Source organism: Mya arenaria, chromosome 7, assembly GCF_026914265.1.
Source record: "Mya arenaria isolate MELC-2E11 chromosome 7, ASM2691426v1".
Classification (NCBI taxonomy): Eukaryota; Metazoa; Mollusca; class Bivalvia; order Myida; family Myidae; genus Mya; species Mya arenaria.
This window is the reverse complement of record NC_069128.1, coordinates 65779906-65851994: the sequence shown is the minus strand read 5'-3', so window position 1 is coordinate 65851994 and position 72089 is coordinate 65779906. Positions and strand designations below refer to the sequence as shown.

General features: G+C 33.7%; 2 protein-coding genes across 12 annotated transcripts; one reads left to right on the top strand and one right to left on the bottom strand.

Moving 5' to 3' along the window:
* Positions 1-23253: 23253 nt before the first annotated feature.
* Positions 23254-70736, bottom strand: LOC128240798 (uncharacterized). Of its 11 annotated transcripts, none has more exons than XM_052957673.1 (32): positions 70396-70736; positions 56335-56409; positions 54763-54880; positions 47003-47569; positions 46553-46657; positions 45629-45811; positions 45329-45547; positions 44946-45005; positions 44283-44426; positions 43961-44062; positions 43489-43590; positions 42947-43090; positions 42029-42136; positions 41352-41459; positions 39130-39177; positions 38936-39001; positions 38113-38214; positions 37666-37872; positions 37445-37507; positions 37084-37129; positions 36866-36933; positions 35920-36036; positions 34596-34688; positions 33893-33970; positions 31359-31457; positions 30751-30810; positions 30140-30199; positions 28110-28160; positions 27711-27770; positions 27100-27150; positions 26858-26895; positions 23254-25440 (listed from the first exon to the last, which is right to left on the bottom strand). In XM_052957673.1, the coding sequence occupies exons 4-30, from the start codon at positions 47553-47555 to the stop codon at positions 27101-27103; spliced, it is 3096 nt and encodes a 1031-aa protein (XP_052813633.1). In that variant the 5' UTR covers positions 47556-47569; positions 54763-54880; positions 56335-56409; positions 70396-70736; the 3' UTR covers positions 23254-25440; positions 26858-26895; position 27100. The 11 variants fall into 11 exon arrangements, with proteins under 11 accessions (XP_052813633.1, XP_052813638.1, XP_052813639.1 ...); XM_052957678.1 differs by having other exon boundaries at positions 42989-43090; XM_052957679.1 differs by having other exon boundaries at positions 42989-43090; positions 43495-43590.
* LOC128240800 (uncharacterized) lies at positions 48931-51491 on the top strand. Its single transcript, XM_052957684.1, has 2 exons — positions 48931-50402; positions 50598-51491. The coding sequence occupies exons 1-2, from the start codon at positions 50225-50227 to the stop codon at positions 51293-51295; spliced, it is 876 nt and encodes a 291-aa protein (XP_052813644.1). The 5' UTR covers positions 48931-50224; the 3' UTR covers positions 51296-51491.
* Positions 70737-72089: the final 1353 nt, after the last annotated feature.

Here is a 72089-nt window from a genome sequence, read left to right as displayed (position 1 = left end):
GTCTACTTTCGCATTAAACAAAGCAGCAATACAGCTTGTGTCTACTTTCTGATCAAACAAAGCAACAATACAGCTTATGTCTTTCATCCAGTCAAACAAAGCGGCATTACAGCTTGTGTCCAGCTTTTCACCAAACAAGCATCAATATAACTTGTATCTACTTGTTCATCAAACAAAGCAGCATTACAGCTTGTGTCCAGCTTTTCACCAAACAAAGCAGCAATCCAACTTGTTTCAGCTTTCTTATCAAACAAAGCAGCAACACAGCTTGTGGATACTGTTTAGTCAAGAAGGTTTCTTATAAGACACGAACGTGGGTGAAGTAATTAAACCGGACATATGTTTGGATGATTATTTATATAAAAAAGCTTAAACGAGTTCGCGCAATGTTTAATAATTTCTAGTAATAAACTTATACTATCTAACACTGTAAATCAAAATGCAGTTGTATTAAAGAAATCTTCAAACGCCTTTACCTTTCAGTTCCTCAACGATGCATTTATCTTTCAAATATAATGTGTGAGACATTTGAAATGCTTCTACAGCTTCACTGCATACAGGTCGTTCAGCTTTGTCGACTTTCTGGTTGATAATTGCCTTCAAGTTTTGATCATTCATATAATTCAATGCATTTGCAATGAATTTTTTGAAGACATTTGCAAACTTAAGAAAATCGCTATCGCTTATACTTGGCTTTGGTAAATGGTGAATAACGTTTCGCGTTAAACGTACATCATTCACATCCTTGTCTTGTGTAGAAGGCAATTTGCATACATTTCTTGAAATCAAACAGAACAATGTAAGATCCCAATCGTCTAGATCAGTGGCTTGATTTCCTTTCGGGAACAGAACGGTGTTGAAACGCTTCCCTATATCAAAGTTCAGTATATTTTTTTTGTTGTTTAAGAGGAACTGATCAATAGTGTTTCCGTTTATTCTAATCTCATGAACTAGCAGAGCCTTTTGTACTTCTACGACTATTGCCTGTATCTTACAAATTTTCGCGTAATTTTCCCCTCCAAATTCCTCACTAAAGGCCATGTTTTAGGTGCATTCGATTCTGAAATACAGACCAACAATAACAAACAAGTAAATATGATCAATAATGTATGGGAAATGACTGCATACTTGGCACTACTTACATTCAATTGATATTTTATATAAATTATACTTTCTTAAATTAAGCGTTGTTGGGGGAAAGGCAAATGTTCATACTTTTACAAAAGTAGCTTGTGAAAATTATTTTAGCTTGATTTGTTGAAATAAGCATGTCAATTATTCAACTGTCTTAAACAAATTGAACGCTGACATTAAATATTAGCATGCATGTTATTTTTCTAGACTGGCTTAATTCAAGGTTATATTGTATTTTGAAATAAAAGGTGCATGTTAAGTTGGCAAAGGTCTGACTTTGGATTTGCAAAGACGATCCCTAACTGCATTTTTAAGGCTTTAGCAGTTAAATGATTTTTCACATTTTCTGACAGAGACTGTGGTCAATAAAGCCTCTTCCGATGGGCATGCAACTGATATATTCGACTTATTTTTACAAGACACGCGACAACTAGAATTCCGTGAAATGGATTTGTCGTCTGTCTGAAAACGCATAATGTTTTCGAACCAAATGTTATACCAATTTAACACAGCTTAGACTTTTGACGTCAAAAATAGGGTTTATCTACTGGAAATTCCATATAATCGATCAACGTTTGAGAACCTTAGGATTATAAGTAATTACAATGTGGGTAATTACAATGTGGTGACCATCAAAAAAGGAGTTCTATACGGGCATTTTATCTTCGCCCGTGGGCAAGATTAGAATTTGTAGCATGGTAAAATTATTGGATCTACTTATCTGAGGTGGGAGAAAAAGCATTCTGGATATCTGACGTAAAGCGCGTGTTTTAAGAAAAGTTCACCATGACCATGACCGTTAATGGTTATTTATTGTCCATGAAAGATTTGCATACAAGCTAATACAACAAATATAATATAAATTCCATTAACTTGAGAGTGTCTCATTCAAAATTTATATGCAAAACTACACAAACAAGCTCAGTAGCTAAAGTTTAAACATAAAACCCGATTATTGGCACAGGGTAAACGCCAAAGACATAGAACCCAAAAGCAAAATATAACACACAAGAAACATGGAACAACCGCACAAATCAAGGAAAAAGAGAAATTTTGTCTGTAATAAAACAATAGGTGTTAGATATATCTCGTTGCATTTCTTTTAAATTTCAATGATGTTAATGTATGTAAACTATTTCATTGACCTGAATTCGTCTCAAACAGGGAACATACATGTATATCTCGTGCATTGCAATTACTGATTTTGATATGATGATATATTGTCGACCATCATACAAAATCATTTTTTAAGAAACACTTATTGACTGCTAAGATGAGTTCTTATGCAGTAAGGAGCTGCCAAGTTCAAGTTCCTTATATCGAACGTCCGCAACGATGGCAGAACTGGAAGTCCTACGTTTATCATATCGATGCACTAAACAATATTCGATGATAAAGGAAGCATTTAAAAAAACATTGGGTCAACAGCCACTGCAACCCACAGTAACGATTAAAGACTGATGATATGTAAAGAGTTCGGATAACACCTCAATGTAGCTTCAAGAAGGCTTAGTTTGTTCTTTATAAATTTCACCATTTTGAAAAGGTTTAAACTTGAAATCGAACGTAAATTTTTAAAATGTTTCAATTGAAAATCACTCAAGATTTGCTTAACTTACTTTTGATGAACTAGAAAAGGTGTACCTTTTACAAGTCCGTATATTGGTACATCAGAAATTTATTTTATAAACACTAAGTTCATCATATTTCTGTGTCCTGACATGAACGCAATCTTTGGTTTCCCTTGTATCATCCACTACATATTTGAATCGATATACCTCTTCGCCAGGTCTTTATTTGAATAATTACTTCACGGCCACTAACCGCCAGCTCCGCCACTTGGAGGTGGAATGAAAATGAGCTGTCGAAATGTCCGTGATGCAGCTGTGCCTGGTGTCTACTTTTACACACTTGAGGTTGATTTATATTTTATTTGATAACTTATCAAACGGACATACTTCGATATGTAGTACCGAGTTAGAACACTTTTAATGCCTGTTGGCTACAATTTTGTTTCAATGTTGTGCAAACTGTGGTGCCAGGACCAATTTTCCTGTATCGACTATGTGCATGCACCAGAATGTTCTTACGGTGTGTGTCAGCAAATAAGTGTACTTGGAATGCTGGGCGATCTAAAAAAAAATAACAAGACCGATTCGGGAGAAAGATTCTTCACGTCGGGCAATCATTTGAGACATAACATTTTGTTGTGTTGAAAAATTATCCAATGCGTCTTCCGTCATAGTGCCAATGAGTTTAATATGGATGTAAACAGTAAGTATGGATTCTTATTTATCATTTTTGAGGTTTATACGAGTAAATAAAAAAATGAGAATGTAGTTCGATATAGCTTTGGCTATGAGTTGTTCTAAATGTATAACGGAAGACGCGTTGGAGCATTTCATCACCGTGTTCTTGGCACCACAGGTCGCACAATATTGAAACAAATTGGTCGGCAATTCATTTTCATTTCATCATCGATAAATAGTGGAGCTGGCGTTTAGTGGGCGTGTATTTGTAAACAGAGATATTGATCCATAAGACTTAAACAAGTAATATCGGATGACAAATTTTACACTGTTTTTAAACTTGAATGCTACGAGGCTACTTGGTTGTTTTGCGATAGCTCAGCGTAGCAAATCTATAGTCAATGACACGTGCTTATTGAGTGTTACATTCCAATTTAAAAAGTCAAATATCGTTGAAGAATCATAATTTGCAACATAAATTACTAAAACATTGCTTTCTGTTTCAATCCAGGTCAAGCCGAGTACAATTGTTGAAACTTTCAACATAGACAGTTAGGTCATCAGGAGCGGATAAAGGGCTGAGATTAGAGGGGTCGTAGCTACAGGGACGTATCCTTAAGACTTGCACCCCTCCCTCAGAACCTAAATTTGGTTAGCTTGAAGAGTTGGCATGCGAGTTTGGGGGTAGTCCCACACTTTTTTAAACAAAGTCTAGTCCGAAATGGTGCATTTAAGGGGCATTGTTTTTTTTTGTCTCTATATCGTAATATAATAACAACTTTGAGCAGGTGCGAGTAAATGCTTAAATCTTATTGGATGTGACATTCATTCATTTCTCCATGATGCATTCGTGTATGCACATCAGCTTAATAATGTTCATAACCGGGCTACTTTCTATTTAAGGCCTATGACGTCACGTCATAGTTGGAAGTTGCTTACATGTGTAGTTTCCTTCTTAAAAACTATCTGGGGTTAAAATAAAGGAACAACTGAACTATAAACCTTTTAAAAATATTGATCTTGTTTTATTTTTTTATTATAAATGACAATAAATTGATTGCGGAGAACTGGAAGCTGAAAGTTCGTCTACAGCACAGAGTAAACATGGTGGATGATCTGTCAGATTTTGACTTGCTTAAAGATCTTTTTGATAGTTTTGAGTTGTTTGTGCCGGGATTAAGTGAGGAAACTGCTGCTGCTGCCGAGAGTTCTCCAGAAATTGAAAAACTAATGAACATTTTATTTGATGATTTGCCTGAAGTTACAAATAAAAAAGAAAGTGAAAATGAAAGTTAAGATCTAGGTCAACGACTTAATGAAAGTAATGACACGCCGACAATTCAGGAATATAAACAACAGGGCAGTAGGTTTAATGGTAAAAATATTGTCTTAGGCAAGGAATAGTTGAAGATACATTTCAGAGTTTAAAGTCGCCTTTACATAAATATATGACCTTTGAAATGCTGTTAATCCACTTCGAATTTGGAAAAAAATGAGGAGTCGGCAGAAAAATAATGTTTTATTCTTACCAAAAGTTAACTTGGACGATTTTAGGGGGAAGGGGGCGCCGGAAGCACCTCCCCCTTGAATCCGCTTAATAGAAATTTGATATGATTGACAAACATGTAGTTCGCGCTTGATAATTTAATAAGTTATCAGTTGGTATAGCATAGAATCACATTAACATAATTTTAGAATAGAAATAAAATATTTTGAACGTTATCCTTCCAAGACAAAAAAACGTATAACTACATGTTGACAGAAAAAAAACATAGTCAGGGAGACAGAGAGGTGGCAACGATATAATTTATTCTTAAAGATTGAGTATTTTTCATTAGATATGGGTAACATTTAAAACATTCGATAGCCTAATTAATCTAATTTAAAAATGTCGTTGTTATATTTCGCCGGTGGTATTCAGTGTTTCAATCAAACTTAGGAAACAAAGTAATGTATATGCTGTTACTGCACGAAAACATATAATATATTCTATAGGTTCATTGCTCATCAATTTTTGCAGAAATAAGCTCGTTTGTAAGTGTTACTAGACTCTCTAAATATGCCAGGTTTTGTTTATTTGCATTAACCTCAAATAATGCAGATTTGTGCTCTTTTTGGATAAGCTTTTTTTCAATTTTCGATCAAAATTGAAACAAGTTCGAATAAATTATTTATTCCAAGAATAGTTACATATTTATATTTTATATTCATAATCGATTGATTGTGCATTCAAATCTCAGTTGTTTTGTATATAATTGTTATGAAATTATTCTTATTTGTGATATTTATACATGTATATGCAAATATAATAAGGAGTTTGTGTATCTTCTAGAACTTACATTCATAGCAAACTCGATGAAAAAAGTGTTATTAAAAATCATTTTGATTCTAATGCTAAATTTCAAGTTCTTTTGAATGATGATCATGAAAACATTCATACAATACACTGGTTACCTAAAATGCATAAAAATCCGTAAAAATCACGATTTATTGTTAATTCCATTTCTTGTTCTACTAAACAAGTTTCAATTTTACTTGCATCCTGCTTAACTGCTATTTTGTTTCATGTGAGAAATACTGTAGCAAAGTTTATGAGAATTCTGGAATTGATCTCTTTTGGTCTATTAATAATTCTTTACATTTAGTTAATGATTGTGAAAGTAGACGGTATAATGTATCAATGCTTAATACTTATGACTTTTCAACGCTCTAAACATCTATTCCACAAACTTTAGTTACCAACAAATTGACTCCTCTTATCGAAAAAACTTTTGCGAGGGAGAAAACTACGTTTATGGCAGTTAATGTTAAGAAAGCCTATTTTACTAACGATCGCTCAGATGAATATATCTATTGGACATGCAAAATGTCTTTGAAATATTTAATTTTTTACTTAATAATAACTTTTTTTTCTAAAATTCGGTAAATGTTTATATAAGCAAGCAATTGGCATTCCAATGGGTGCCAATTATCCACCTTTACTTGCAGACCTCTTTTTATACTGCTATGAAAGTGAATATATATATATATATATATATATATATATATATATATATATATATATATATATATATATATATATATATATAAGAAGTATTATATATTAAATAAGCTATGCGTGGATAGCTTGTTACCCTGTTGTTGTGGATGAGGTCATGCTTAGTTTCTGAATTAAACAGTGACAGTACATCCCTTGATTTTGGTAGCACCAATATGTTTGCACTGATCAGTTTGTACACAGTTTATTTTTATTTGCGAGTTTTCAAGACCGAAAATTCAGCAAGAGATTTGTCATTTTCGTTATTTAAGAGCTTCGTGGTCTGCGTGTTTTTAATGCCCGGACAACGCCGGTGAACTATCTTATTTGGGCAAGATGCAATAATGTAATATTGAAAGCTTGAAATCGAAAACAAATCCTTACAATGTTTCTCAAAGAAAATATTCATTAACTTACTATAATGAACATCTAAAAAGAGTATCTTTAGCAAGAACGTATATTGGTATATCAGTAATGTTACACACACTATGTTCATTACCAATCTTCTGTGTCACCGCTGCCACTTCTTGTACAAACGCAACGCTTGGTTTTACTTGGTTTTGAAGAAACGAAAAGCAAATAAGTCCAATGAAAACCTGACATTATAATCCATATCATTCACTACATATTTGAACTGAAATATTTATTCACAAGGTCGTCAGTTAGATAAGTACGTGTGTATATGATAATCTAACAGTGACATTGATTCATAACAATTTAAAAAGTTATATCCGATGACAAGTTTTAGTCTGCTATGCATAATCATAACTTTATATCTTCAGTTAAACTTAACATGGTTATTATTAGGTAACCCAAGGTACACGGAATACATGTCTTTATTTGTCGATACAACAAATACCACAGTGGTAAACGTTGAATAGAAATCTGTTATCTTTGACATGCGTGCACTTCTTTGTGCTTGATTACTATAGGCTCGTTATAACATCGAATCATGCCAACGTGAAATGAAAATGGAATGAAAAGATATTGAACGTTATCCTGGTCCAAAGACCCAAATGTAATTGGTTAGAAAAATAATAGTCATAAGAGGTGCGTGAAGTTAGCGGAATAGTTGGACATAAGGGTCACCATGCTCGTTAAAACCACTTTCAAAGTTGGCCAAAATTTAACTAGTGATGAAGCACATATACTTAAAATTTACTAAACCTGGTAAAATTTACAGAAGACTTTAACAATTGCACTATTATATTTCGTATGTATATACATCCGGATCAAGTCAACTAGGTGCAGTTCGATTTTTTTTTATAACGCGTGCACGTGAAACAATCAGGGGTATTGCCATTATGCCAGGGTGGTAGGCATTTGATATCACTTCAACCTCTCATTCATAGGCCATTGTGCTGAGAGAACTCCGGTTTGCACACAGTAAGCACGTCAACATTCCCTTATGCATTGCTAAGGTGTTTGGGCGCACACCATGCAAATCACGTGACCATAAAAAATAAAAATAAGTATTTCGTTTGATTAAATGTAAATTTTCTGAATAATGTTTTTTAATGTATTTTAACGAAATTTTCATTTGGAAACTTCCAATTTAACAAAAAAAACGCAAAAATAAATATGGAAACGAAAGCATTTAGGAGGTATATATGGCTGATTTCTAGCTATAGCCAGAGATCTGTTCTGCTTGTCAAGGGAGAACACTGCGTAGGAGATATATTTCTAACGGCAAGCATACAACAGGTGTAAAGCCTAGGCGCATATTTGTATTTTAGGGTGTGTCGAATAAAAACCACAATAAAAGAAACATTAGAAGAATAGTACAAGTTTAACAGAAACAAAAGCAGTTAATATTTTTAGTTAGATAATTCGCAAAGTAAACCTCCAGGGCCTTAAATACAGAAATTTGGGGAACCCAGTTCGTTAGCATCGCACGATACCCATTTCGTTATTATCGCATCTAACCCTTAAAACTATTTTCTGCTACCGAACATTAGTAATAACGGAGAGTACACAGGTGTAACACTTGGGATGGGTGTGATAGGAACCGGATACTAAATAGTGGTAAAGTGCAGGGAACAGACGGTTTTTCGTTAAGTAGTGTTGTTGAGCATCCAAGATAGTAACTTTAAATTTGGGTGTTGCAACATTACCTTTATATTTATGTCTAGATTTTATTAAGTCATGAATATGCTAATATCATTCTCTGGGCCCTTGACGCCTTTATTTATCAATTGAAAGCCTCTTTCATTAAAAAGCATATATGAAGTATATAAATATATCACCGGTGATGAACAAATACGTCACGTAACCACAAATGCAAACGCAAGTAATACTTTGGCTCGATTGATTGTCAATCCAGGTAAGTTTCTTATCGATTTTTTTGTTATACGCAAGAGTTCGTTAAAGTGACATAGCGCAAAAAATGCACTGTTTTATCTTTCGATCGGTGTATTGGTCACCGTTTGCTTTTATAATCCTAGGAGTTACTTCCCCTTGATCGAAACAGAACACTTCACTTTGAACCAGAAAATGCTGGGGAAAAAACGTTTAAAATTTAAAGATATGTTGCATAAATTTGAATAAATATATATTTGGAAATTAACAACTTAACGTTTATTACCGGTTATCCCGTTTTTCAAACGTTTTCTTGATCTTGAAACTTAATGTTCGAAGATTTGCTTTCATACCAAACAAATTACAGACAAAAAGAATTGTTCGAACATAAGAAGAATTTTATATCATCGTTCAAATGTACTTTGAACTGTTTGTCGTTATATTACGTAAAACGAGCTTTACAGAAAATTCACACAATACATACAACAATTTACAGATAATTTGATATTTTTTACCCCTCCCACGCCTCAAAATGTGTCAACAAACTAGCGTAGAATTCGCTCTTTACTTGAAAAACAAACTTGTTTTCAAGCGAAACAGACTAGTCTCTGACAGAAAGATAACTTGATAGATTAAACGAAACTTACCAAGGTTAAGTTTAATCTGGATTTTATCGACTGCAAACTCCTCTCGGGTACACACAGAGATGACGTAGCTCATCAATTATGTAGAATCAGTCTTCAGAGCAAACTATCATAGAGGCCCATGATAATATCACCGGAATATGTCAATCAGACTTCCGAAATCGCATCCAAGATAAGGAGACATGGGTCTTGCGCAGAACAAAGGAACTGACAAAAAACCTGTAAAATATCGCCTCTTACCTGAATGAAAAATATTTTCTCTATACCGACATCTATTACACACTGTCCCGAATCGTTTTGTAATCAGTTTTTTAATCTTTGCCCACTTAAAATCGTGAAAAAATCGAAAAATTATGCTCTAAATTACCGACTGTTGTCTAGAGTAACTGATAACCCTCGTTCTGATTCTACATAATTGATGAGCTACGCCATCTCTGTGGGAACCACTCGAGGAGTTATGCAGGAGATAAAATGCATATTCATGTATCATGAAACACAGTCTAAAACTAAGAAAAATGTTTAAAATCCAATGAGTATCCGCATTTGTTCTGCTAGCACATTTGACCTTCCAAATTTGCATTCATTAAATGGCGGTGTAGTAATTTGGTTATGTATTCTTGCCCCGCTTAAAATAAACGTGTTTTAGTTATTTTTTGGTACATATGTGCACTTATAAAACTTCATTGATTTCTGTTCATAAAAGCTTTGCTCTAAAAAACGAGCGATTAAGAATGAATAGCAGAGAATTTTTTCTCAACAAACCGGAAATAGAAAAGCTGACATCTATAATTTTGCGTGAGGGGCGCCCCACGGGTAGCGGCGTAAATTACAGCCTTTTCAAAAAAGGGGGTTATTAAGAAATAAATTCAAGAACTAATAAAACTCCAAAAACAAGCATAAAAAAATATGTTTTTCTATGACACTCGTGAAATAAAATATGATCTTACACTGGAATAAACAAATATCCTCTACATCTTTAACTATTTGGGAACATGTTGTCAAAAGATCTAAATGTTTCACTTTTTCATTTTTGAAACAATAGAGTTTGAAAATCCCAACCGCCATTTCAGCAGAGCCTGAAAGTCATTAATAGCTATTTTTCTATGTGAAGAAGTGTATTTAATCACTAATTAAAATATTTCTGCTTCTGGATGGTCTCGTACCGCGTACATTCGCACGGAAGCAGGTACGCACGCACACGCACACACACACACACGCACACACACACACAGGAAAATAAACACTCACACACGCACGCACGCATAAAGGCATGCACGTACACATACACATGTACACAATTATGCACAACAACATACATACATACCTGCATGCATTCTTCTTCAATTGCAAGGTTCAGACATAACTGTTTTAGAAGCAAACTCAAAAGACAGGATTCGCCAAGAATAAGTTAACGTGATCTGGCTTAAACCAGCAAAAATACACGGCAAATCAATGACAATATCAACGACACAAAGAGATGATCCTGAAACAGGTATGTACAAGAAGTACGTTTAATATACTGCTACGTTTATTGTCCACGATTCGTTTATTGTGGACGTTGAATATATTCAGATCCATTTGTGGCATAAACCACCTTATATTTTATTGTAAATCCATCAAACGTGAAAATTGGCATGCGATGATTTTAAACTAACCGTTGAATCAGTTTTTTTTACATAACTTTAACTATTTTAAATGCTGTCCTGGTGTCTTTGTTATTGATTTGATATTAAATCACATTTGAACGGCTTCAAGACAGCTTAAGAAAAAACAAAATAATATTAGTGTTACGTCTTTTATTGCACCCATTGCTCCCAATACGCTTTCATAATTATCTTTGCGTACAATCTTATCCGATAAATTTTATTTCAGAAACAAACGGATGACTTGGAAAAAATATATTCTGTCTGATGGTTTGTAGAGATTTATCAGATAAATTTGAATGATATTTCACTGCTTCAAGTGAAATATTACTTTGGATGCTCTTGAGGAAAAAAATTCTCTTCGCCTCTTAAGTACGACTCTTAAGAGTAATCAGGTTAAAGTAACGGGCAGAATCTTTGCGATAAGTGTATCTTAGAGTTCATTTCTGCGATATACAGATTATGGAACGAACACAGCGTGGCCGCAGGCTGCACTCTTGACTCTCAATCATAAGTACTTCTCACATGCGCAGAGGAAGAAGCGCTCAATGATAAATGACGACTTTACCCACTCAGGTAGATTGACGAAATACAGACGTAATAAAGTGTGTTTATGTACTCACTGTCAAATCGGCATTCGAAAATCCTCGGCAATTTCTATCGAAAACAACCTCGGATGTATTTGGACGGTTTACATACTCAAACAGTGGTACATTTAAGTCCGCTGCAAGTAGATCGCGTAGTTATTTTATTTAGCAGTTTAACTTTATGACTTAACTCTTGGAAATGTTAATTATGTTTGCAATAATACACTTTACTGGCAATCCATTTAAACTTACATCAATAAATACAACTCTAAAACACTACATTCAATTAATGATATAATTAAAAAAATATATGAACTTCTTCAACAAATATACCGGCATACATCCGAGGTTGTTTTCGATAAAAATGGCCGAGGAGCTCCGAATGTTCAAATCTGCTCTAAATAATAAGGAGCTACAGTAAATAGTGTTAACCCTCGATTTTAATTGGCCCATAAATATGTGCGAACACCAAATGTCCTTACAATATTTTTTTATTAAAACGCAGCTATCGCATTAAAACGGAGTTACGCCGAGAAAGTTACGCTCTTGAGCCTTAATATCTTTGTTGCAAATGAGCCCATGGTCTTAATGTCAGATATTTGCATTAATCAATTTTGTTTATCCCTATGTCGTTATAAACCTTTTTTCTAATATTTGTATTAGCTTTAAATGTTTAATGTCTGTGCGTTATCAGGCAATTTATTACACCCCGGTCATGTGTGTAATCTATGAGGAGGTTGTGGCTGTCACTATTTAGGAAAAACAATGTAAAGGTCGCGTTATCTGAGTTTAAAACGGTCACTGGTTTCCTTCACATGATTATATTGAGAGTTTTTGATTACCGTATACTGTCTATGTTTACCGATAATTACGATTAAAAGTTGATACATAAAAAGAGGTTAAGATGACCGGTTTTAGGAAATCTGTAAGAGTTAAGGTCAATGAAACCATTAAACAAACATATCAACAAAATAAAATGCATACATAACGTTATAAGCCGACTTATAAAGATATTGAATGCTACAACTTATAAATATAGATTTTCAATACAAAGCACATTGAAGAATATGCAATGTTATTTCTCTACAAAATAATGCGCATAACACAATTGAATTACAATTAAATCATAACAAATACTTACCGTTGATATTTTCAATTTTACATCTTGCCAAAATAAGAAAAACAAACTTTGGTCACTATTCATTTAATCTACACGAAATACTACACCTGATTGGGCTGATGGCGCGACGGCTAAGGGAGGGACGACCAAATGACCATTGATAACTTTTCGCATAAATATTGATCAGAGGACCAGGGAGCGACAGAAGTGGTGATTAACTAATGAAGCGGCAGTCTCCAAAAATTAATTAAGAATTCAACTTACAATGGGGTTGATATAGATTTGAATAAACATGATACGTCTATTAGGTGGTTAAAGCTATTTAAAATAACATACTTTATATCGATATGTTTATATTTAACATATGTAAAATTTGGCCAGAAAATTCGCCAGCATAAAAAATGGTTAATATTGATATTTCTGATTTAATACAACAATACATTGGTTAATCCCAAGGCAGAGTTATATTTATAGAAGAATCGAATGCAACAGTGGTAAATAAACCTGATAGAATACACTGATACAGTTTTATATAAAGGGATTGGCACGACCTAGGATTCATTTTCTATATAATTTTTCCTCATGTTTAAACGGTGATGCTCTGAGGCACTTCGATGCTATGTTTTTGGTAAAGTTAGACGTGTTAAACGCAAGCTATCTCGATGTCATTTTCGATACTAAATGGGTCCGTGAATCGCGGATAGTTATCAATCCAACATTATGGGAGGGCATTTATCGAAAAAGTATTTCCCAGAACGACTCACAGTGTATGATGAAATTTCTATACATACTGCAGTTATTATCGCATTGGTTTAAGAACTAGGAACTTGGATCCTCCAGATGTGAGCTTCATAGTTATACCATTGAGCTGTTCTTTTCAAAAGAACACACAAGGCTCAAAATGTAGTATGAGGGGAATATAATTCATACTCATTCAACGCTTCCAAACTGTTTCACTAGAACTCAGCTCTGCTAAAGTCTTTTAAAGTTGTTGCTAGACCTTTCACAAATAACCCTTGCATCGTTGCTTGATGGCTACTACTTGCCAATGAAAGATCCGTCGAATAAATGTCAACTGAAGGAGGAAGACGAAACATTTGCTTTAAAAATTGATGAATTTTGAGGAATTGTTGCCAAACCGTCAGTAGACGGAGAATGAGTTTTCAGTTTTTTTGCTACAACGTTTAAGGAGTTCCTGGCTGCTATCCATTTTTGGGCATTTGAAGAAAACCTCAAGTACCTACTGACAAACACCCCATGATATAATAGGAATATTGTTCTGACCAGCGAACTATTTTGCTTTATATGCGGAATGAACAAATCAAATGGCGAATATATTTCATAACTATCTTCACATGTCTGCGTACAAGACATGTGTTCTGAAGATATTATAACGCCAGAATCAGTCGACAAATTGTTGAAACGTTCACTGAACGCTTGACAGGAAGCCAAATCATATTCTCCAGATATTGATCACTTCATATTTACTGTCGCAAAGGTGACAAACACACCAACAAAGAATACATGTCAAACACAGAAAGGAAAACATATTGATTGCCTTTCATTCGAGAACATGTCTACGAACGAAGTGGCCGAATATTTGATAGATCTCTGTAGTGTTTCGCTCTCGTACATAAATATTCAGTCTTCATCCGAGAAGACAATTATGTAGCTGAGGTGTTTTGATAGTTGCATTAATTTGCAAACACTTCATATCCACAACATAGAAAAAAATGAAATGCTTGAGCTCTCGTCTTGCTGAAGTTTGTCCACGTTGACTCTCAGAAATGAAGATGCTCAAAAGATCGTCATATTCGATAATCGTATAGCTGTGTTATGCCTTGATATTTTGGATGTCATGTATTTTGCAAACGCACTTGACAATGATCATTAACGAGGTATTCAGTGTTTCAAGAACAAGGATATCTGAAACTTTTAAAGAGCGGCAACGTGGGTGACAAAGCTGAAATCAACTCACAATATTTGCCTGCCATAGACAAGTCGAACAAGCTAGAATTCATCGCCGGATTGTACAAGTTGCACGAGCTCTCACTGGTGCATATTGCGATTTATGACTGTCTTGATCTCACTTGTTGTGAACAACTGTCTGCTCTTACAGTGTCTGATGTGCGAGTGCCAAAGATAATTATAAACGCTGGAAACATCGCAAAACTGTGCATTAATTTTCGAGGTGAATTGGAACAAACTTCACGATTCTCAAAACGACTGAAATGTCTTGTCATTGAACATGCTAGTTTTGTATTGGCTTTGGATCTTACAAACTGCTAACATTTACAAATGTTACATTTGAAAATTTGAATTCCATGTCCCTTAAACAGCACGCAATACAAGTCTGTTCATTATACGGTCGTGTTGGCACTCTAAACTATGGATGGAAGTCGGTTTTAAAGTCTCTTGAAATGTCAAAGAACTTACGCCAATTGACGGTCTATCAAGTGCCTAGTGACGTTTTACCAATTCAAATTTAGCGTTGTTTTAACACTATGTTTAAAATGACATTTTAACAATTAGCATATACAGAAATGTTTTTGAATCGTTAACAGCATTTATAAAAAAAGTCATAAGATGGCTTGTAATCAATATACAGTCGGCTTATCGCGAAAATAAACATAGCCTAGTGATTATGAAAAATTTGCAAATGTGCTGTTATAAGATCTTTAACTATCAGTTCTTTCACACATATATTTCTTTCATTTCTTTATAATAGTTTGTGATTTCTTGTGATATGTAATATTAAGTACTGTAAGTAGCATTACTCATTTTTTGTATTCAGTGAGATCATTATGCTTCTCAAGTATGATATGTAGAGGATAGTTGCTTGTTCCAGTGTAAATTTGCAACATATTTTACCGAGTGAGCACCAAAAGCTATATTGCGATCATTGAAAATTGGACCCAGCCCTGTATTCGCAGATGTTTGATTCGAATATGAGAACGGGCTAAAATTTGAAGACAAGGAAGCATATGTTTTAATTGTTCACACATTTTAAGATACGTGTTTGAATAGTCTGCGTTTTGTTTCAGATAATTTGATTTTGTTCAATTTTCAGGCCATTAGTATGTTTCATGTATGAGCATCGGCAAATAATAAATAATAAATTACTATAGGCTTTTCATTCTTTAGAAATGCTTTTTTTTCATGTAATGCTATCATTTTGCAGAATAACTCATAACCAAACATATAGAAACACTTTCTATCTGGCATTAGATTACGACATACATTTTAGCCAATAGAATTGCAGTTGCTGCCACTCATCCGATACATACTTTCTATGTCAGATCTTGCGTTGAAAATATGTCAGCCATTGATGTCGTATTCTAAGTCAGCTAGATAATCTTAAGTTATAATTAAGAAGGGCTCGTTCGCTATGTTCACTTTGTCTATTCTTTATCATTAAGTTTTAATATCATGTCATCTTACTATAATATTTTTGTGTCTCGCGTTCAACCTCATTTGGCCCTTACCTTTTGCATCTAATCAAGGTTTGTATTTGCCTGTCCCTGAAGTTTTCATTATATTATTACTACTAGTTGATTTTTATATCTTTTAAATATAGATAGTGAGAGTTAAACTAACATTAACTTAATACATGCGGAAATATCGGGTACCGACTTTTAAAGGTTAATTCTAAACTCTATGCAGTTGTCAAGATGTTGGAGTTGTTCACAAGAACATGACGTACCGGATAAATACAAAATATGTTTTACGTACTATTGTGTACAATTAATTCACGCCCACGAACATTACCAAGAAACTCGTTACATTATATATCGACCCAAATGTCGTCTATAGTTTATAAAAATGTGTGATACGCTCATAATTTCAAAAAAGAGCGTAGTTGCGAAACAATTATTGTACTTATAACTGCCAGAACAAATAAAAGTTTCAGCTAACCTTAATCTCTTAAACTTGAATAAAGCACCAGTACCTTGATACTATAAGCAGTCCACACGTATATGTACACTAGCAAGTAGCGTTTTGCAGCCTCTCAATTGCCTTACATATGTAGTGTAAGTTGTTACTGACCATTTAGTCAGGTCAATTAAGGAACCATAACTTCTACGAATACAATGTTTAAAGGTTAACTTTTCTGACATGCCTATTATTTTTTATTAATCAAAAAATATGTTTATTTAAGTATAAAATGTACTATTCGCTCAATCAATGCGCAAAAGCATGGACAAAATAAGGAAAACAATACTATCGAAATGTACATTGATATTTCATTAAACGAGTAAATTAAGAATTCTGATGAACAATATTGTGATATCAATCATTTGATTACTGGTGACTTTTTTGTTGGTACCATAAAAGCGTTCAAACTGTTAAGGATAAATAAATTCATTGCATAAAAACAAAAACATTTCAAACACGCTGTTTTGCTATGGAAACGCCTGTAAATTACGTCTTATTTCATTTGCAATAAATAACAATACAAACTGCCATGACTTCATCTCCAATGTATTTTATTGCTACATTTTGGAATGTGATGGAGTATATTTATATAAATATATGACTTATTTGCAATAAACACGATTTGATAAAGACCAATTTATCTTTACAAGTCAGTAATATTTGAAAGCACGCATTCCTATCTACAGATAATATTTAAACTTCTCTTATGATTCATTATACAAACGAATTTTAATGAATCATCATCATCATCATCATCATCATCATCATCATCATCATCATCATCATCATGTCATCGATATCATCGTCATCATCATCATCATCATCATCATCATCATCATCATCATCATCATCATCATCATCATCATCATCATCATCATCATCATCATCATAATCATCATCATCATCATCATCATCATCATCATCATCATCATCATCATCATCATCATCATCATCATCATCGTCATCATCATCATCATCAGTTATGGCAAAATATTTTATTATGATTAAAGAATGAAAGTTTAGGTTTGAAATTATGTGCAAGTGAACAAATTCGGTTAACCATGAAACAGGAGTAAGAATTGACAGGTGTGCGCCTCGTCTAGTCTCCTTAATGTTTTTCCAGCTTTCTCGATGGTTAAGGATGAGCCCAGAACCATGTCTCCAATAATCATTCATCTTTGTTCACAGAAACAGATCTTGAATCCAGACGAAATTTTAAAAGTCATTTGTCTCGTTTTCATAAGTGTAAAGGCAAGAATTCCCAATACACTTGAAAAGTTGAACACGTTGTTTTCAGGGGCGGTTCCAGGATTTGACGTTATAGGGGGCATAACTTTTGCGCGTAATCTTTTGCCATTTGCTCCTCCTTCTAAACCGAAATTTATTTGATGGAAATGTTGGCAGGGGGTTGGGGGTACTTTCTCAAGACAATATTTACAATATCTATGGTGCTTTTTGGTCACATCTAATTACATTTTTTATCCTTTATTGAAATGAAAAGGTAAACTTCGACGATTTAAGGGGTCGGGATGCACCGGGTGCGCTCCCCCTGGATCCCACTTGTGTTTTTTTGCTTAAAAACAAAGCTAATTCGACCAACATATAAGCCTGTTTTTAGAGCTCTATTTACATTTACATTAAATTATGATTCCTGGCGACCCATACTATATTGGCATCATTCAAATGGTATTGGCTTGCTGATTACAACCATGTTGGTATCATTTAAATGGTGTTTTCTTGCTGCTAGCAAACATGTTAAATTAATGACCGCATGTACAGCATACATAAAGTTATGACAATTCACACATTTTTTCGTTATTTCATCTGACAAAGAATTAAAATGAAATTTATATGCAAAGGCCTTATTTACATATTCGTTTTATTATGTTCGGTATATTTATATTTTGCTTTTGTGAACACGGAACTCTATCAAATGAAAGCAAAACATTATACGGGTTGCTCAGGCATCAAAAACACACATAATATAGGGTCGAAAACGTTAATTGCGAGATAAGGTAAACGAATTCATTTCAATATGCGAACATAATTCACATCTTTTAGAGTGATTTATTTTAACATAAACAGTACAATAAAACATATAAAAAATCATTTGAATGTTGTTTGCTTGCTGATAACAAACATGTTAAATTAATGACCGCACGTACACAGGGGAGTATCACGTGATCGCTAAAGTACATTGCCCGTACAAGATGGCGAATATTTCGACCGCATCAATACATAAATTCGGTGTTTACGGATGGTAAATATTAAGGTAGGATCTTTAGAATAGGCGCAGAGTACCCGCATTGTAAAACAATTTACTCGCGTGTGTTTTGTTTTTCGAAGGTTTGCTTAGTTTAAGCCTGAAACTCGATACAGATTTTATTTCTGTGAGTACATTGTCCGTATCAGTCTGATTTCTGTCTATTTTAGCGCAAAAAGCAGGAATATGTAACAAAAGTTTACAAAATATTGATTAAATTAGCAAAAATTTACTTCGTTGTAAGTTTCAAGTGATAGTTTCGTGTTTAACAAAAGTTCTGGACAATTTTCAAAGCGAGTACATTGTCCGTACAAAATATTACGAGTACATTGTCCGGACAATTTTTTTTATTCAACCTCTTAGTGGCATTTACATTACTTTTAACTTCATTATGAAATGATTTCTTTAAAACAAATAATTTTCATAATCAGATTTAAATGTGTTTTTATTATTTCAGGATCTGATCACTACTCATTCACCACAATGGTACGTATATATATATATATGTCTCTTATATACATGTCATATTATACGTATGCATGTTTAAAGATTAAATAGGCTTATTTCGTTGATGGAATTAATTTCTTAAGATAATATCAGAAAGAAGTGATATTAGCTGTTGAACATGATTTGAACATCGATTTTTTGTGTAAGATTAGGGCACAGCACAATTACAATTACACTATTCAAAACAGGGGCAATAATGTATAATATAAGTATCTATCAGGCGTATCAGGTATAGGAAAATCCGTCCCGAGGGCACGAGTGAAAGCCGGTAACGAGGCTTGCCGAGCTACCGGCCACGCTGCGTGTCCGAGGGTCGGATTTTTCAATCTGGACCGGAAAGACATGATTGATATTTTTTCTTGCATATCTAAATTTATCAATTTGTGGAAAAAATGACGTGAAAACGAACTTTGGTACAATTACACCAAATGAGCGATCGACTTGTTTACCGACGTCATAGAGCGCCGTACTTTTAAATAGTTACATGGGTATTAGCTATATGTAAGATGGGATATTCCAGCACTGGTCACATGACCGGAAACACACGTCCAGTATGCAAGAATACGACACATGCCATATCGACACAATATGCGATAGGTGACAAGAGGGGTTCGCCTATTAAAGCATGATCATTTTTGTTAATCAAACGGTGTGATTTTAAATTCATTGCCACCATCATAAACATGCACATGTGTAAAAAACTATTTGAAATTAATTTCAGGAGTCTAGAAAAGAATTGATGTGCCGGCATTGTGGGAAGATATTTTATAGCATTCGAACACGAGCACGTCCATGATGGAAAGGCGCCATGAGTTGTTAATGTGCTATTATGTTTATAATGTTACAGGATCCTAATTATGTATATAATTGTTTGTTCACATTGTAATTTGATCTCATTTTCTAATATTAATGTGCAACTTGCAGGCCTCGAATTTAGCACTCGCACGCTCGCAAAATGCGAGCAAAACTTTGAAAATGCGAGTTGATTTTAAAGACACTCGCAAAAATTTGCGAGTTCCAAAATTGCAGAAAATATGCAATCATTGAAATAGATATGAACATAATCGGCGATCAATTCCTGCACAATAGATATAAAACTAATTTTAAAAATGCCTACTTTCGTTTTCCGATAATCACACAGAAACTGATGACGTAGACTAACATTATGCACACAGGCAGGTATACTCATTATAATGTGGCAGGTACTCGTTACGATGTATTTTTGTAGACTGGTCTTTCGTTTAAACTTTTGGCGGCTGTTTTAGTGATAATCGTATCGAGATACAGTCTATAAAATTATGACAAGCAAAAAGATAAAAAAATACGCATGTTGATTTTAAAATCACCGGCGGCTGATGGCAATGATCAATCAGTTCCAAAAAAGAATCCAAAATGAAATAATCCGTCCGTTAAAACTGTTTCAATGTGGAAGAGGAAGTTGAACATTAGACTGGCCTGATCAGACTTCCTCAAAACGTATTGTCAGTGTTACATTTATGATGATATCGTTTAATCAATAACGAAAAATTACATGATCATTCATTAAAACAGTTACACTATACCTTTAACCATTGTTTTCCTTACAATATATATCTTTTCCTAGCAAACACAATGGTTTGCCTTAAAAAATGCGAGTGAGTGTCTGCTTTTGCGAGTTGAAAATTTAAGCACTTACAAAAATTTGCGAGTTTCAAAAAATGTTAAATTCAAGCCCTGGCAACTATAAAATTGATTTTCCAATATTGTGATAATTAGTCTGTGATTATAACTGTTTGCACTGGTCAATGAATATAATTGAATAAAATCAAAAAAAATAAAATGGTTTCTTTTTATTTACCTATTAGTCGGTTAACACAAATGAATATATCAAAAAGCATTGACACTATTATACTTCTGGTGTTAAAAGAAGACATCATACGTAGACTACTTGACCGTTTCGAATGTCTTACATACACTAGGCCACACAGCGACAACGATAACTTCAATGAAATTGTCCAACTAACATATTATAATTATGTTGATTCTTATTCTCACTATTACAGTTCTGGCAATTTCAATTACAGACAATTTTATATGTAACATAGCATCGATTTCAGTGATAGAAAACATATCAGTGAAAAATGCTACCGGTGAGTGCAGATTGTAGTTATATTTTTTTGTTTCATAGTTTAAATCATTTTGCATGCCTCGTTTAGAGGTATTTCATCCAGTTCGTTTTTGTTTGGGTCTATGGAGCGAAAGTGTGGACTTCTTCCGTCATATCTGAAATAAAACACAAAGCATTGCACGCCTATGCATCGTTTTACTAAACAAGAGCGAACTATAACCCTCGTGTGTTGTTTTAGAGTCGTAAACTGAACGTAACTAAAACAATGTAGAATTAAACATGTTGGTGTTGTACATGTTTTTATAGTGCAATATGTGTACCAAAGTCTGGTTGAATATATAACCGGTTCTTAAGGAGACGCAGTCAACGAACAGCCATACTCTCAACCCACGAACAGACAAACTAATACAAATCATTTTAATAGATGGCATGGATTTACACGTACTATACGTATATTAAATAAGCAACACAAATGAGTATGCCAATCAAAGACGGTGGAATTGTTCTTAATTAAGCATCGTTTCACTAACTGGACATATTTGATAGAGGTACTATATATCATCAATAAACTAAATATACTAGATTTCTAGAGTAAAAATCGAATTTAGGTTATATTTTGTACTGTTTTCTTACTTTCTGTATAGTATAATATACATACAATACATAGTACAATTTATATCATACAATACGAGTTCACCGTTCAGTTCCCACGTCAAAAATTGTTAAAAGAAGTGGAGGGGTTTATTATAATATGGAATAGTTCTATTATAATACACATCGAAGAAATTTCATAATAAACAGATAAAGTGCTTACTTACACGAAATCTTAATCCGACTCAATTCATATATTGTCTGGAAAGCGTATTAAGTAGGGACAGATTTGTTCTGCAGCATAAACTACAAAGAAGGGAATTGTATAAAATTATTAATGAGAAATGCTTTAAGCATGAAATCGTCCGGACAATGTACTTATAAATATTTTGTACGGACAATGTACTCGCTTTGAAAAATGTCCAGAACTTTTGTTAAACACGAAACTATCACTTGAAACTTACAACGAAGTAAATTTTTGCAAATGTAATCAATATTTTGTAAACTTTTGTTTCATATTCCTGCTTTTTGCGCTAAAACAGACAGAAATCAGACTGATACGGACAATGTACTCACAGAAATAAAATCTGTATTGAGTTTCAGGCTTAAACTAAGCAAACCTTCGAAAAACAAAACACACGCGAGTAAATTGTTTTACAATGCGGGTACTCTGCGCCTATTCTAAAGATCCTTCCTTAATATTTACCATCCGTAAACGCCGAATTTATGTATTGATGCGGTCGAAATATTCGCCATCTTGTACGGGCAATATAAAATGTACAGCGATCACGTGATACTCCCATGTGATGTACAGCATACATAAAGTTATGACAGTTCACATATTTTATCGTTTTTCTAATGACAAAGAATTAAAATGAGTTTCTTTGCATTCTTTGAATGCTTATTTTACTTATTCGTATTATTTCATTTTTTTATATTCTGCTATCATGAACACAGAACGCTTTCAAATGAATGCAAAACTTAAAAGGGTTGCTCAGGCATCAAACACTCACATAACTTCTGAGTCGCATACGTTAATAGTAAAATAACGCAAATGATCTAACTCATTTCATTGTGCGACTTTTTTCAAGTTCTTGCCGAATTCAAATATTAAAACCCTTGTCAGGAATAAAAAAATCATTTTTAAGTGATTTATTTCAATATTAACAGTATAAGAATATATGAAGGTGGTTCATTCCACATCCAATAAGCATACGGGCCATGAGGACAAACACAATATTTACAATGGTACAACCACATACATGATTAGGAGAATGCGCAAAATACTAGTTTAAACAGTATGGTACCACCTACAGTAAATCCAACATATACATCGAAATACATTTCTATAAGTCAGGTCATGTCAAAGTTGTATTAGCATAAACATAAAAATGTCATTGCTATTATAAAGAATACAAACTAAATACATAATACAATGACGGTGAACAAGTCATGTATATACAAACACAAATGTACCTATTAATAATGAGAAAATTATGTTGTTAAATATTTACAAAATGAACTAGATCAATTTAAGTTATCCCTAAGTTCTCCATGTGCACACTAATAATTTTAGTTTGTAAATAACAGATTTAATTAATACATCATACAAGTGGTGCGTACTAGATAAATGAATATCGCATTGATAAGAACGTGCACGAGGATTTCGTGTTTAACAAATTTCCCACTGTGTAAGTTTAATAGAATGAGACTTTTTAGTGTCTATACATGTGGGTTTCAAATTCTGGTTTGGATTTATATATTGATGGATAATGTATATAAATGGTAATTCTTTGCTTTACTTTTCTTGTTCATTTGAAGATACCAATAACATGTACATATTTACAACTTAATTATGACGCAAGTCAAATGCTAGATATATCAATTTTGCAAGTTTATTTAACGTACCTACTTGATTACTATGATTAATGATTTAAATTTATGTAAAGTCAGCCCAAAACAAAACATGTAAAAAAAACTATATGTATTTGGGTAAACATGTAAACACTATAATATGGACACACACGTAAGTATATAAATTCCAATAACATGGTTTAGTGTTGACTGTCACTCTAAGTACAACATTATACAAAATGATTACAACAATATATATACTCAGTCTATTTCATTCCTGTTCCAAATAAGCCGACTCTATGTACAATCTAATTCAAATAAGCCACCTGTATGTACAATATTCTTACAAAAATCAATACTATATGTACTATTCATTTCGGGTTACACTTTGTTAAGGGTGTAATACGTTTTACTATAGTAACATTTCGTTTTCAATAAGCCATCTCTTGTAGTGGCAATTTATTTTTATTTTATGCTTTATACAAATATATGTTCAATGAGTATTACGCAAGAACAATCAAATGTTAATAACAGAGTTACTTAGCAGCTAGTAATGGAGGAAATAGTTCACTACATGTAGTCATTCGTAATCAATTCATGGTTTTCTATACTCGTCATGAATCTAAATTACACACATCGAACGTTCTTAATATTTACAACACATATTAAAGATAGGAAACAAAGGTAGACTTGATATATTTCAAATTGTTTTGTGTCGTCATTCATGTTTATTCAGTGAACGTTTTCGTGTATGTCTTCATGCTCATCAACAACTTCTGAAACAGCTAATCATATTGGTTGCACGAATGAATCCGTACTGCAGATCCGCATCCGTTGCGATGACTTCATACTTGGTTCATATTTGATCCTGCCTTATAGGACTGGTTTACTAATTGCACTGTTCCCGATACAGATATACAAACACCTAATAATTGTATCAGATGCAATTCTGTTCTAAAACACGTGCTGCACAAAGTTCGCGAAATTATTGGATTATACACCTTTTCGTGTTTTTCGAATATATGTAAAACACAATTTTCTAGCGTATGGGTTAAGAACTTTTTAAACACACAAGAGCATTCACATGAGATCAAAACGTTTTGAAACACGGTTTTTGTGGACACCATTCTGCATACTATATTTGGAACGAATTTTTTCTGTAACTAAACACAAGTCCGCATTGGAATCAACATGAGGTATTCTTTGAACATATCTACCTAGTAAAGTTTTGTCAAGGTAGACTCGAGGTATTGCAGCCCTTTCTAAATGTACTTCTTTCTTTTCACGTCGGGTCACCATTGCGACTCCAGAAAGAGCCACAAATAGTTGCACTGACGTCCGTACATATGTCGAACGATCAAGCCATGCAAACCCCAAAAGTTGTGTCGGTGTATTTTGAAGCGAAGTGATTTCACTAACGTATTGAAAAAACGACACTCTGTCTCCAAGCTTCCTTCACAAGTAGTCGCTCTGGAAGATGCAAACAAAGCGTTTCAGAAGACATTTTGAAAACAAAGTTTATTATATCATTGAACGCAACAAGTTACCCACTAAATGTATTGATTAAATTCGTTCAGTTTCTTAATTTTACAACAATAACATACAAATTATACCATCTTATTAAGTCATAGGTAAATATCTGATCAAATCAAACTAGAGCTGTCACAGGAGTGACGAATACCCCCAAATGCCGCCTGGACACAGGAATGGCAAACCATTCCTTTCAAAAGAGGCCATAACTCAAAGGTTACTGCACACTGCATCTTCTTTTATCATGCATGTATTGTTTTATTTAAATCTGTTGAGTAATTTAGAAGTTACACTGCTGACAAGAAAAACTAGCTGATGCTCTAGCTGATCTCTTCTGGAATAAGACATCTAGAGCATTCACGAGCTTTTCTTCCAACATGATCATCATCAAATTTTACAAGTACATATTTGGGCTTGAATGCATCCTTATCCACCTGGGAATAAATCCCGGGACTGTTCCTGTTCCTGAATTAACAAGTCCATCTGACAGGTCAATATTTGTAGTCAGCACTACTGTGGAAAATATGCCATACTTAAGTTCTGCAAGTATTCCACTGGCATCTGGTTCAAATGAAGCAGCTGGATTTGTTTTGTTTGTTCATCTTTCCAAGTGTCTATTACTTTTAAGGTTAATATTTGCTCATTTAGTTTTTGAAGGATCTATCGAACTTGACCTGTATCTTCTGATGCTACACCTGTGTACCAAAAAATGTTCAAATCTGTCAAGCCTTTCATGAGTTATCGTCCGGAAACCATTTTTCTATTTTTAGTAACAGTGACCTTGACCCCACCAGCCCCAATATCGAACTTGACCTGTATCTTCTGATGTTACTCCTGTGTACCAAAAAATTTCAAATATGTCAAGCCTTTCATGAGTTATCGTCCGGAAACCGTTTTTCTTTTTTTAGTAACAGTGACCTTGACCTTGGCCCCACCAGCCCCAATATCGAACTTGACCTGTATCTTCTGATGTTACTCCTGTGTACCAAAAAATTTCAAATCTGTCAAGCCTTTCATGAGTTATCGTCCGGAAATCATGAAAACCGACAGACCGACCGACCGACCGACCGACCGACAAGCTCACTCCTATATACCCCCTCAAACTTCGTTTGTGGGGGTATAATTACTGTAAATATCATTATAATTGCTATCGAAAGAAATTTTGAAATACAAGTGGGACCTTAAGATATATTTTCCTAACAGGAATTTTATATTCATCATGTTCATGGCATTCGCAAAAAAAGATAATAACATGTGGATGCAAATTGCAAGGAAAAGTCAACCTAAATTTTGTCATGCAGACGGCCTTGAATTTTTTTCAGTACAATATTTTCCATTAAAAGGGGAGTGACTTTACCTTGTCTCGGCATATATCACTGTTTTCTCCCTTGGCTTCTAAAAATAGTGATAGATAAACAATAAGTGTACTGGTGTCAGCAATTTGTTAAAAGTTAAAAACATTTCACCAATACTCACGATAATACATTAATTTGTATTGTGTTACTTGCCTTGCTAATAAGCAATAGTTAACGCCCCAGCATAAAATGTAACATTCTGTAGACAATTTTCATTTAACAAGAATTGTATTAGTGACTCTACCTTAGTCCCGCCAAACACGTAAATTTCCCAATATTCCCCATATCCATGATCCTGCAATTAGTGTACAGCTGACAGTCATTTGTTTGAAGTTAAAACATGTAACTAATGATCACGATGATTAATGCATAAATATAGTGTTTACTATACAGTGTTATTTCAACTGTTTACTTCAAACCATCTAAACACATTCTTATCAACTTGTTTTATCCACATTAAATACATTTTGTCATTCCAAATAACAAAATCTTACTATTCAATGCTTTCAAAATACAAGAACATTAAAAGCATCAGCTTCATACAAATAGTTTTATACCAATAATATTCTCTACAATTACATGTAGTATCATTATTTATTCTACATATAACGATATATGACTTTTGGGGTTGAATCTACAATTGGGTTGCATACAACCGTTGCAGGCGTCAACTAATGGCCAATTGTAATGCAGTGAAAATAAATGATTATTAAACCGGCTTGATCAAATCATTTATCGATTTTCATATCGATCATTAATCGTTGCCTCGTCGTATTAATAATAAAATGCTTCATTAACGCAGTATTTGTTTTATTAATACAACAACTTAATTGTAAAAGGGTAAATTGGACCAACTTCGTCTTGGCCTTTCAAGTATCCTTGCTTCTTTTTCCACCTCAGCCTTTTTCACAGTCGCTAAAAATAACAAGTATAACGTTGTAATAAAGACAGCAAAAATGCAAAACTGCGTCAAAAAAGACGAGACGGAATATGTTTTTCTGGATGTTAGACATTGCTGTCTCGACTGTTTAAGTCATATAAATCTCCTTGATCTATTTGTATGATGTTTTAAATTACAATTATAAAGAGGAGGCAGGACATACAATCGGCATTTTGTTCAACTAAAGTATCCATTTCAAGCTATTTATATCCCATAGATAATTTACATCTCCAATATTGTAGAAAAAATATATAATATCACAATTGTATATACAAAATGTATGTTAAACACAAGAGGTGTATTTGTGACTCTACCTTGTTCCCACCAAACACTTAGAATTTCCAATATTCCCGACATCCATGATCCTGTAATTAGTGTACAGCTGACAGTCATTTGGTTTAAGTTAAAACATGTCACCAATGATCACAATTATTAATGCATTTATACAGTGTTATTTCTGTTGTTTATTTCACACCATCCAAACACATTCTTATGAACTTGCTTTTTTATCCACATTAAATACATTTTGTCATTCCAAATAACATTATCTTCTTATTCAATGCTTTCAAAATAGAAGAGCATTAAAACCATCATATTTTTACAAATAGTGTTATAACTAAATCATTCTTTACAAATACATGTATTATCATTATTTACTGTACGTATAAGAATACAGGACTTTTGTGGCTGAATCTACCGGACTTGTAAGCGTTGCAGACGTCTCCCAAAAACGAATTGCAATAATAATTGCACAAATTATTTATACAAATGCGGCTATATCAAATCAGATGCGATTTTCATATTGATCAACAATAAAATGTTCTTAAAACGAACTTTTGTCATACATATTATTTAGATGTTAATAAACGGCGCCGATGTGCCGTCTGTCTATAATGGCAGACCTGGTCCGTAATGGCCAGAGGCCACTCGTGAAAATATGTTTTTTTCTATGACACTTGTAAAATAATCTACGATAAACACGTATCCTCTATGTCACTGATTAATAATCAAACAAAAACATTTTATAAACATGTATCAAAGTCTCGTCATCTATGCAGAAAATCTTAAACTCTATTATAACTAAACTAGGAGTTTTTGTTCAATGCACATCGCTTCATGACGTTTAGATAAGTTCTTATGAAACTGTCTATATAAAATAAAATAGTTTTTGATATTACTTAGCAATCACGTCTCTTAACTGTATATGTAATTAATGCGTTCGAAATGCAAAACAAACGTGAATATTATAATTGTTCAGAGTTTTGATCATAAAAGGCCTTGTATGGATTATATGGTTGAATATGCCTTCTATTTGTCTCTTCATCTCCCGTAGAAAGGCGTCAGAACGGAGCCATTCTAAACACATGTCGCGCAACTCTGCATTTTCAAATAGTAAATCTCAGAGTATGGATCACAACAATTAACTAAATAAGTTTCTGGTTAATTTATTCGTTGATTACCTTGAATATACGAGTGCCTCCGTCTCGTTTTCCTGACAGAAATCTTAGCCTTAAATTCCTTACTATCTTCGGGCTACACTTTACCAAAATGACATAACTGTATATGTTATTAATGCTTTCGAAAAGCAAAGCAAAAGTGAATAGTATTATTTCTAAGAAGTTTGATCGTAAAAGGCCTTGTAGGGATTAAATGGTTGAATATATCTTTTATATATCTCTCCATCCCCCATACCGAGGTGTCTAAATGGAGCCTTTCGAATTGTATACCCTCGTCGCGCATCTCTGCATTTTCAAAAAGCAAATATCAGAGTACGTATCGCAACAATTAACTAAATAATTTTCAGGTTAATTTATTCGTTGATTACCTTGATTTTACGGGTACCTCCGTCTCGTTTTCCTGACAGAAATCATAACTTTAAATTATTTATTTTCTCCTGGTACACCTAACGAAAATGACACCATTATGAAAAATAAAAATGAATGTTGCATCGTGTACTTTTCGATGTCATCCATGTTTATCACTAACTTCGGTATTAAAGCCTAATTCTTAAATTTGGTTATATATTTTACATTGTACCACTTGATCAATCAGTTATGAAATTAGGCATCATTGTGCATGGGCATATGATTGAATCACTTATACAAATTGTTATGCTGCATGCTCCGGTGTAGCCTAGTATTGTTTACAGTTATAAAAATATCGAAACGTCAATGCATTCAGTATATTTTTCTCGCATACTCTTCACCAGAATCTCATAAAAAAGATAACTTAATATTATGAGAAAACGTCAACATCTGTACAAGTTATTTGGAAAGTCTACTTATTTTTTGAATGTTGTCATGTCTAACTCGAATGGTTTTGGGGCTTATTTATTTGAACCTACCTTCATTTCTTTGATTCCATTCCCACATTGTGATTTTCTTCTCTTTTCGCCTAATTAAATCTGAAAAGTATAGAAACAATTTTCTCGCTATTGTATTTGTCTCACATACGCGACAATCGGGACATTCTTCTGTTTAAATATCGTTTAAATGTCATATTTAATTGATTTATAGTACAGCAAAAACCATTATGAAAAATAAAAATGAATGTTGCATCGTGTACTTTTCGATGTCATCCATGTTTATCACTAACTTCGGTATTAAAGCCTAATTCTTAAATTTGGTTATATATTTTACATTGTACCACTTGATCAATCAGTTATGAAATTAGGCATCATTGTGCATGGGCATATGATTGAATCACTAATACAAATTGTTATGCTGCATGCTCCCGTGTAGCCTAGTATTGTTTAAACAGTTATAAAAATATCGAAACGTCAATGCATTCAGTATATTTTTCTCGCATACTCTTCACCAGAATCTTATAAAAAAGTTCACTAAATATTATGAAAAAATATCAACATCTGTACAAGTTATTTGGAAAGTCTACTTATTTTTTGAATGTTGTCATGTCTAACTCGAATGGTTTTGGGGCTTATTTATTTGAACCTACCTTCATTTCTTTGATTCCATTCCCACATTGTGATTTTCTTCTCTTTTCGCCTAATTAAATCTGAAAAGTATAGAAACAATTGTCTCGCTATTGTATTTGTCTCACATACGCGACAATCGGGACATTCTTCTGTTTAAATATCGTTTAAATGTCATATTTAATTGATTTATATTACAGCAAAAACCATTATGAAAAATAAAAATGAATGTTGCATCGTGTACTTTTCGATGTCATCCATGTTTATCACTAACTTCGGTATTAAAGCCTAATTCTTAAATTTGGTTATATATTTTACATTGTACCACTTGATCAATCAGTTATGAAATTAGGCATCATTGTGCATGGGCATATGATTGAATCACTTATACAAATTGTTATGCTGCATGCTCCGGTGTAGCCTAGTATTGTTTACAGTTATAAAAATATCGAAACGTCAATGCATTCAGTATATTTTTCTCGCATACTCTTCACCAGAATCTCATAAAAAAGATAACTTAATATTATGAGAAAACGTCAACATCTGTACAAGTTATTTGGAAAGTCTACTTATTTTTGAATGTTGTCATGTCTCACTCGAATGGTTTTGGGGCTTATTTATTTGAACCTACCTTCATTTTTTTGATTCCATTCCCACATTGTGATTTTCTTCTCTTTTCGCCTTTTCGCTATTGTATTTGTCTCACATACGCAACAATCGGGACATTCTTCTGTTTAAATATCGTTTAAATGTCATATTTAATTGATTTATAGTACAGCAAAAACTTCAAAGATAAACACCTGAATAAGAAATGGACCTCTTTATAAACATAACGGGAATTGCAAATCAATTAGTGCTATTGTTTTAGCTCAAGGTTGACGGCGTTCCAAAGTAAACGAGTAGGTTAAGTACATTGCTTAACAGTTTTAATTTAGACGGTCTTAAAACTTTCATGCGGGTTACTGTTCATATCAATTTACAGTAACTATTACTTTTTGAAGATTATAATAAAGTACTATTTAAAGTATATGTTATGCCTTCAAAATGTTACAAAACCTATGAGCCTTGCCTTATACCTTTGTTCCTATCTAAAAGAATACAGAGTTTTATTGTAAGTCTTCATTGAAGTCGTCACGCCAGAGCTTCTTCGCAATCATACATCTTCTGTCTCAAAAATGTTTAACTTATCTGTATTATTGTTTACCTCAACCGATCTAGTTATGGCTTAACATATAAAAATCAGATTCACTTGGTATTGAACGGATGTTAGAGAAGCTATGTATGTAAATGTTAAAGCGCATAAACGACAATAATGTTATTGCATATTAAAATTAATCCGCAAAGTAAAAAAAAAAATATTTTGGAAAAACCAGAACAGTTTCCATTTGCATGAACACAAAATATTTCACACTGTCTTTAGAATACGTTTGCTCTAATCAATTGCTTTCGTCATTATTATTTTTAATATCACTGACAATTTTAAGAAAAAAAAATCAATTTCAGAATTCACAGATACTTTAAGGTGTTGTTTAAGAACAATATAGAAGTATGGCATAATTCGTATATAGGCAGTGATGAATCACTGCATTCATTCTATTTAATGATTGAGATTATAGACCGATTCATGTTATGAATATAAGCCTTTTTTCCCTCGATAAAAGACGCCAACACGATAATGCTTACTTTGTTTTTTTGATACTAGTACGCAAAACATCTATATTTACTCACATGACCTTTCGTTCAAAAGGCATACGCATGATGTTATTTTTTTTCATACAGCCCACAAACTTGACCGTCCATACTTCCGAAACTTGAACGGGAAAATATTAACAGGTACGAGTTTATTTCAAAAATCTTACATATATTATTTTCGGGAACCGAAATAAACAAAAATGCATTGAATACTACAGGGAAAAGCGGAGTAGACAAAGAAAGTCAATACTTCCTTATTACTTACAATGATCGAAACACCAACATTTATGAGTTAAGATATTTTAATATTTATGTAATTTGAGTCGATTCCGTTGTGAAATTTTGATTGTGTTTAAAGCTTTCTCTTGGTATCCGAAAAGCTTTTCCTCTTCGGTATTGATTCTGTCTCGTTAAGTACAGATAATTTACCATAACAAACACTCACAATTAGTATAATTATGATGATATTTTAATACATATTATATATCAATGGTATTTAACGAGTTATAGTGGTAGAAATCAATATTTAATTAATTGAGTATTCTATATTCTTCTCATCTAAAATAATAAGTACAACGTTGCAATAAAAAACAGAAATGGTGAGGTACCGCGTTAAAAAAGGACAATACTGAATATTCGTGACCATTAAGATGCGATGTACAAGGTAACACATCCCTAGTGGGCATCGTTTCAAACTATGATAAGGTTGATAATTTCTTAATGTGTATAATATTCTTGCTTCAAAATCAATATTTAAAATACATTACTTGTCAAATAACAATTTCATTTGAATTTGAAATACCCTACCCCCATTTCAGTATTTTGGATGAAAATGACATCAAAATAGACAAGAAAAAACGATTATTTCGTTATTTTTTTAACATTTGGTAAATCAGGTAAATGAGATTGTTATAAAAATATAAGCATAATTATATAATGATATAATAAAATATGAATCACTACTTTAAACTTTATTTAATTTTACAAGGATTGTGAAACAAGCTATTACAACTGATATTAATCATTCTCGTTGGCACGCGAAAATGTGGTCTTGTGTTGTGGGGGAAACCGGAGTACCCGGAGAAAACCCACTTGTCCGGCTTGGTGACCACTTACCAAACTTACATGCGCCCAGGCCGGGAATCGAACCCGGGTCGGCTTGGTGAGAAGCGAGTGCGCTAACTACTGCGTTAACCGGACAATACAATATATGAATCACTAATACAACAATCAAATTTTAATGCTGCATGCTCCGGGGTCGCTTTGTATTGTTAAAGCAATTTATCAAAATATTAAAAGGTCAATGCATTTAGTATATTTGTCTAGCATTCCCTTCACCAAAATCCCCTTATACAATTGTGTACCAAATTTTATGAGAAAACGTAAACAAATGTATCTGTTGTTTTAGAGTCTACTCATTTTTTAAAATGTGAACAGTGTTAAATCATGTCTGACTCGAAAGACTGTACATACCAAATTTCAAACTTGCCAATGCCATGTAAAGGCCTTCGTTCACAACATCAGGTATGATACAGGGCACAAATTCGATAACTGAAACAGCATATATAAAAAAAATATAAAGATGCCTGTATAAATGACAGATTGTTGAATACTGTTATAAGTTAAATGAAATATGTTGCCTCGCAAGAATTATAATGCGTGCAGAATGTATTTAATGGTACGGTGTGTTGAAGCGCATTAACGTGAAGAATGTTTAACTTGAGATTAATAAGTACAAACATTCTTTTATATAGTTTGTGTTTAGTTTACATTGTATTGTCAGCCTTTGTTATTTTATATTAAAATTGATCTGGAAAGTAAAAGGCCCAGAACAGTGTCCATATAAAAAGACTCAATGTATCCCTGCACACTATCCTTAATAGACGTTTGTACTGAATATTTTCTTTCGTTAATATTATTTCTAATATCATTTTTAGGAAAACGACTCAAATGCAGAATTTCACAGATACTTTAAGGTATTGTTTAAAAGGAATACATAAGCATGGCATAGTTCATATATAGGCAATGATCAATCACTGTCATTCATTCTATTAAATGTTTGAGATTATAGGCCGATTTTTTATGAAAATAAGCCGTTCTCCCTTGATAAAGGACGCCAGCAATATAATGCTCTGTATGTTTGATACTAGTACGCAAAACATCTATATTTACTCACAACACTTTTCGCTCTCAATGTATAAGTCTAATAGACGTCTTCTTGCATTCATACCGCCCACACGCATGACTGTCTGTACTCCAAAATCTTCAACTGGAAATTATAAACAGGTACGAGTTTATTTCAGAAATCTAACATACGTTATTTTCGGGAACCGAAATGAACAAAAATGCATTGAAAACTACAGGGAGAAGCGGAGTAGACAAAAAAATCAATACTACATTAATACTTACAATGATCAAAACACCAACAGTTATGAGTTAAGATATTTCAATATTTATGTAATTTGAGTTGATTCCGTGTGAAATTCTGATTGTGTTTAAAGGTCTTCGTATCCGAAAGGCTTTTCCTCTTCGTTATTGATTCTGTCTCGTTAAGTACAGATAATTTACGATAACAAACACTCAAAATTAGTATAACTATGATGATATTTTAATACATATTATATATCAATGGTATTTTACGAGGTAAGGTGTAGAAATCAATATTTAATTAATTGAGTATTCTATATTCTTCTCATCTAAAATAATAAGTACAACGTTGCAAAAAAAAAAACAGAAATGGTGAAGTACCGCGTTAAAAAAGGACAAAACGGAATATTCGTGACCATTAAGATGCGATGTGCAAGGTAACACATACCTAATGGGCATCGTTTCAAACTATGATAAGGTTGATAATTTCTTAATGTGTATAATATTCTTGCTTCAAAATCAATATATAAACATTACAATTATAATGAAATAACAAAATATGAATCACTACTTTAAACTTTATTTAATTTTACAATGATTGTGAAACAAGCTATTACAACTTATATTAATCACTCTCGTTTGCACGCGATAATGTGGTATTGTGTTGTGGGGGGAACCGGAGTACCCAGAGAAAACCCACTTGTCCGGCTTGGTTACCACATACGAGTGCGCTAACCACTGCGCTTACCGGACAATACAATATATACATCACTAATACAACAATCAAATTTTTATGCTGCGTGCTCCGGGGTCGCCTTGTATTGTCAAACCAATCATCAAAACAATAAAAGGTCAATGCATTTAGTATATTTGTCTAGCATTCCCTTCACCAGAATCACCTAATAATTTCACAGATACTTTAAGGTATTGTTTAAAAGGAATATAGAAGTATGGCATAGTTCATATATAGTCAGTGATGAATCACTGTCATTCAGTCTATTAAATGTTTGAGATTATAGACCTATTCATGTTATGAATATAAGTCGTTTTCAATCGATTAAGGACACCACCACCACGATGCATTCTTACTTTGTATTCTTGATACTAGTACGCTAAATATCTATATTACTCACAACACTTTTTTCTCTCAATGCGTGCGTCTACTGGACGTCTTATTTCATTCATACCGCCTCTCCATATAAGATCCTGATCTGAACGCACCAAGGGCATGAATGTCTGTACTTTCAATTCTTAAATGGGAAATTATAAACAGGTACGAGTTCATTTCAGAAATCTTATATATGTGTTTAAGAAACCGAAAGAAAAAAAATGCCTTAAATACTACAGGGAGAAGCGGAGTAGACAAAACATTCAGTACTACCTTAATACTTTCAATGAATGCAATTCCAACATTTATGAGTTAAGATATTTTAATATTTATGAAATTTGAGTCGATTCCCTTGTGAACTACTGATTGTGTTTAAAGCTTTCTCTTGGTATCCGAAAGGCTTTTCCTATCTTCGGTATTGACTCTGTTTCATTTAGTACATATAATTTACCATAAAAAACACTCACAATTAGTATAATTATGATGATATTGTAAAACATTTTATATAGCAATTGTCATTAACGAGTTATCGTGGCAGAAATCAATATTTAAAAAATTGAGTGCTCTATTTCATGAAATACGGTCACTCAGTTCTGAAGCAACAAAATTTTCTCAAAAATATCATTGTCATATTCTTTTATACATTTTACAATGGACGTTTAACATCAATAAAATGCGAAATAGAAATGTCACATTTAAATCATCAAAATTTAAGAGAGCATTTGCTGAACTTCTGAATAAATCTGAGGTCACTATTTGATTCATTGATTTGTAAAGTTAAGTATAATGAGAAAATAAACTTATCAAAAACATTTGCAAGATAATTTTTACGAGTGTATCAATTAACAACATACACGTCAAACAGTTCTCTTTACGCCGTTCAAGGTATTACGTGTATATACTTATTAAATACGAGTAAGTGGTTTTAGCGAAGAATATAAAATAATTAGACGTTAACTAAACAAGCGTACCTTTATCTTCTATTGTAAAACGGACAATTCCCTGGTATATAAGCTCTGTTGAACGTAAAGTTTTGTCACTGCAAGGAAAACATATATTAAAACATGCTTACTATATACAAGAGATGTAACATAAATAATTCCTTACAACAATACAACTTAGAAACACCTCTACTTGTTTTTCAAATCGTTTAATTTGGTAATTTTCATTGCAACTGAGCTTAACTTACCTCATCCTAGTTTTGATCTTCGGGTCTTTTTGCTCTTTTTCGGCCTCTGAAATAAATAACAATAACGTTCTGTTCATTTTTATATGCAAATAAACTACCTTTTACCTTTTTTAACCAAAATTAAAACAGTGCAAACGATTATGACTGCATGCAGGTTTCATTTGTAATAGACAATGTTTTCTGAATGGAATTAATGATGAAAATATCTGAATTTACATGATTATAAACAAACCTGATAAAGAATTACTAAATCTTTTTGAAAATACCTTGCGTAAATAGTTTGGTGCTAAACAAAAGAGATATAACATTATCAATTTCAATAACATTATAAAATGCTTATTCAGTAGTAACATTTCCTTACCATTTTCTGAATATCTTTGAAACTTAAGAGTGACATCTTGTAAATTTCTCTCCTTTTCGTAATCTGAAAAAGAAATTAACTTTTCTTTGTTTATATAATATTCGAAATGTTTTTGTCGCCCACAAAACAGAGTTTCATTCTTGTTGTAAAAAAACATATATTTGTGATGTAAATACGCAAATATGAATGCAACAACTACGCCGAATTTGTTCACAATATACCAATAAATGCTGCATATATAGTAAGTCGTTGTACAAATCCTTCTTTTGGTAGATTTTCAAGAGCAGTCGGCACCCTAAAGAATGCCGGAATCACTTCTTTTATCCGCCCATAATTGCAAAACGATGTAAGCGTCTCAAGAGCTTCAGGCCGGGTAGGCTTACATTTAAATATAACTGAACCTTTACTGACTTTGTCAAGGCATAATCCTGAAATGACATTTTACAAAAAGTAACAAATAACAACCAATTAACCTTTTTCACTATAAAGGATATATAAGTGACGCGATTTCTTTTATTTTTAATATTTACACTGATTTAGAAAGATTTCTTCATTATCAAAATAATACTTACGCTCTCTTATATAAAATCTGTAATTCATGGATAAAGAACTCGATTTAAGTGCCAAATGGTTTAAAATAATTGCTAATACAAATAACTTAATATTACCCAGCGGCAAAAGGGCTTCGTCTACGGACTCGAAGGACTGTTTTGTCACACGAATGATCTCTTCCTCTGCCTCTATCGGAAGGGACTGATAATGGCCATATTCTGTTGTAGGATTAAAGAAATGAGCATAAATTTATTATTCATGTAATATTGACACTTTCGTTATTTGTTCAAAAAGTCATGCCTCATAATATAACAAAGACTAGTCTTAAAGCCAAACACTTTACGAAGACTTTGTTTATGGCACAATATAAAAGCCAATCAGACATTAGATAGACACTGACCGTACACAACAGCTTAGAAATACCACATGTGCTACAAACTATTATAACTACCAATTGGAGGGTGGTACCGCATTGGAAAAGGGGTTTGGGAGATGGGAGTTAAATTAGTTGATGAGTAATCAACCTCACACTTGCCACAAGGTTTATTCATATATGCAAAAATAGAAATTAAAAGACTACTTGGAGCCAGCATTATCTTGAAGACAATGAAGTCAAAATTATTTTAATCATATATACTAATGCAGAAACAGATATTCAACGATCAGCTACATACATAACCATCAGCAATACGATACACTCACTCAAGAACTATATCCGATATTGCGCGCTTTAGCCCTGTTTAATATAAAGTTAATACTAGGCTGATGGAAAAATGTAGGAGACGCATATTTATGATTTCAAGATTGACTCCGATCAAATTGACATCAAATGAATACTTCCGCTATCTACACATAAAAATATCAGTCCGAATTTAATGCAAACTGAGGTTTAATGTCTATTCATTTGAAACAAGTGCTCATAATATAAAATAAAATTACCATGCGGCGAACGGGTTGCGTCTACGGGTTCGAAGAATTGTTTAGTTACACGAGTGATCTCTTCCTCTGGCAAAATCGTAAGCAACTTATACTGACCATATCCTAATTTTCAATCCGATGTTAATGCATACACAGCGTTTTTTATGTTTAGAATTCATTTGAAACGTGTGTTCATAAAAATAACTTAACATTACCTTCCCCCGCCTCAACCGGAAGCAATTGGTTCTGATCTGATGGTGGATCTAAAAATGTGCATAACTGCATGATATATGTTATTTTGATACTTTTGCTATGTATTCATTGGTAATCGATCTTAATACCACAATGAAAAAACAAGGACAATTCCAAAATTCAAACACTTTACGATGAAGGCTTATTGGCACCACGTCAAATAAAACAGACATAGTAGAGATACGGAACGTACAGACCAAAACGGAAATACCGTAAACCAGACATTCTAGACATACCATAATCTATGAACTATAACTATTAGCAATCATAGGCGTTACAACAGTGGATAAGGGTTGTGAATGTTCAAGAGGATGAGGGGGTAGTACACTAGTTAATGGGTACTCAACCGCACATTTAACAAAACAATTAATTGCAAAGTATTAAGCCTCATAGTAGCCAGCATCAAGTTTAAGACACAGTTTGCGATTGTTTTGTTATAACCTATCATCGATTATAGAGCTCGAAGGTTCACGCAAATGTTGTAGATACAACGTCTGAACCGTAACGTTGACTCTTAGAAGTGGGTAGCGTTAACTTCACACATTGTACTGGACGGGTCCGAGTTCTAACAGTATGAAGACAGGATAGAGAAAAAAACAGCAATAGAACAAACGAGCGTTTGCATGGCAGCAAAAGGAAGCTAGGTAAAGTTTGCAGTATAAGATGCTTAAGAGAGGGCAGAAAGTAGGCAGAAATTTGAGAAGTGTTGGAGCTCTTGCGACTCCAAACAGAAGCTGACATGCAATAAAAAGTGTTTGAAACATATCGACGTTATGACCTAAACTGCCAGAGTCGGAAGAGGAAAGGACGGCATAAAATGTAGACATTATATGCCAACAGAAAGGGAATAAATAAAATACTCTCCTTAAGCAATACTAGTCGGCAGCAACAGGAGTACGTGCATTTCATTTTGAGATTGAACACAACAACTAAGCGAAACGGTGCTCAGTTCGTCGCCAAGATGCCCCGTTTCCTCGCACGATGAATATGTGTATACAAAAAGGATGACTCCAATGAGGTCGTTCTGAACTTAAACTAGGATAAAAGTTTATGAAAACATGTTATACAGTGATTTGCTTGTAGGTCATTGGATGAGATGACACGTCTGACCGAGCGGATTTTTCGGATGTAACATTTCAAACATAAAAGTATCAAGCCAAGGCAATAACCGGCACAGAGAATAGGGCAATGAAAATGATTATATTATCGTCATTTGCGTATAAAGTGATGCAATCACTAAACTTAGCAAGACAGACCATACAAGCAAAGGAATTTTCGAACCATCGTCGGAAGACCGCGGTATATGATTACGCTCTGCTGTTAGAAGCGGAATTAGCTTGACTAAAAATGGTAATTTGAGTTTGCAAATGGGGAATCGTTAACTTTGATTCCAGGGCTGTGCAATGTGGAAACAATGGAAAGAACATGTAACTTTCAGCTGAAGCCGTGATACGTCTGAGACATAGATGTAAACATATGCCGATTCAATAACATAATTCACATGGAAAGAAACAAGAACGAAAAAAGGATCAGATTTCGAGCGAAACACACATAATCAACAGGTGGTAAACACGAAGTGGTACCGCTTTGAAAAAAACAACATCTAGACCAGGTAAGCCAGTTGTCGCCGAGCTCAAATAAAGAGTTATTTCTATATTAAAGATACTTTGTCTTTACTAGAGAAAAAATGGCTGAAACGTCGGTAGTTTTGTACACGACATGAAGTTAACGAATTGAAAATGAGATGCCTTCGAAAGACTTGCGTCAATTAAAATAATTCTCATAAACAAGTATTTTATAATTATATTGCTTGTCATTTTAAGAAGAATGAGAAACAAATAAGAATTGTTTTCCATCATGATGGATGCTTGGCAATGCTTGTGTAATTATCCACGAATGTGTGTATGACTACATAATCTGAGTCCTACACATATTTGACAAATTTACATTTCATACAAGAATATAACATTAAGAAAAATGAGGTATCATAATATGATATACCAAAACAACGTTATACAGAACATGTGTTAAATTACAGTTTAAACTGTTCGTTGCTTTTTATTGTGAACTATGAATTTGTCCGACCCTCAGATTTGCTTTATTTAATACTAAATAAACGATCATGTTGCTCGACTTATGTAAATGTAACAATAAATATTGAGCCGAAACACATCCATACCATTACCTTTTTGCAACTGGGTTTTACTTTCTTCGTTCTGTTTCGTTGAACGAAAGTCATCTGCCTTTCCTTGAGACGAAAGCTCCAGGTCCATTCCTGGTAGAATCTTGGAATCTAAATGTAAGTAATAACGTGTGTAAAGATTTAGTTCTGAATGTAATTATCTACAACCAACTTAAACAACATTACAAAACTTCGGCTGGTAAATACAGTCGAACCCCGTTGGTTCGAACTCGCTTGGCTCGAATTACTCGTTGGCTCGAGCTAGATTTTAGGACCGATTTATTTATTCTGAATGTAACCTTTCCCTCTTGGCTCGAATTTTCCGAGGCTCGAAGTATTTTCGTCGATCCCTGGGAGTTCGAGCCAACGGGGTTCGCCTGTACGTACGTGTCGTTTTTACTTCGTTTGAATTAACTATGTTAGTCAATCATAAAAAATATGTTTTCATTAGCCGTTTTTATAGCTTTTTCGCTCCTGTGTGCTCTGCAATGTTATAACTATGAAAAGAAAATTGAAGCAATTGCTTGAATTTGCACTTATTTAAATTCTGAATATATCTTTGCAAGCTAAACAAGGAATAAAGTATGTCGCGGGAGAGATTCGTCTCCCCTCAGGGGGGACGGTTTCGTTGAGTCATGCATCTCCTTGGCTGTCATAACCACGAACAATCTTTGAATTACCTTTCGGCAACAAGTCTTCATCTACACTATGGGTGGACTCTTGTATTAAATGTCCTTCTGCTGCTTCCCCTTTTTCCAACGCGGGGAGTTGAACACGACCCGTTGTTCCTTATTAAACAGAAAGATTTAAATAAAAATGGAACGAGAAAGCAGAGAAAAGGAAGTTAACTGTAATTACGCCAGGAATTTCAGGATAGAGAATGATTAGCAGATGGCAGGAAAGAGAAACGACACTCCACAGCCGAAAAAGTATAATGTGGGATGTTTTTATATTAGCGCTAAGCTTTCTTTTCAATTATTTATTCTGTATTCTGATTGCCATATGGGCAAATATTATTTAAACCAATATGAAAAATTACGTCTTTGCCCTGTCTGTAACCGTCACAATTAAGGGATTTTTTTTAATATAGACATTTAATGTTGGGTAATAAGGAATCGTTTCCTCTGATTTCAGGGCTGCGTAATATGTTTGCGATGGAAGGATAATGTAGCATTAGGTTTTAGTCGGGATTCGTAGGAGGCGAAACAGTAAGTGTTGTGTTCGCTGATACTGAGACCTGTAAGACGAGATATTGTCAATGGCGGTCTGTATCTACCGAAATAGAACGGCATGGAGGAGTAATAAAGATTATTCGAAGTAGTAGTTGATACTCTTAACTACAATGGACAATTTTAGATGATGGTTCCGAAGACACTCACCTGTGACCTAGTCATGTGCAATGTTAAGCATGTTACGGATACACATGGCGAAGTAGCAATGAAGTTAATGGCCATTACTATGGCAGAATACATGTTATGCCTGTTTGCTGATGGATTTAGGTTAACGTTTAACATATTCAGATTATTTTTGTAAGCGATTAAAAGGCTCATAATGAGGCACATGAAATATTTGTCTGAAAAATCCACTCGTAGTTTTACCTCTTCCCAACAAGTCTTCGGACGAATGTTTTGTGGAAATACCTTGATGCAGTAGGACTTTGTCTATATTTCCGAAAGACTGTTCGTTTGAAATAATAACCAAATCATCCGCCTTCTCCAAAGACCATTCCTCCACATCAGAAACTAATCAGCAAATATAAATTATGTACATTTGACATTACATATTAACAATAAAGTTTGATTTCAATTGTGGATGGACTCGTTGTTGTTGTAGTTTTTCGATTGGCATGTTTTGTTTTAATGAAAAGCTTACTGAAAACTAGGAAAATAACAATTGCTGAAAACATGTTCTGTCACTTCGATCTGTTAAGAGCATATGTACTTAAACCTTAAACATATTTAGAGAGCTTTATTGTTGTGCGACAGAAAACCTCAATCAAGTCATGATAGTTTGAGATAATATCCTATTTGTATTTAAAGTATCCCGCAACAAGTAAAAAGAACAGATAAAGGTATGGACTCGCAATTGATAATTATATACACACCATATTTATTCTTAACGTAAATACTCCCTTCATTACCTTTACCTTTACACAACATAAGTCTGTCTACACTTTCGGCACACTGTTTTGGTGATCGAATGACCTCTGCTTCTCCTAGATTCGATTGCATCTCATTCTCTCCTGATTGAATAATTTGTTCAAAGTAAAAGATACCTAGGGCATTGTTTCCAATGCAAATTTGTAGCAACATACATTAATATATTTAAGGACAATACAAGTAGCAATATCGTTTTCTCTCTCTTTCAAACACTGATCATAAGAACAGGCTAACATTGTAACACAATCCTTGCTTAAATGCCTAATACATATATTAAACGTTTTATTAACTGAAAAAGTAGCGTTAACGGATTGATGTAATAAATGAAATTGGCAGCATTGTTACATTGGAGAACATCTTTTAGACATCGGACAAAACAGTATGCTCTTTATTATTGGCGTCATTTGTTGTTGGTTCGTCATAACATATATTGAATATAATACTCATAATTACCTGTCGTCGAAATGGACTCTTCTTCGGTTTTGTTGTAATCTTTTGTCAACCGATTTATCTCTTGTTCTGTCCTTACTGCAGTGGCTTGTTTCTGACTATTACCTGGTTAAAAACGGTCGGAGACAAATATAATATGTATAGCATGTAACGGTTGGTATTGGAAACAACAGGCATTCTAAATAATTTGAAATCACGTTTGCCCCCGGGTTGCAATATATTTATGTAAACGGTTTACTAAGGGGCTATTTGGATAATAGATAAGAATATTGCACTCCATCTGAATTTTGTTTGAAAACTGTTAAATTCATTTACTGTCATTTACCTGCAATCAATACTTTTATGGCATCTTTTAGAACCTGTCCATATTTGTCTGCATCATTCTTTGATAGAGTTAAATCGCTGTTCTTTTCCAGCTCAGTGTTAAATGTCGACATTATAATGTCTGGAACATCAGTATCGGGTGCGTCTGGAAAACAACAATGCGCTTTAAACGTAAAAGGAAATAACCATGAACTAATGTGTGTTAAATGTGGTAGTAAAATAATTCCAAACAATGGATCATAATACCTTTATATCTTAGTGTTGGTTAAACATATGTATTTTTACTCGGACTTTCGGACTGTTACATTGCTAAAGAGGGAATACACAAAACCGACCGCCAAAAAACCTAGCCATACTATCGTGAAATGCTATGTACAGCAAATAATTGTAAGTTACATTATTGATGGACTTTCCAAAGCACTTTGTTATAAGTTTTGTCTTGCAGAAAAATGCATAAACAAAATCAATTACAACACTACTACTACTACTACTACTACTACTACTACTACTACTACTACTACTACTACTACTACCACCACCACCACCACCACCACCACCACCACCACCACCACCACTACTACTACTACTACTATGTATTGTTTTTTTTTGTTATCAACTGAATGCACTGAGTTTTGTTCAGCACTGATTGGTGAGGTTTTGTCACCTTGGTCGATGTCACGTGTCACTGTCCTTAATGCGGAGCAAACATTCTTCACGCAGTCCACTGAAATTGATATAAGAGTAAATAGCTCTTAAACTTTTGACTTATGCTTTAAATGATGTCATTTTAAGAATATTTGATTTAATGACCAATCATAATTAAGTGAATTTGGGTTTGTATTTTCCCTAACTCACTTTACAATATTCAAATATCAAGCAAATTACATGTGTTACTTCTCTTCCAGGAAATGCGATATTTAGAATCTTGTTTTAAACTCTTAAGCACGTCTGTATATTTTTTGGCACTGTCAAGGACATATACAACATGGTTTATTTGTCCGTGGCATTGAATATGGAATAGGCGTTGTAGTCGTTAACGAGTATTACGTGTGTTTAGGAAGCAATGTAAAAACTGCTCATCCTCCATGACCAACTCTACTTGTAAGCTTTCAATTCCAAAGCAGCATCTTAAAGCACTTTGAAGCGGAAGTGCTGCTTCTGTTAGCTTTCCATTCATCAAATAGTCCAAAAAATCCATGTAGGATGAAAAGTCGTAAAAACGGGTGAAGATACACACACATCCATACTCGGCGTCAATCAGGTCAGCTGGAATTGAAAAAGACTTTATTTCTTAATATTTCAAATCTCACATACAACTTTTGTAGCAAAACAAATATTGTTGGTTACCTTTCTCTCGAAGACGTTTTACTAGTATGCCCACAACATCTTTAAGCTCTTTACATGTATCATCCGACAAGGTGCTGCATTTTTTTCCTAACTCTTCTCCAAAAATTCGAACTAAGATTTGCGATATTTTCTTTTCTTCATCTGGACTACATTCTTTTACGAGTAGTTTAAAGCTGGCTAGATCTGAAAACATTACGGAACTTGCATTAATCTATCTGGACTGCATTCTTTTATCAGTAGTTTTAAGCTGAATCGATTATCATTCATACATTAATTACTTGTTAATATGGTGCAGATTGGCCAGTGAAAGTCGTCCTAAGAAACCAATCGTTATTTATAGATCATCCATACGACACAATATATTGCTCATGCGCCACAAAAACAAATGTTATATATTGTTAATAAATATCATTTGGTAGATTCAAGGGTACTTGAAGCCCGTATTGATGTCTGTCAAATAGACCCAATATCTAATTTATATCAATAATCGTTTGTATTGTATTTAACTTTTTAAATGGAATTAGTTAAGGTAGAACCATGAACATATTTTGCTTATATATATATATATATATATATATATATATATATATATATATATATATATATATATATGTCTTAGAACTTGTGCGATTCGCAATATCAGCTCTTATAACTTTCGAAGAAATGTCGAGGCATTCTGCCAGTTGCCTTGGTGTACTCTGCGGCGTAGTCAGCATCGTTATCCTCTTAAAATACTTTGTAATAACTGAACTTCCAATGAAATAAATGTTGCTTGATCAAATATGCATATGTACAGCAATAACTCTGGCCTTAAAGGTTGTCGAGTAATGTTTCGTTTTTGATTTGACATAACAACAGACAAGCGCTCTTATTCTTTCAAGTTTAAACAACAAATACAAGCTTGTATATTACAAAATAGCATACCTGGTGGTTTAAGCTTCGACTGCCAGTCTTTGGGCAATGTGCTGATAAATCTTTTGAAATCTTGAAATTCTTGCATAACAATTTCATGTTTTTCATCTATGTGCTCTGAAAAGTATGTAATTATTCATGTGTGCATTTTAGGTTACAATACACAAACAAAGAATATCTACAGGGGACACTGTTTTATAACACTAACGAATTGGCTTCAACATCAACTTCCATGATTTGTCGAATTAACTTTTGATTATAACATATTTTGTATTTAACGAATACCACAGTTAAATGTCATATAACTGGACTCCTAATGTGTGAATATGCGATCAGATTGATATAAACCAGCCATCTTAAATGAGTAACTATTTTTAATGATCATTTATCCGGGAAGAGTGGTAAACAATTAGCGTGTTATTAATCAATCAAAACCTAATTTACAAGGCGTTTAATGCATACCTTTCACTTCGTCTGCTATGGCGTGGTAACTTTTGTGACTAGTTATAAATGCTCGAATAACTTGTTTGCTCACGGGCCGTTCTGCTTCTTGTACTTGTTCGTTTATTTCTGCCTTTAAGTCTTGATCATTTATGTAATTCAACGTGTTTGTAATAAAGGTCTTAAAAACATTTGCATGCTTTGCATAATCGGCGTTGCTAATACAAGGCTTTGGCGAATGAGCAATTTCGTTTCGTGTAATACGTACAGCATTAACATCGTTATCTTGGGTTGGCTGCAACATGCAGCAGATCCGTAAAATACAACAGAACAATGAAATATCCCATGCATCAACATTTGTTGGCTGATTCCCTTTGGGAAAGAGCAAATCTTTTGCAGTTTGTCCAACCTTTCGCGATATTTGTTTCTTATTTTTCAACAATAACTGGTCAATTGGTGTTACCGTTTTAAGCATTTCAAATTCAAGCAACGCTTTCAGTGTATTTGAACAAGGATCATGCAACTGCATAAGTTTTGCATGATTTTGCTCCCCGTCTTCTGAACTACATGCCATTTTGAATTATAAGCCTGCAATAATGAAACAGTATTAATATAATATAATATAATATAATATAATATAATATAATATAATATAATAACACGGGGAAATCAAAAGTGACAATGTTAGCTGTCATCCCAACACTCACCCAACCCTCTGTTGTATACTATTTTTTTTTTATCTCTACCCGAAGCATTCGTTTCAAATTTTAACAATGCAAAACTAGGGAAGCAAGGGTATTAGGGTAAGAGTGGTCTAATGGCATAGGTGTCCGCCTTTCACCACAACGCCAAAACTAACACACAAAAAACTATGGAAATGTAACATTACAGTTATAACGAGCTTTTTTATACACTATTATTTACTCGTTTTTTATGCAAACATTTTATGAACATAATCAATAACTTTGAGTATTGCATCTATATTTTAAAACAATATTTAATACACGAAAGCATTTTTTTAATAGAACATGGCATGAATACGCCGCCTTTCACTGAACGAACATTTAAGGTCGAACCTTATAGCAAAACTTGCAGATAATCATTGGATGTTATTTTCTTAGTTTTAGAGTTTTTAATGATACAAGGGTATTCAGTCGTCCATCATTAATAGAGAATAGTCTGATTCACTAAAAGACTGGTTGTTTTTCAATCTCCTTGTTGAGATCAAGTAAATTAAAAAAAGCACAAGAAGAAATGGTTATATATGTATATAAGACAAATAACATTTAAACGTCGTAGAATGAAGAAAGGTAAATGAAATTATAAACTATGTTTTATTCACGTAATTTTAGGAATGTTTCGATGCATAGTTATCATGCAGTATTATTCATTGTATAACTGATAATAATACATTACTAACCATGAGAACAGAGTGAAGATCTTAATGTAATGCTACTTTTTTAATACAAAGCAAACTTAAATGAAACACTACACAAAAGTAACTATAAGATATTACTAATAATTACCATAGAATTAAACAATATTTATTATAGACTTTGTAAACATCAGAATATATTTAACTTTTGTCACTATTTTATAAGTCTATGCGAAAGAACACGTGAGTATGATTGAATGATTTGCATGGCTTTCGTATTGTATAGTGTTATTTTTATAATTTAACGTGTAACTATATTACTGCATTGTGTGTTATTCAATATGTTCCTTAAGTCCATTTGAAGGTCATACATTAATGACGTCATTCACTGGATTAGACTGTTTTGTATACTAAGCAAATTTTAATGTGAAATAATATTTTCCCTTTTAATGACCAAAAATATAATGATAACAATGTTTCATCCCATATTGCAGCTGTGTATTAAAATCTAATATGCATACATTTGCATTATATCATATATACTTTTAATACACATGTTACTATATATAGTAACATTTTAACGTTGTCAGAATAGTCATTATCGGCGCGGCGGGACCATAATCATCAAAATTGATAATAGCCCCGGGGCTATTATCAGTCACGTGACCGATAATGACCCTGCGATTGTCCGCACGTGCAACGTGACGCAATTTCACGTTGTTGAAGATGGCTGACGGAGTAGACATGGGTGAACGTATGCTCGTAAATTTAGCCAACAGGCTACTTCAGCTGGATTCTGCCATCGAAAAAAATGAACATTTCACTGAGGCACAAGCCCGGCAATTCATTGAAGCAAAGAAAAACAAGGCTACGGTAACAAAAACAAGGAGTGACATGAAAAAGGTGAACGATTGGCTGAATGATGACGGCGAGACCCGCCAGATCAAAGACATTCCACCAAAGGAGTTAGATATTCTTCTATCCAGATTCCTGCTCAGTGTCAAGAAGACCAAGCTTTCGGCAGAGGCGAATGGCCCCGCTGCAACCAACTTCGAGCCATCTACCCTGCGTGGCATCTTGTCAAGTGTAAAGAGACACCTGTCCGAGAATGGTAGGCGTATTTTTGTTTGTTATTATTATCTAAAACAACTAAAGTTAATATATAAACACCTTAACAGTTATATATTTTATAGTTGCCTATAATTTTATGCAAAGACTTTGATTATTTTAATCATAATCAACTCGTTTTGCAGAGTACGAAGGCGATGTCATGGGCGGAAAAGAGTTTAAACTAACACGGGACACGCTAAAAGCGAAATGCGTGGACTTGAAAGAAAAGGGACTTGGCAACAAAAAACAGAGAGCCGATCCCTTCACTTCCTCAGAGATTCAACAACTCTACGAAAAGGAACTCCTTGGAGCCGGTAAGTTTGGCAGTTAATTGATTGTTTACATATCACTAAGCAACAAAGACAAGGGAGATAACTAAAGCATTAAAGAGAACGATATAAGCCGGTCCCCGGTATTCAAAAAAGCCTACCTTTATAATATGTATTGCGTGGTAATAATGAATAATGGGTAATTATTATTGTATGACGAAATTCATGGATTTTATGTCTGTTATTTCATATTTCTTTAACCTAATATATATTTTATAAACATTCATTACTATATTAAGGTAGAAAAAAGAAATATATATGCATTTAGAGTGAGTTTACAGTGCAGTACATTGTTAAACAGTAGAGAACATTATACAACATAATAATCAAGCACATTTTAACTGTGTAATTGTTTCAAATGGTATAAATTTCGAATTAATTACAGCCTCTCCAATTTCCCTCACAAATACCATTTGGCTTAACAACACCATGCACCTTGGATTGCGAGGAAGACAGGAGCACTTGACCATGTTGTGGGGGGACTTGGAATTAAGCCTGACCTCCGATGGTGTGAGTTACTTGGCCTTCACGGAGAGGGCGACAAAAACAAGAAACGGAGTTGCTGGTGACCACAGGCAATATGTACCTAAGCTCTTTGAACAGCCAGGTAACCAAGTAAAAATAGCATTGTTATAAAAAGGTTATTTTTTCTATTGTTAACAGATGATGTTCATTTATTGCAGTTATTAGCAAAACTTTTTAAACTAAAATCCATTTAAAATAAGAATTCAAATGTTGATTTTGTAAAAAAGAAATAGATATGTGATTGAGTACTCTAAATGTGTTTTAAAATTATTTGCAGGAGACCCAAACTGCCCTGTAAGGTTATATCAGCTTTACAAGGAAAAGAGACCACCTCAGATGTCCGCCCCAGAAACAAGGTTTTATGTAGCCCTGAATCCAAATTTTGGAAAGGGAACAGAAATAAATGATCTCTGGTTCATCAACCAAAACCTGGGAAAAAATAAATTGGGACAACTGGCCAAAACCATGAGTGAGCAGGCTGGATTTCAGGCTAGGCATGTTAATCACTCTGCAAGAAAAACATGCATTACAAATTTGCTGGATGCCGGTTGTTTCCCCACTGAGGTGGCACAGCTGACTGGTCACAAAAATCTGATGTCTCTAAATCATTACCATACAAACAATATAGAAAAGCAGCAAGACATGTCCAATATTCTTCACATGTGTAAGAGAAAAGAACCAGTGACAAATCCAGAACCAGAACCAGTTACTAGCATGGAGGAATTTGATGATGATGACAATCAGGAACTTGTAGCAGCATCCCAGGAAATTGAGCAAGCGCTATCCTCCATCCAAACATATGAAGAGATTCCTGTAAGAAAACCAACACATGATGAAGCTGAACAAGTTTTAGACCTTCCCATTAAACAAAGCCCAGGTGGAACACTGACCCTGCAAAAAATTATGAAGGACACTCAGTCACTGTTTAATGGCTGCACCTTTAATGGGCCTATCAGCATTAATTTGAGAAATTAGGAACCATACAGTATGCATGCATAACTGGTACTGCCTCCTTAAGTTGTAGGCACTGGAATGAGTGAACAAAGTTATTCTGCATACATGTTTTATTCCATTCATCCACTGTTATTATTATATTGGTTTTATTTCACATGTTTTTGGGTTGAAAAATGTTCTTTTATCTTCACTTCCTGTGAAATAAATGTGTGCTACATGTATTTTATTTCAATTTGCTTTTTCAGTATCGGCATATCGACAGACTACTGAATACTTGAGTCAAAACATGTGTATTAAACAGTTCAATATATGGCCGCGCGGGGCCAATGAGTGATAATAGCCCCGGCATATCGATAATGGCTCTCTAAATTATATATACTGTCATTTATGTATTGACAGGTTACGTTTTTGGAGATCTATTATACATATATTTGTATAATAATATTTCGATGTTTATACATCGCTCGAATTCGGTAGATAGTTTCGACGAATTTCTTCGAGGATGCATACATGAACAATTTTCTGTGAAGCTCGGTCAATGAAATTTGAGGTGTAAATATACTTCGGAGTTAGTTTTTTTATTTGTTCATTTTTATACTCACTGGTTATAATAAGGCGAATAAGTTGGAAGATGTGTGAAGAATGACGTGGTAAGTGGAATTATGCGTCTGCAGTATACACAAAGGAAGACAAATAAACAGACGATGGATATGTGGGTGAGAGGACACCCCATGGCAGTCCTAGAATAAGGTTTCCTCTATATTATATGTACAAAACAGAAGTATATAGGTTGAAAAAATGAACTGCTGAACGTGGTTTTATATTTTTTGTTGTCTTGTATGTGGCTTTATTTGATTCAAACATAGTAGTTTGAAGCAGCAAAGCCTAACTAGTGAAGAAGAAATGGTAGATATTCTCTAATATACTACACTAGTAAGTGTGGCATCTTAAAAAAATGAGAACACATGTCTATGAAGATTACTAAAGTACCTCAGCAGCCTTTGATGTCTGACACTCAATTGCGTTCATTCTCAGAGAAAAAAGAAGGAAAATAGTTTTAAATATTGTTTGGAGATTGTTTGAGGTTATATCGGCCACTCGAGGAGGAAACAAATATAGTTATATTATGAAAGGTCTATATCATTATTGAAGGATGCATCTTCTGAAAATCTTAAGACTGTATGATAATACAAAACAATGTAGAAAATATATTGCGCATTTCCTCCAAACTTATTGATTTCATTTCTGATTAATAAGATATGTTCTCCAAACAATGGTTATTACGTTTGTGCATAGCCTACATAGCAGACATTAAAATGTTAATTAATTGCGCCTGTCTTTTTGTAAGCAGAAATTTTAGCTTATTAAGAACAGGCTTTATAACAAAAGCTCTATCTTATCATTGAATCATTAAGTCACCCTTATGTTTTTAGTTGAATAACTGAGGTCGCCTATCAATATTGTCAACACTACAGACAAGGTTTTTAATTACAGGCAATTAAAATTGGCTGGATTGGTTTTCTAATTATTGCATTGTTTTCTTCAATATTGTTAAAACAAAAAGGATTAACAAAGAACACATTCAAGCTTCATTAACACATACCGTTTTGAGTTTCATTTGGATCTTATTGAGCAAATTTGATAAAGTAAAACGATATTGAAAAATGCTTGTTAAATCTTATAAATCTAATTACAAGCCGATATATTAATATTTTCATTTATTTTTAAGTAAAATGTGACAATACGAATAATCAATGTAGCTCATTCAAATTGATGTACCCTAACATAATTTAGTAGCCACAGCAGAAGCAGCAGCAGTAGTAGTAGTACTACTACTAGTAGTAGTAGTAGTAGTAGTAGTAGTAGTAGTAGTAGTAGTAGTAGTAGTAGTAGTAGTAGTAGTAGTAGTAGTAGTAGTAGTAGTAGTAGTAGTAGTAGTAGTAGTAGTAGTAGTAGTAGTAGTAGTAGTAGTAGTAGTAGTAGTAGTAGTAGTAGTAGTAGTAGTAGTAGTAGTAGAAATAGTAGTAGTAGAAGAAGTAATACTAGTAGCAGCAACAGCAGCAGCAGCAGCAGTAGCAGTAGCAGTAGCAGCAGCAGTATTATTATTATTATTATTAGTAGTAGTAGTAGTAGTAGTAGTAGTAGTAGTAGTAGTAGTAGTAGTAGTAGTAGTAGTAGTAGTAGTAGTAGATATAGTAGTACTAGTAGCAGCAGCAGTAGTAGTAGTAGTAGTAGTAGTAGTAGTAGTAGTAGTAGTAGTAGTAGTAGTAGTAGTAGTAGTAGTAGTAGTAGTAGTAGTAGTAGTAGTAGTAGTAGTAGTAGTAGTAGTAGTAGTAGTAGTAGTAGTAGTAGTAGTAGTAGTAGTAGTAGCTAGTGGCAGCAGCAGATAAAGTAATAGTTATAGTAGTAGCAGTGGTAGTAGTAGTAGTAGCAGATAACGTAATATTTATAGTAGTAGTAGTTGTAGTAGTGGTGGTTGTGTATTTTACATTTTGCTGACCGTTCCAATTCGGCACCTAACAATCCTTGATATACATACCTTTTTCTATAAAATACTTATGCACTGTGTTAGTTGTGGAGTTTTGTGCTGTTGTTCCTTGTTTCTTGTTTATTATTCTTCGTTTTTTGTTCTATGTCTTTGTCGTTTACCCTGTGCCTTAAACGGGGTTACTGTTTAAACTTTTGGCTAATGAGCTTGTTTCTAAGTCTCTAGAGTTGTGTTTTCTGATTGACAGCCATTATACTTTATCATTTTTTTTTAATATTACATTTACAAAGAATGCTATATATTGTTTATTCTGTCATTGTTTTGACTTTGCACAAAATTAATGAAGTGCTGGAAGTCTTGCCTACCTGTGTACCACGATTAGATATAAAGTTGTATTTTTGTTCTGGATTTGTTACAATGAAAGAATACATGAAATTCATCTTCTACACATCTAATATCAAAATTAATTAAGCAATTCCTACACACACGATACTCCCCTGCGATACACAAATCTCGGCAAGTCTCAATAATTAATATATAGCTAGAAAATCGAAATCTCACTGACGATTTCCAAAAAAAAAATGGCAAATCAATACATAAAGAAGTTTTCTTTTATATTTAATTAGAGTAAACCTTTATGCTATATTTTAATTGAAAGGTGACCCCATATAAGTTTGGTACCAATTAAAAGGTAGTTAATTACTGATTACTCATGTGTTAAATAGATGGTCAAACGTACGTTATGCAGGAAGTTTCAGATGTTCCATATTTCAACTGAAATCGGATGTAAATTTTCCTATTTTGCATATTTAAGGCAAATGGACTATTTTTGTTATACTATTTGTTTTTAAAATAATTCTGCACACAAATTCTCTTTTAATCGATACCAAAATAATATGGCTTCACCAGACATCACATTCACATATTTGTGTGTCGAATACGTGAAAGTGAAACATCACAATTTTATTTTAGCACTAATTAAATGAAAATAATTCTCTACCTGCCCGAACAAATGTATGTCTTCTTTTCTTCTATTTTACTATCCTCCGTTTGTCAAGGTATCTTTGAAGTAAATCCTTGTTCGAGTTTTTATAAATGACAATAACTCAAAATGGCAACTGAATAAACAAAATTAACTTATTATATGAATAAAGTTTACCAAAACTAATGAAAGCACTGTAAAAATGAATAATTATAAAAAAACGCAACTGCAAAAACCTCTCAAAACCGTTCTTACAAAATATGAACCCTCGTTTACAGAAAAAGCTTAAAGAAACTTTATTCCGCAAACAGCCCTTGACAAAAGTTGTCAAAGACAAAGTACGGTGAGGACGAGCGCGTATTTTATACCCGTACAATGTTTTATTTCGAAGTTGCCATTGGAAATCTGGAATCCCAAACATTAGTTTACGTTTAAATTGCGTCGTCCTTTTAAGGTGTTTCGTAGATTGTCAGTGTGCCATATTATGTACAAATATATTTCACGCACAAATTTAATTTACTTATTGAAGTCTCCTATACTATGGGTAAAATTCATTCCAATATGCTTCAACAAAACATGTCGAGTGACAAAGCAGAAATGGAGTATCCAAAATAAAGAAAAACATGATTTCAAGCTGACGAGTCAAGTATATTGTGAATTAGGAAAAGTGGGCTGACCGTTGTTGTCGTTATTTTACCTTTATGATTATATATATTTTGTTTCTGTGTTTAAGTTTGAATTTTGCACAATATCAACATCAAGTATAACAGCGAAAGAACACTGTCCGATGAAATGTCTTTATTTACTTCTCAGATATACTAAGTTTGGTCGCAATAACACAACCCTAACTTAAGTTATTTGGTACCAACCGTTTTTCTATCTTAGTAACAGTGAACTTGACCTAGAATCTGGGGGCCCAAAGCCCAATCCTATGAAAGGTCTCCATCAAGTCTTCATATATGCCACATGTTTTGTCACTATATGTCTAACCTAACTAAAATTATTCGATACAGTAGGTGAGTTTGACGCCCCCCCCCCCCCCCCCGAGGCCTACCCGAACGAAGACGTACTTCATTCTAATAAACAGGTTTCATTATGTGAAATATAAAAATGTGCCTGTCAAAAGCAATAAAATAAGTTAACAAAGTCATTCAAGGGCCGTACTTTGCGAGAAGGGTTAATATGAAGTTATGAAACCTCATTTGTGAGATAACCCAAAAGTTGCCAAAAAGATTTTAACCAAATTCTTTCAGTCGACCAAGCGCTAGAAATTGTATGGAGTTATGCACCCTAATTGTAATGTACCTTTATTGTTTAATAGTCGTTATCAACTTTGTAAAGTATTAAGTCAAATTGAAGGAAGGGTATAGAAGTAATTAGTGAAAATCCCAACTTTCCTAATATTTTAAACGGAAACAATTTTCCCTAAAACTTAAACTAAAGTTCCTAAGTTAATCAGATGTCATAAGCTGTATTTCGGATAATATGAAGTTATGTAACCTCATTGTGTGATGGTCATAAATAACTGTGTGAAGAATTCAGTCAATTGAATGAAGCGTTTTGGAGTAATAAAATTAAAATCCAACTTACCTTATAACTTTAAACGGACGCTGACACAGACGCAAACTTAAGTAGCATGTTACCCGAAACTCTTGTAAGCCTAAACTGAAATATAATAAATAAGATGGCATGCGACAATCTGATTTACGAAAACAGAGCAGGTTCTATTCTGCAAACCTTCTAAGGTCATTTCAGATATAACGTTTGACCTATTTAACGCTGTAAAACAAGTTGTACAATTTGCAAGATTTAAACCGAACATATACGATAAAAATTAGCTTTGCATGAATATCAAGTTACAAACGTGATCATGTTATTTAAAGTTACGGATAATCGCTGGTTTTCGTCACATAATCCGCGTCTATTCATAGTTTTCGGATTTCCGTGAACTGTATATTTTTATACAAAATTGACAATGTAAGCATGTGGGTTGACACAAACAATTATGCAAAAATATATATTTTGGGTGATGTGGAAAACCAGCTCAATACATGATTTGTTAGGGTCAGTTATCAAACCCGGATTCGGTAAACAAAGTACTTTGTATGAACAATTGCGTTAATGTTTTGGAGATGTTGATGAATGTTTTAATGCTGATTGATCAATATGTAAACTTTGTTTTCTAGGTAAACCTTTTGAAAAAGATCGTTTGTATTCAAATTATGTTCTCTAACGCTGCAAGTAACATACCCAAATATTTGGAAACAGAAGATATCAATCCGTAGACATACGTTGTTTTGCCTTACCACTTATAGGACACAATATACTGTTCTGCAGACAAAGGTTATGGTTAATGTACTAAGCTTTCGGCGATCACCGCCTCCCGTGCCATGCTCTATAAACCCTGTCAGTCGGGGAGATTGACTGGGACGTTACAAATGTCAAACGGTAAGGCTGGTGTGCTGCGTTATGTTCAGCGAGACGACAACATTGCGTTGAGCAAACGGGCATATGACCACATTCTTTTGGTTTTCAGAAGATGGCATTATGTACAAGATACAAGATACAAGAAATAAGAATCTTTATTAAAAGTCGGGTATGTGTTAACAAGAAATATCAGCTCAATGGGCTGTTTTCCACATATGTAGGCATATCAACTCGGAAAACGCAATTTAAAAACCTCAATTTCTTATTTGACCAGTTATCTAGGCAGTCCAATTCTTCAAAAGTACCTCCTTACATATTGCCAAACATTATTACTGGTACTATTATATATTTTACGTCACGGATAAGGGTAAGGGCCTTTTAATTTCCTTTTGCCCATTCGCATAATGCTGCCGTAAGTGGCATTTTCCGCATAAGCGATCCAGTCGTCTGCTAAAATGAGGATTCTCAAAATGAAAGTAGTGTATATACATTAATGAAACGACAAACACCAAACCCTCATATGGTACATATGCATACACATACTTCTCAGAGACTTTCCCAGCATATATATGTTAAGCACTTACAACCAGGACACAAATCTACACCAGCATAAACCATGCGAACGGATAACACTGTTCATATCCTGTCAATGAATCACTCTCCAAGGTGCTGTATCACTATAAATTGGAGATAAAACTTCCCCATTATACACGTATCTACCATCAAAATCCTAAGGGAAATTTACTTGACATATCACTGAATCACTTACGCATCTCATAAAAACAACGATGCAAGTAAACAAGTTGCTGGTTTTAATATGGATGAACACTAAGCGGAATGAATTGAGCATCGAAACGATTTTTAAATGATAAATTGTAATTCCCTCGTGAGCATTCCCCACCTTCGCAGCAAATGTGAACTGAAAGCAAACATGTTTCCCCTCAAACAGGTTACATATGTAGCTTCGTAACTAATAACTTTGTGTGTACATGAGTTTCACAATTGATTGAGCAATTTACAACGAATTGATTGCTTCATCAAAGTATTTATTGAAACTATTTAAGAGAAGTGTATCGCTTATGACAGGAAAAAAAATATTTAAGTGTTAAGCAATTAAGCATAGCTTCTCCGTCTCCTTTTTCAACCAACACTGAACGTAAGCTTATCAATAAACATAGATTAATTAAATATTATAGCTTAGTTCAGGTTTGCTCGTTTACGCTTATCACAGCAAGTATCAAACAAGCGTATCTCATATTTCCTTAATAGATGTTTGCAAGCTGGTTCTCTCTTGACCAAGTTCGTTTTTTTTAATTTAAGTCAATTTTGATCCTGACGTCTTTGTCATAAATAAAGTATTTGTCGTGTTTTGTAAATAGGTTTGATATTTCTTTGGACTGAATCTTGTAAGTATGCCATATATATCGTTTTTGATGTTATCTTTTCCAGTTTGTACAGTGATTGTTTATATCTTTCAATTAGTGTTTCAATGCATAATAATGCATCTGTCATTTAGTTGTCAAATGTTGAATACCTCTTTGTTACCGTTTTATATTTGTTTGTTCAAAATAAATCTTATTTGCTCGTCGGATGACGTTACTGTCCAGACAAGTGTGTTATGTATTAAACAAATGAGGATAAATAAACCATATTCTGATATGTGGTAGGTGTGTGGCCATTGTCTGAACAGCCATTCATTTCGACACCTTGGAGGTCGCAATTTAAAAGTTTTGAATTGCCGAACCGGCTGCAAAATATGTCACTTAATTCGTCAGTTTTTTTCCCAAAATTGGTACATTTTATTATATAAATTAATGATACCGTTGCCACCGAGTGTCCTATTAGAGCATTATTTACAACTTGGATTTAAGGGCGTCACACGTTGTCTTTTAATTTTAATCGGTATGAAATGATAACCGTTGATATTCGCAATTATACACAATAAACATCAGTGCTACCAACTTTTGTCTATTGATATATCTTGAGAATGATCAAATGATCTGCCTATATAACAATCGGTATGACAAAACGTATAACACAACTTTTATAAACAAAATTGTAGAACTGTCAGGGTTGGTATTCAATGTTCACCTTTAGTCAATCTTAAGGTCAAACATTATTGTCTTCATTCACTATATTGGTTTGATATGTATGTCACGCAATGAGATTGTCGAAGTAAGACCGAAACTAAATATCAGCCAAAGATTTATGATAAAGAATAGTGTGTTTATGTCACTTAATTGTTTTCTCAAATCCAAGTCAGACAACTATTGAATATTAACAAAGGTTTAATGTAGAAGTACAGCTTCCCTTCTTTCGTGATATCGCTCTGATACAAGTTAGACCAATACTGAATACTAACCAAGTTTTAATATTGAAGAGTAGTGTTCATTATGTCGTTTAATTCTTCTCAAATCCAAGTATGACAACTGTTGAATACCAAGAAGGTTTAATGTAGAAGTACAGTGTCCCTTCTGTCGCGAATCACTCTGTTACAAATGAGACCAATACTGAATACCAACCAAAGTTAACTGTTGAAGATTTGTGTCCCTTCTAATGAAAAAATGAAAATGAGTACATTTTCCATCCAATATTACAATGGTATAAATACATTTATTACGCATAAGTTTGCAGTCTATAGCATATACTAAAATTAACATTAAAAAAAATTAAAAAGGAATTACGCATGTATTTGTATTTTTATAACATGAGTTGTTGGCTTAAGTTTGTGTTCAGTCTTTCAAACACGCATGAACGTAGGTACACACAATCGCACACACACACACACTCAAGCACACAAACACACAACATTACATAAACACCAATACTCCATCACCAACACACCAATACATTAAAACACCATTTCACCAAACCATCACACCAACACACACACCAACACATACACCAACACAAGCACCAACACCCCCACACACACACACACACACGCGCGCGCGTGCGCGCGCGAACACACGCACGCACACTCACACACACACACACAGACACACAGTACACGCACACGCACAAGCACGCACGTACGCACAAATCGGAAGATTCCAAAATTATGGTATCGAACTAAACTCAAAAGACAGGAATTAAAATGTTGTCAGTACACAAAGACCTCCACACTTGAGCACGTTATGAGGATCAGGAAGATTTCATAAATATACGTGCATAAGGAAACTTGTATAACCAGTAACGCGAAAAATATTCCTCTTCGACATTGTATAGCATCAAAAAAATGTGAAAAAAGACTTAAAAAAGAGTTAAAATACTATAAATAAACTGGTTTATTCTTTTGACATTTGAAGAAGTAGGCTTAGCAATAAGAGACCATCTTAACTAGAATATACTAGAATACACTGGTACAGTTTTATATGCACGGATTGGCACAACCTATCATTCATATTCTGTATAATGTTTCCTCATGTTGAAACAGAGATGCTTTGAGGCACTTCGATATTAAATTTTTAATAAAGTTGGGCGAGTTAATCGCAAGCTATCCTGATTTCATTTTCGATGCTTAATGGGTCGCGGATAACTATCAATCCAACATTATGAGAGGGTATTTATCGAAAAAGTATTTGCCTTGAACGACTGACAGTGTATGCTGAATCTTCTATACATACTGCAGTTATTACGGATTCGTTTGAGAACTAGGAACTTGGATCCTCCAGATGTGAGCTCTACTGTAATACCATTGAGCTGCTGTTTTCAACGAACATTCAATGCTCAAATTTTAGTATCAGGGGAATATAAGTCATACTCATTAAACGCTTCCAAACTGTTTCACTAAAACTCAGCTCTGCTAAGGTCGTTTAAAGTTGTTACTAGACCTTTTACAAATAACATTTGCATCGTTGTTTGATGGTTACTACTTGCCAATGAAAATTCATTCGAAAACATGTCAACTGAAGGAGGAAGACGAACCATTTGCTTTGAAAACAGGAATTGATGCCAAACCGTCAGTTGGAGGAGAATGGGTTTTCATTTTTTTTGCACCAACGTTTAAGGAGTTCCATGCTGCTATCCAATTTTGGGCATTTTAAGAAAACCTCAAGTACCTACTGACATGCACCCCATGATTTAATAAGAATATAGTTCTGACCAGCGAACTATTCTGCTTTATATGCGGAATGAACAAATCAAATGGCCAATACATTTAAAAACTATATTCACATGTCTGCGTACAAGACATGTGTTCTGAGGGTATTATAACGCCAGAATCAGTCGACAAATTTTTAAAAAGAACACTTGACGCTTGGCAGGAAGCCAAATCGTATTCTCCAGATATTGATCACTACATATTTAATGTGTCGCAAAGGTGACAAGCACACCAACAAATAATACAGGTCAATCACAGAGAAGAAAACATATTGCTTGCCGTTCATTCGAGAACATGTCTACGAACGAAATGGCAGATTATTTGATAGATCTCTGAAGTGTTTCGCTCTCGTACATAAATATTCAGTCTTCATCCGTGAAGACAATTACATAGCCGACGTGTTTTGATAGTTGCATTAATTTGCACACACTTCATATCCACAACATAGAAATAAATGGAATGCTTGATCTCTCGTCTTGCCGATTTTTTTCCGCGTTGACCCTCATAAATGTAGATGCTCAAACGATCGTCATACTCTATAAACGTACCGCTGTGTTGTGCCTCCATAATTTGGAAGATATGTATTTCTTACAAGAACTCGACAATGATCATTTAACGAGGTATTCAGGGTGTCATGAACAAGGAAATCTGCAATTTCAAAGAGCGGGAACTTAACAAAGGTGAAATAAACTCACAATCTTTGCCTGCAATCGGCAAGTCGAATAAGCTAGAATTCATAGCCGGATTGTACAAGTTACTCGAGCTCTCACTGGTGCATATTGACTTTCAACTGTCTGCTCTTAAATTGTCTGATATGCGAGTGCCAAATATATTTATAAACGCTGATAACATCGTAAAAGTGTGCACTTTTTTCGAGGTGAATTGAAGCAAACTTCACGATTCTCAAAACGACTGTAATGTCTTGTCATTGAACATGCTAGTCTTGTGTTGACTTTGGATCTTACAAACTCTATGCATTCATAGCCTTTACTTGACATTCGTGAGCTACTACTTGGAAATGACTTGCATCAACTTGGCATTAACTCGCATTTACTTAGCAGTTTCATGCCCTTTTTGTCATTATCTTGCATCAGTTGACTATTATCTTTAATTTTCGTCTGCTTTGGCATTGCCTATTGTATGGTTGGCATTTATTAGTCCCTTCATTTAAATGAATTGTATATACTTGGCATTGGCTTGCATCATCTTGGCGTTCATTAGCCACTGTTTTGAATTGACTTGCATTAGCTTGGCTTTCACTAGCTTCTATTAGTTTTAATTTGCATGAACTTGGCATTGACTCGAAATTGACTTGCATAAACTTGGCATTAACTAATGTCTACAAGGCATTAACTAGCGTATACCTGGCATTGGCAATTATCTTCGTCGCCTTATCGTGCATCAAATTCTCATTTACTAGCTTCTACGTGGCATTTACTATCTTCTTCCTGGAACTGACTTGCATCTACTTAATATGAACATGCATCTACTTGATATGACTAGGATGTTCTTGGCATTGCCTAGAAGCTACTTTACATTCACTTGGGTGTTACTTGGCATCAACTAGCATAGTCTTGGCATTGAGTTTCGTCTAATTGGTACCGACTTGCATTTGCTTGTCACTGAGATGCATCTACTTGGCATTGACTAGCGTCTCCTTGGCATTGACTTAAATCTTCTTGGATCTACAAGGCCTTGACCTGCACCTACTTGCCTTTGACTAGTGTATACTGGCCTAATATATTAAATAGAACAGAACAATTCTTGGTTGCTTAAGTATCACATTCATTTCGTTACTGATTGTTTAGCACATATTAAAACTATAACTGATATGTAAATAAATATAACAACAAAGTATAAACAGATATGTGTAATAGATTAAATAAAGAGGCAAATACATATTCATTCCCAAGGTTACACATATGTATATACATATATGATATATGCATTTGCTGTACAGATAATAGAACCGATTTTTCCTTCTTTTTTTTTCTTTCATAAAAGACTTCCATCACACTTAATGTAAAATTTTGGCAATTTTTTTGGGGGGAGTAATGGCCACGTAGCTATTAATTAGAATTATTTTTATAAAGGCAAATAGTTTTTAGTTTTTGTCAGTACATAAATCATGTTTTTTTCTTTTTATCATTAAAGTCAAGAAAGTTAAACATGATATTAAAAAATGCATTAACTTATTTTAACAAAAGGAAGCATATACATGGTGTTTGCATTGTTGTGTGGACAAATGGCAGTCGAGGATTTTTAAATTCTCTGTTAATAAATTTCACGTAGATCGATTCTGAAGAATGCGTCAAAAACAGTTTCAAAGAGTATTTTTCAGTCAGTATATTTTACCACCAAGTTAGTTCGAGGTAGCCCGCTCTGTTTTCTGTATATCGTCAATATTGAACTCTAACTTATTTGGTGTTTTCTTGTGGATTTGTCAGAGTCGATATATGTAAATTTGAGGAACAAATACTTTTAAAAATCCTCGATTGTCATTGGCCCACACAAAAATGCACTATCATGATTAAGTTATATACGGTAGTAAGACCGTGTTCTACAATGAATCACATTGTTTTGTTAATGTGAGGGCAGCTGCGAAAGAATAAATCATTCTGATTTTATCACAGCTGAGGAACATCCAGGACTTAAAGATATGGCTGTAGTTTTTCGCATAAATATTATCACAAACAAAACTAAAAAGACACCTCAGCACTACAATTATTGTAATACGGCAAACATTTAACATGTATATATCACATCATAAAATTACATATGATATCAATACATGTTAAAAAGCAACCCCCCCCCCCTCACCAAAAAAAAGTGAAAAAAAGAATAAAGTTAAAAAGAAGAAGATTAACTGTACAGTTCAAGCTAGTCAACAATTTCAAAATATGAATATGGGACATTAAGTTAATAATGCAACCAAAGCATGCTTGTGGTTAATTACGAATCACTACTTGAACTTGTACGTGTAGCTACTAGTACACGTAAACGTATATATATATATATATATATAGAGAGAGAGAGAGAGAGAGAGAGAGAGAGAGAGAGAGTATTTATGCACTGTGCTGTTTATAGAGTTGTGTGCTGTTCTATGTTTCTTGTTTGTGAATTTGTGTCCTATGTCTTTGGCGTTTGCCCATTGCCACTAAACCGGGTTTATGTTTAAACTTTTTGCTACTGAGCATGTTTCTGTAGCTTTTTGCATATATATTAAGAAGCTCAATTGCGCAAACAGCCTCTAACAGTTTGCGAAGGCAAGGCTCGGCGGTACCGAACAGGTTTTTTTGTTTTGTAGTTGCCATTGGATTTTGGGAATCCCAAACATTAAGGATTACTCTTAAAGATAAGTAAAATGCAATTCATGGTTTAAAATGTTAAGGTGTGTTTAAGATTGTCATTTGCCGTATCAGCTACAAATGTATTGCTAGCAAGAATTCAACTGGTTAATGGAAGTCTCCGATAGGTAAACTTCATACGTATTTGCGTCAATAGATCATAGTTGCCACAAAACACCGAAACCAAAATCAAATATGAATTTCAAACTCGAAAAAATTAAGTGAGTTGAATGTTGTTTTTCATCTATATGCTTTAATAATTCGTTTATGTGTTCATGTTTGATTCGTCATACAATTAAACACCAAAACTAACAACGATGTCACAACATATGTCTGTACAAAACGATTGATTCTTTGTATATATTATTATAAGTATTAAAGGAATAACATGTAGCCTTTTTTAGATATTGTAAACAAAACAAAAAGATTTTGTTCAGGCCAAAATGTGTGTTCGATACAATTCCAAATCATAAGTTTCAAGATGGGTTGGTTTTCAATATAACTGTCAATTGAATCTGAGAACGATGTAGCTTATTTGGGTATTTGTAATGAATAACAGACCAATATTGAGAAATATTTAAATGATTTTAACTTATATAATAAGTTAAATATTGATTATTCACATTTGTACCAAAATTCGAGTAAAGCAATTTTAACTTCTAGAAACACGTACGGTTTTAGCTCATTTATTTATTTTGACGCCATGTATTGAATAGACAAAATGTACCGAACACAATCTCCGGCTGGAAAGGCAATGAAAACATGTTCATTTGTGTTTTACTTTTATTGGTATCTATTTTAGCAGAAACGAACAGATTACGTTAGACCAAATTCTTGTCTACAATCACATTTCATTCTTTTTTAATCATTACCTTCAGCTCCATCGCTTGTAAAATTGTTGTCAGGATAGGAACTCATTCACCCAAAACCTTTATAATTACAGATAGTTCTATGGATGCGGTAACTGTTTCTTTTGTTTTATAACGCTATGTGTATTCCGTTTTATTCCTCTTATACTTTATCCGTGTCACTCCGTTTAGGTTTCTGCTACGGAGCGTGTCTGTGTAGTGTCCTCTATATAAGTAATGAACAAAATGTCCGCCATTGCTTAAATCCGAACAGTATTTCTTAGTCTGTTAGATATATACATATAATGACCATCAGGTTTCGACCGATTACATGCGTCCTTATCCACTCATCACTCAGTTTTTATTGAACACCCTTCACCTCTCCGCAGGGTAAACCTAGCCCCCTTTTCGAGTTATTATTTATTTATAACCCTACTACAACCGCCATCGGGGGCGGGTCATAAAGGGGCGTTAAGGACATGTTTACCTTGGCTATACTTAAACATATTTTTACAGAGCATAGAAGGATTGACTTTTAGTATGAAACGCCGACAAAACCCTTCTAATCAGTGTTTAGACCATGCAAAAGGTGTAGTTTACTTATACTCAATAATTAATGAGTTAAAATTGTTTTACCTTATTTACATTGGTAAAGATTTAACTTCAGACAGGAAACATAATTTATAAAAAAACAACACTTGTTATCATTATGCAATCGAGTCAATGAAAGGTCTATCTTTCGATTTAGAACAACAAACATTTTATGTTCCAAATAATTAAGGTATATATTCTGGATTTAACCATGCAATCAGTTATATAAAGCATTAAACAAAATGTCTCCAACCCCGATGGTTGGTTATGCCCCGGGACCCTTAGACTATTTCAAGATAAACTTTAACATCAAATTAAGTCGAACTAGGAGTTTTTCACAGAAGTATTGACGTTCCTGGAGACAATTAATAAATCAAACCCCTATTCTACATAGTCCTTAATGTAATAACACATCGCTCCACCCTCTCCCCAGATTTTAAAGGTTTATTACCATCGTGTTGTGTCCTTAAGCCGCCATCCGTTCGCTTTCAACCTTTTTTTGGTTTAAACTCTATTAAAAATAAAACCATTTCGGACTATTAATTCTCGATGACAATTTGTCAGAAATGTCTTGCCTCAGTAGCATCTCGGACGAATTTGATGCTGGTTCGTTAAGGTAAAACAGTCTGTGCCCCACTAAGTCATATTACAGAGTACCAAAATAAACGATCTAGAGGGCATATTTATATATCCGGATTTGGTAAGGCCTTATAAAGGTTTGTCTTGGGGATATTTCAAATTTGCTGGGACAGTTGGTTATAGAAGTATGAAGGCTCATGTTGAAGCAATATGTCATGCAAATTGGTTGAAATGTTCATCTCCATCATATCAAGGTAGCATTTGAGTAACATTTGAGTATTGGTCCTGTCGAATAAAAATCTAGATCACTACTTGTCGTTTTCAAAAATGACATATATTCAACTCTGAATCTAGGTAAAACAAAATTCTTAAAAAGAAGGTAAAGACCCAGGTTAAAAAGTAGGTTAATTTGTCAAATGTGTCAAAAACTTGTCGACACTGTCGTAGAAACTTAAATAGAACGTTAATAGTGATACTACATAGGTCTTTTGCGGTTCTTTATAGTGAAAGACAAAACAACTTTAAAAGTCAGATATTTTAGTCAGCATTGAAATATTGTTAAAGCTAAGCAAACTGTTTGAACAACTTCCTTATTTAAACGCTACATCAATGAACAGAAATAACACTTTAGCTTAGTAGATGTGAAAAAAATGTTTGTTGAATGGTACAGTTCCCAGACGTGAAAGATCCATTAACTATGGCAAACTAAGCAGATCATTACCCGGAGACTGCTTTGAACAAGGGCTTAAAAAGGGGGCTTAGAGGGAAGGTTATAATATCCACGGATAGTGCATTACCGAATATAGCGTATGTCTTCAGTTGACAAAGTGGTACCAGAGGTGCGAATCCTTATGCCGCCGACGCAAGATTTATCTTCTTTATTTGACACTTTAAGCTTTCTTAAGAAACACGTACACTTATCGCCTTCGTTGTTGGCATCGTTCTTTTGCAAACATCTCGGCCACTAATTTTAGCGGTGTTTATTTTCAAAAATATTTTATTAAAACTAAACAAACATGTAGCTTATGTAACACATCCAATGCCTCATTTACCTTTTTCAAAACACAACAAAATAATATCTAGTAGATGATGGTAGATGCAGGTGATTTTTAATATGACACTAATTTTCAAGTAGCATATATTTACCAAAGTAGACTAATCATTTTCAAGTTGGTTCAAATTGTGCTTTTATCAAACATTCGGTTATATCGTATATTTCATGAAGTCCTAGTTTGTGGACTAAACGTAGTCGAATAATAAATTGCCGGTTAAAGCATCCTTTTTATCTTAAAACAATATAATTTCAAATACTCTTAAGAAATAATAACACAATGGAAACTGCAGGTACAGGTACAGTTGCTACAATAAAAACCACAATCAGTTTACCTGACTCATTATAAGCTTACTTCAGCTTACCTTGACGATAAACCATTCGAAACTAACGTTATTGAATCTGCACAGTTTCTTTTCTAAATCCTGTAATAGGGATGTTTTATAACCCACCAACCCTAAACGTAATTTCAAGTTCTTTCCAACAGGAGTTTGCCACACACTAGGTCAATATACTACAATGAATCATTGATCAAAAGTTTTGAGATCAAGTCATGCTTTCAAATTTTCAAAAGCTGCGGCTTTGACCTATTTGATCCAAACTGACCTTTTTGAGCAAATACCCATGATCTGGAGCACGTAACCGTACCGCCGCAAAACGACTAAATAAGTCTTATTACCCGGTTTTCGCCCAATCTCCCTTTCACAGTTTTAACTATGTGATAATTTGGCTTTGTACATATGTACAAATCTGCCTTTTTAACAAAAGACTGTTAATTATTTGTTCCATTGAATTCAGGGTGAACGTATAATTGAACCCTATTCTGTATGTGAAAACTGATTTCGAAGTATCGGTTGTCTGAATAATAGCTGGTTTAAATGAATTTGGAAATTGCAAATAGTGCATCCGTCAAATGATCAAATTACACTTTGAGTAGGGCTGTCATTTTAAAGATATCATAAAATGTTTTCAACAGACAATTATTGTATGATCGAAGTTTAAAATCACAACGAAGCATACCAAGTGACGTTTGACATTATTCATCACAAAAGTGTCAGTACAAAACACACGCATGGAAATACTAAATTTAAAGTAAGAAAATAGGACACGATGATGCTGTATCGATTTAAACAATTTTGACGTATATGTGTCATCCATATTCAGTTCACATTATCTAAACAAATATCAAGTTTTGATTGTTTGATTGTTTTTGTATCAACCAATTGCACTGTGGTAACATTTGTAAGCATGGCATTTCAATAGATCAGACAACGCCGTTAGACAAACAGCTATTTGAAGGCTGCAAAATCCAAATAAGTCAGATATTTAACAAAGAAGTATGTCGTGATTAGAAGTTTAGATATTGCTGTAACGTTGATTGATTGTAACGACAGATCAATAAGTATTGAATACGAGCATGACATGTGATAAAGGAAGAAAGCTTATTATACTAACAATTACTTGTAAAGGCGTATTATTGTGGTATTTCGTTTAACTCATGTCTGATCAAGATTTATAACGTGATCTGGGTAAATAGGTTTTAATTGGACAAACAATTTTTAGACTCAAATGTTGTTACTGTCGATGTGATTGAATAAGCTGTCAATACTTGTGTAATCTGTGTCATCCGGATGTGAGTGCCGCTGACCGTTTTTTCTTATTGTTTACTCTACTGCGCATTAAAAGTTGTGAAGAGATGTATAACCTAGGTAAGGGTAACGATAATACGCCATCGCGTTTGGGGTAATACTACAAATGGATCGTGTGTCTCTGCTTCTGCAGTTGTAGTAAAATCATCACATAGCAAGCTAGCCATCTTCGGTACGAAATTAGGCTACGATTCCAAGTGATCTATACACAAGGTTAACAAAAGGTCCACTGCATGTTCTGACTGCTAGCAGTGTAGTGCGAATAGATTTATAAGTGTTTGAAACACCAAACGTTTGATGAATTACCTTCAAAGTTAAATGATTAACAAACATAATTGGCAATAGATGACAACACCTCACTGATATAACCGAGAGTTGTTGAAGTAAACACCCAATTATGGAACATTGGGCGGTTGATATTAAATAATTCACCTTTTATTGACAAACGTAACCATCCAATTTACAAATTTCATAGAGCAGTAAATAAGTACTATTACACCAGCTGACAGCCATTGATCTTAAATAGTTTACTATATTTAAAACAATCGTATCAAATAGAATAACTTCTTTTTAATTATATTTGGTGTAAACAGTATTAATTCATATGATTTTAATATATCAGTATATAACAAGTATACATGAAAAGGGATTGAAGAGATAGCTTAGAGCTAATATTAAGACTTCTCTCCTCTTTAATAAAGTTTGTAAAGGGTGGTGAGCTCCTACAATTTTGGTATCATTTGAAAGGTTTTTGGTTTCTTGTAACTAATATTTAAAACCAGTTATCGTCCGTACATTATACAGAACGCTATGAGGTATTATATATGCTTTTTAGTTAAATCTTAACAGGATGTAAATTGACCTATTTTTGTAATTTTTGAGGCCAAAAAGACTTTTTTGTTGTTGAATAGTCTATATTTCATTCTTGATAATAACTTTTTCTGCACCCAAAACCTGTTTTTAAACGATACCAAAATAAAGAGGTCACCAAAATACAAACTGAAATTGGAACAACACAATATTATTTTTCTACCAATTAAAAAATCTGAATCATTACCTGCTCAAAAGAACGTGTATTGTCTTGATTTTATTTCGATAATTATCCTCCGTTTAAGACGAATGTTTGAAGAAATTCCTCGGTCATGATTGAATGACGTCACTTTAAATGGCATCCGATCAAATGCAATTGCACTGATATATTCATGATGTAAAGTTTTTTTTTCAATTTAATTAAAGTATTGTAAAAATGAATTATTAAAAACAATACAAATAAACCGGTTTCTAAATGTTAACAGAAACTATATTCCCTCCTTTACTGAACAGCTAATTTAAAAGAATTCCGTAGACAGTCGAGTTAAATTGTCGACGGCAAGGTATGGCGGTACCGAGCAGGTTTAATACTCGTACAATGTTTTATTTTGTAGTTGCCGTTAGAAATCTGGAATCCCAAACATTAAAGGGTTGCTCTTAAATACCATGTTTAACTTGTGTCGCCTTCCACTGTTCAAACGTCGTATGAATAACCAAAACATAAAACGTTTCAAATAAATCATTTTTGTTTAGTTTTTAGGTTCAATATTTAGCAAGCATTATCCTCTGCGACATGTGTAGGTGTAAAAAGGAGTTGAGCAAATTGTACGAAAGACAATTTTATTAGATTTCGTATCAATAAGCAAATGGCAATGCATTTTTCAGGAAACAGAGCGGGTAGTTGTAATTTGTTAGTTGATTTTAATATAGATATATTGATTTAATATTAATTATATACCTTTGTTAACCCGAAAAATAAGAGACATATATTTTCAAACATGGTATGATAACATCTCAGCCAAAAATTCAAACAAGAATTTTTATTTGAAGTATATTTAACGTGTTGTAAAAATGACAACCATCGTAAAGATTTATCAAGACTAAGACTATCATCTCATGTACTTGAATTAGAGAATGGTCGATCATTATATTAATATGAGTATGTAATAGGAAATGTAAACTTCGTTCACAAAATACTGTTGAGTCTGAATATCATTTCCTACTATGTTGTACAGTCTATTAAGAACTTAGAAATAAATATTGTATTTAATATAATCGGCAGAATATTGATGGATTAAAATATTTCATGTCAGTAAAGACGGATTTATTTTTTTCAAAACTTAGCTTAGTATGTATATAGTGCTATTCAATTGAGAACAGAAAAAGCTAGAAGTTTAACTGCTTCTATTGGACGCAATAATTGAGTTTTTTTTAAATATATATGTTTTTATCATACATAATTGCTTTATCATTATACTTTGTCTGCCCATTGAAGATAGTTTGTAAATGGCCAAATGCAAACATGCCGATTCGCCAATAAACTCTGAGCTGCTGACATACATTTCCGAAAAATGCAACTGCTATTTGATTCAAGGTATAATGCAATCTTCATTCGCTAATTTGGTGTCATTTGAAATGTATAACTTCTAATTATCCCGAATCTTTTCTCAAAGGAAGTTTGCTTTACTCCAAAAACAGATTATTCCACACAACTGTACTGTATCAAACATACACTTTTGAAACGTTTTAATTTGTGGCCTTTCACACCAACGTTTGCATTGTGGAAGGCCCTTAAAGTATATCTAGAGTTCAGTTTGTCATATTTTGTACAAATGTATTGCTAGCACAAATGTTATTAAGAAGTAGTAGTCTCAGACACAAAATAAACTACACAAAACATACGATAAAGATTATCTTAACCGTACTTTTATGAACTTCTGA

Excerpts from the sequence above, each read along its gene's own strand:
- LOC128240798 (XM_052957673.1), bottom strand. The coding sequence starts at position 47,555 with ATGGCATGTAGTTCAGAAGACGGGGAGCAAAATCATGCAAAACTTATG. Across the intron at positions 46,658-47,002 it reads CATAGCAGACGAAGTGAAAG|AGCACATAGATGAAAAACAT; the intron begins GTATGCATTAAA and ends CATACTTTTCAG. Across the intron at positions 27,151-27,710 it reads ACTTGAAAGGCCAAGACGAA|GATCATGGATATGGGGAATA; the intron begins GTTGGTCCAATT and ends CACTAATTGCAG.
- LOC128240800 (XM_052957684.1), top strand. The coding sequence starts at position 50,225 with ATGCACCTTGGATTGCGAGGAAGACAGGAGCACTTGACCATGTTGTGG. Across the intron at positions 50,403-50,597 it reads TAAGCTCTTTGAACAGCCAG|GAGACCCAAACTGCCCTGTA; the intron begins GTAACCAAGTAA and ends AATTATTTGCAG.